This window comes from Neopsephotus bourkii, unplaced genomic scaffold (genome assembly GCF_033783945.1).
Source record: "Neopsephotus bourkii isolate Nb327-2 ecotype Australia unplaced genomic scaffold, CSIRO-AGI_Nbou_v1 NB_1016, whole genome shotgun sequence".
In the NCBI taxonomy this organism is placed as follows: Eukaryota; Metazoa; Chordata; class Aves; order Psittaciformes; family Psittacidae; genus Neopsephotus; species Neopsephotus bourkii.
In genome coordinates, this window is record NW_026901505.1 from 935,797 (window position 1) to 1,005,710 (window position 69,914).

The following is a 69,914-nucleotide window of genomic DNA, read 5'->3' on the forward strand; positions in this document are numbered from 1 at the left end:
CAGGTCCCAGGGTCTTGTGGCCAGTTCACAATGCAAACCACACAGACCAAGGGAGAGTCCTTGGCTGCCAAGCCAGCTCTGAGGGGTGCAGACACAGCCTGACTGTGCTCCCAATTGGGGAGCATGGAGGCTGCCCTGGGACGTGCCAAGATCGATCCGGCTGGCTTTGGCAAGGGCAGGGGAACTGCTCCACTCATGCTGGGAGGCTGCAGTGTCCCATCAACCCTGTCCTTTCCTCTTTATGGACTTCACCAGAACTGCAGAGCTTGCCCAAATCCTGCCCTCTCCCCCTCCTGCTGTTGGCATCACGCTGTTGCTCTGCATCATCTCTGATCAGCAGCAGCATCTGCCTCCGCGCTGTCTGTCAGAAACCATCCCGAGGGCAAAGACAAAAACAGAGTTCAGACTAAGGTACCAAAGAGTTAACGTTTTCCTAGGTTTACAGATATATTTGTAGGGTTTGTACTGCGTCACATCTATAGCCATGAGATACTATTTTTATGCTGTAAACTTTTACAAATACGTTTTTAAAGAAAGAGTTTAAAAATAAAGGTGTTTTTCTTTTTGCAAAGTTCCATCTCTTCCTTTTGTGTGCTGGTTTTGGTTGCTCCCACTCAGATGGGGCTGGGAATACAGCTTAACCATGTGGTGGGTGAAGGCTAAGCATGTTAATACGCTGTGCATGACCCCAGCGCTTAGCAAAAGCCAAGCTGGGAGCCAGGCAGAGAGAAGCACAGCAAGGCTACAGCTGAGCCCTAGGACATGGTAAGAAACAGTGGCTGCAAATAGGGAACCATCTGCCCTGTCATGTTGGTAACTGGCCAGTTTGTGGATCCCATTGCACTGGGAGGAGGTGGGTAGAGGGAAGGACACAGAGAGGAGTTCCTATGTGTATCCCCTGTGCCTGAGGTTTGGCCAAGAGCACCGTACAAAGGCTTGATGTGCTCCTTGGGATCATTGCTGCGTCTGTGCTCAGGTCAGGGTAAGGGTGCAGGAGATGCCAGGCTGAGCAGTGCTGGGCTGAAGGAGCTGGGAGACAGCCTAGTGCTGTTTGTTAGCTTTCTCCCATAGTTCAATAGCTGAGGGTGATGGGAGAGACTGGAGGTAGCAATGGGGCAGGGCAGCAGCAGCCACGCTGCAGTGCACAGTGCTCCCCATGTCCAGCTCTCCTCCAAGCTGGGTCCCCCCCTGCCTCTAGGATTTCACTGATACCCTTTAAGGATGAACCCCCAAAACACCGGCTCCCCTCGCTGCTGCTCCTCCCCATCCCTGTGAGACTCATTCCTGAGTCCAGCCCAAAGTTCTCTGCTCTCCTGGCTCCGATGGAGCTGCTCTTACAGAAAATGCCCCCCGGCTGCTGGAGGAGCTGTTTGCAGCCAGCTCTAAAGCCTGGGGTTGATGTGAAGAGGGGTTTTTGAGCTGAGGTTCAAATAGATCCATGCTGACGCTGTTCTGAGGCTGCAGGATGCAGCCCAATGCAAGTCCCCATTGGCGGCAGCTGTGCCTCTCTGGAAACCCCTTGTGCACCCAAAGCCCAAAGGCACTGGCTGCAGCAGAAGGCAGCTCCATGTCCCTTTCCCATGCTTTTCCTGCCTCTGCTCAGTTTGCCAGAGAGGAGGTTTGGAGGCTCCGGACCAGCTCAGGCTGATTCTCCCCAGATACAATCTGAGTCAATGGGCAAGGCTCAGCCAGGACAGGCAAACAGGGCTGAATCAGCAGGGAAACAATCACCTTGTCCCCAGAGGGGCTGGGGGGGAGCAGGGAGGGGGAATTGGGAGACCTCAGCCCTGCTCCCAGCTGGTTCCCTGCCTGGCAGGTCTGGTTGTGGGGATGCACTGGGTACACTGCATGTGTGCAGGCTGTGACTTGTCACCTGCGGACCCACATCCCCTTGGGATGCAAAGGGCCACCTCGAAGAGCAGAGTCTGAGCGATTGCTTCCCTTCTCTGCATCAAACCTGCCTGGTTCAGGGCTTGCTCTCACTGGTGAGTCAGTTCTCTCTGAGCTGGCATGTGTTCCTGGAAAAAAGAGTTAAAAAGAAGAAGGAGGGAACCAAACATCCTTTAAAAAGCCCCTTTGGCTCAAAAGGAGGAAAGAATCATCGGGCAGACGTCTCCTGTGGCCCCAGTGCTCGCCAGCCCCCCGGCTCTGGGCAGGAGCCCCCCAGCACACCACACTTCGTGTTCTGCTTCCCCACATCCTGCCAGGAAAAAGTGCTGAGAGGAAATCTGCTCTGGCCAAGAGCTCCTTTCCTCCTCTCTGGACTCGCTCCGGCTCTCCAGCCATCCTCATGGCCAAAACCAGGAGCTGTCTCCATGCTCGCATGACTGTTAGTCATCTCCAGCACAATCAGCCCTGCTCTCATCCCTTGGCCCCAGGACCTTGTCTCTAACTGCCTTCTTTGGAGAAGCCCATTCCCCTCAGTTTGTGGAGACGTGAGAGCCCTTCTCCACGTGCACCTTTGCATTGCAAGCGAGGCTCAGCAGCCACCTTCGTGCGGTCATTCTGGATGAGTACATCTCTTGCTGCCCATGGGTCCTGCCACCTCTCCCTTGATGGGGCTGCAGCTGGGTGCTGCTAAGAGCAGCCTTCCATCAGGACCTTCCTCCTTGTGCTTCCTAGCACTGCCAGGTGGTGACCGTAACTTCCCATCCCAGAACTGCCATGAACCATCATGAACTTCTGCTGCAGCAGAGACAGAGCAGAGAGCAAAGGGCATGCTGGGTCTGACTTGGTGTGCTAGCATCTTGCTGACTTGAGCATCCCTAGGACAACTGGTTTGCTTCAAGCCTACTGCTTTGGAAGAGGCTCAGGGGAGGGTTAATGAAGTGCCTCATTACTGCTCCCAGGTGCTTGGTGGGTTCTTAATTAGAAAGAGGCTTTAAAAGGCCTCTCCTCCAGCCCGGCAGTGTGATGGGCTCCTGAAGAGGGTTAGTAATTGTTGGGGCCTTCATGGTAATAGTGATTGCTGCAAGCCCCAGGCTTGGAGGTACTGGGAGAGGAGAGCTGGGTCCTCATGTGCTGCTGGGGATAAGGAAGGGTCTGCAGGCTGGACCCAATGTGTCTCCTTGTTGGGGAGGGTGGTGAAAGCAAAGCCTGCAACTGGCTGGGCTTGATCCTTCCTCTGTGTGGGGCTGGGGGTGATCCTGTGTGGCCACAGGCGCCCTCTTTGCACCAGGCGTTGTGCTCTTGGTCAAAGCAAAGTAAGCTGCCCTCTTCACAGGGAGCTGCTCCAGGCTGAGCCATGTCTGTGGGCCTGTTGTGAGGGTGATGGCCATGCTCCCGTGTGGGTTCTCAGGGCCTGAAGCCAGCAAGATCTACCAAGCCTGAGGTAAAGTGGAGTCCCCCCATCAAGGCAGGTCCCAGGCAGGGTTTTGTGTCCCAAGAGTACAGAACTCCCTGGGGGTTTGGGTGGCAATAGCCAGGGCTCATTGGCGTGGTGCAGCGGTCCCTGGGGCTGAACCCCAGTCTGAAGCATTAAGGTGACCCTAACACCAGTGAGGGAGCAGCAGTGGGGTGCGTGCCTGGCCCCACCTCTGTGAGGGGCTTGTCCCCGCTGACGTCCCAGAGCTCTGCTTGTTTTGGTTTTTTCCCCTCCTGTTTCAAAAACAAACAAAAAAAGGGAATTTCTTCACTTGCGGTCTCTCAGAAAGGAGAAGCTCCCACTGGGGACGGAGCTGCTGCTCGAGAGGATCCCGCACCGCATCCCTGCTCCGTGCTGGGGGCACCGCGCTCCCTGGGGACATGGGTCCTGCTCTCCTGCTGCTGCTCACCACAGCCAGCACCTGGCACGGTAGGTCCATTGGCACCCCAAAGCGCCCCATTGTCTCCGTGGTACCCTGGGGCAGTTTGGGGGTGCAGTGAGGGTTTCCTGGGTGTCTGGTGTGGGTGCTCCATCCCTCACGTGAGGAGGGGTGACAGCCACAGTGGCGCTGGGGACAGGGCAACGCTGAACTTGGACTAATGGGCACAAAGCTGAGCCCCCAGTTGTGTCCACTAAAAGCTTGCTGTGGGCTGGGAAGGTCCCTGCTTCTGGAGGCTGCTGCATGAAGCAGCCACTGGTGCTGTAGACAGGTTCAAGGAGCCTTGGGTTTCATAGGGAGCAGGCAGGAGAATATCTCTCCTCCATGGCATCGCATGGAGGGACACCAGCTTGGCATTTAGTGCAGCCTGGGCTTAGCAGCTTTCTGAAGGTCATCCAGAGCTGGTTTATTATTGTCATTATAGAGGAAGGGCAGTGGTGGAAAGAGGGTGTGTTGTGAAGTCTGTGTTGGCTCTGAGGGCTGGCTTGTGGCTGCCTGCAGCACTGCCAGGGGAAGACCAAGGGGTAGGGAAAGGCGCACGTAGCATAGGAAGAGCCTTGGGAATGGGGAAAAGGGGAAGGGAGACTTTGCAGTGTTTGAGTCTGGGCAGGGGTCAGGAAGAAGGAGAGGTTCAGCAGAAGGTGTGTGCAGAGGGGAGCACACCTGAAATAACCCTTTGTGCAGACGGGTGGGAGCTGAAGGTGCTTGGGCTGCAGTGAAGGAGTCGGAAGTGAGCTGCATCCGCACCTTGGGATGCACGAGTGAGGATTGCTGTTTTCTGGTGGTGCTGGCACACACAACAGAGCTGTGGGGTCGGGATGTGATGGAAACAGGACTTGGGCAGCCAAAAAGGGAAAGGTGAATCCGCCTGGGTTCTGAGGCTGCGGAGATGGCCAAGAGGCAGTAACCCATCAACCTCAAGAGTCACTGAGCCTGCTCTGAGGTTTCCAACCAAACAGACATTACTAATCTTACATCTGAAGTGCTCAGAATACTAATCTTACATCTGAAGCCTCTCAGACCTTGTGTGGCACTTTCCTCTTGAGCTTGCTTGGGGGTACAATGAGACTTGGGTGTAAGATTCCCCCCTGGAAGGGGGCAGCCCAGGGGGAAAGCGTATCCTTGAGCCACTTCACCCTTCATGCTTTCACCCAGGATGTTTGCATCCCACTTGCTGTGGCACTGCAGGGGTTTTTCACTTCAAGTCTTGTCTTTGACGTGCTGAGCTTGTCATGTCTTTTTCCATGCTGGCATCTGGGTGGTGAAGGCTTCAGGGATTGTAATTCCTTCTGTTTATGTGACACCCTGGCATGGCAGGCAGTGCCTGATACGGGTGTCAGACACACGTTTGTCTGACTACTAGCACTGTTGGCCATCTGCAGCACAAAACTACGCTGTGCCAGGGTTGTCCAAAGCCATTGCCTCAAGCTGGAGTCAGAGCCCAGCTTCCTTCTACCTCTTGGGTTGCAAATGCATCTTCTGAGAGTAACCAGGTTGATGTGGTGTATGTCGTGGTGTGACCGCCCATTACACCCATGGGCTCGTGCTGAGGGGAGTGTCAGGAGCTCAAATCCCAGTTTCAGACCAAGCAGAAGAAAGACTTGAAACCTGATCAGGTCACATCTGTGGGTTTGGCCATCTTGAGAGGTCTTCCTGGGGTTTCTTTTGTTATTGTGGGTGGTTTAAACTCCTGAGGTAGGAACCCCTAACACACACGCGAGGAGCACCCTTTTCCCTGTGCCCGGCCTCACAGATACTGTGGGTGACTCTGGGGAAGGTGTCCTCAAACAAAGCATTTCCTTATCATCATTGAGTGGAGGGAGCAAGGAGACATCATGCCTAGTATGAGTGCCAGGGCCAGACCTTAGCCTAGTTATCCCCTGGGTCAAGTCAAGGTCCTGATGGCTGCCGTCTGTGCTAAGGCTCTCGAGCATCTCTGCTACCTCTGTACTGATGTACCTCTGTACATCCTGCCTCTGATGGAAGAAGCCTTCACTTCTTCCTCACCATTCCCAAACCATCGGCAGAGGAAAGTAATGTTTTGGCTGGCATGGGAGAGGCAGGGACGGAGCCTGCAGCTGTAACTGGAGGTCACGGTTGCACAACCCAAGTGTGGTAAAACCATTGGCCAGCAGTTCCTGGCAGTGCTGCGGAAGCTGCTGGAGAGCAGCAGAGCCATCCTTGGGCTTCATGCAAGATTGCACCGTGGTCAGCAGGGACAGAGCCTGCCCAGCAGCACTGCTTCCCCATTCTGGATAAGGAGCTGCTGCTCCGACTTATCCCCAGCACACACAAAGGGGCGGATGCTTGGGTACCCTTCCCTTGTATTCAGTGTCTGCCCTCCCTGCCCTCACTGCACTTGTGTGGTGGTTGTGCTATTGATAGGAGCCTCCAGTGACAGCCTGCTGGCTTCTTCACTGTTACACAGAGCAACTATCCTGACCTTTTTCTGGCCACAGTGTCTCAGTGGAGGATGGTGACAACAAGGGTGCAGAGTGATGTGAATCTTGGTTTTCCTGTCCTCCTGGTGTGGCCAAGCCAAGGACCAGTTAGAACATGGGCTCTCCTCCCTGAGCCAGTTTGACTGCAGCCCTGCATCAGAGGGCTTGTGTATACCATCAAATGATGCTGAAGCCTTGGATGTGGAGGGATAGCTGAAGCAGAAAGTAGGGATAAGCATCCAATGACAGCTAAAGCAACAGGAATGTGTCAAGGCCTGCTAGAAAACACACCAAAAAGGGAGGAATCTTGTACCTCATGTATGTGGAAAATGTGGTTTTGTGAAGGATTCTGGGATATGTTTCTCTCCACTCTGGGAATAAATGAGGCTTTTCCTCTTTCCACAGCAAGATAAAGGCATCACGCACGCAAACCCAAACAAAAAACCCCAACAGATAAAAGTCAAATATTCCATGCTCTGAAGCTCCGTGTCCTCTGCTGCTTCCCACAGGGGCAGTCAAGTTGATCCAGGCCTTGTTTGGGTTTCCCCTGGACAACTCTATCATCGTCATGCACCAGTAACACTCTCCAGGGCCTTGAGTCTCATGTTCTCAACCCATTGTTGCATGGAGGGAAGCATCCATCCAAGACTGCTTAAATGATGCTCTTGGGCTCGTATGGATGGGCTCTGGTTTTACAGCCCTGAGCACAGCTGGAAGCACAGGGCACATCTGTACCCTGAACATAGTCTTGCTCACCACATGAGCTGTGAGCAGGGGTGGATGCTGCTTCTGCTGGTGTGTTACAGGCACAGTGTGTAAGGCAGCACCAGAGAATGGATTTGCTTTAAACTGTCTTTGCTACCCATGACCATAGCAGCCTTCTCCTCCCTCCTCCCTGCAACAAGGGCTGTCATATCTGACCGCTATTCCCTTTCCCTTGAAGGAGCATACGTGTTACATATATGCATATATGTAGCTGGATTAATGGTGTCATTATAGGGTGCTTTTCTCTCTCCCACCTTGTGACGAGATCATTCAGCTAAAGAGCTCCTATGAGTTCAGAGCAGTCTGCTGCAGAGTTTGACCATCACAAGCCCAAACCCAGCCCCTGTTTCTGTTGCCACCTCCCCAGAGGAGCACAGCCTGCAGTGACCTCCTCTGCAAAGAGCATCAGTTGATAAACTGGTCAGCCACCTTTATACTTAGTGTTGGTTAAACCTTGGTGTGTGTCCCTTTAAGCTGTTAGCGACTGGGAGGGAAAGCAGAAGTGGGAGAATAGCCCTGGATAGGGGCTGGAGGGGGGTGCGGAGCCCCCCGAGCACAGATAGCCCTTTGCAATGTGTTTCCTGTCCTCCCGAAGGCCTGCAATGGGGGTGGCAGTACCACTGCTTCCCCAGCCCCGCGGCACTGATTCATTTCTCACTTCCCCCCACCCTAAATATAGGTGGTGACTCAAAGAACTCGCTGACACGGCAAAACAGGGGGAGAATATTTCCCCCTGACACTAAGGGCTGGAGTGGGACCCTGGTTCCCCTTTATCCAGCCAGCAGAGGAGCCATCTTCAACATAGAGATGGCTTTTTGAAACCCAGATGGGCTGCGGTGCCACTGCCAGCACGGCCCGGGTGCTCATCTACAACTGCAGCCATGGGCTTTCATGAGCTGTTCAACTTCCCTGTGCCTCAATTTCCCACCTATACTATACTATATAAAATATATAATGCTGACTCATTTTGTAATGTTTTGATGGTATCTAGGAGTAGAAAGCACTGCGTGGTTCCACGACAAGGTGTAAGTTGGTGTCCATCAAAATCTAGTACCTGGTAACCAAAAAGGCAGTGCAAGGGCATACATTGACCTCCTGCTCTGCATAAGCTTTTCAGGTCTGTTTGAGCTCATCACAGCAACAGAGAGCCCCATCCACTAGACCTTACCTAAACTTCATTAAACGGTGCTATGGGCTAACCCAGTTCATTTAGTAACTCCAGCTTTGTCACAAAAGGAAAACTGTTGCAAGATGAGGCAAAACCCAACAGGAGCAATTTGCAAGCTAGCATCAGACCTTATCAGCTCCAGAGGATCGATTTCCCTGTCCCAGTACTCAAAATGTTCACATGTGGGGTTTTCTGTCTTCCCTGAATTCATTCCTTGGAGTATCAGTTGTGTCTGCCTGGTGGATAGAGAATGGAGTGATGACAGCCTGTCTGAATCCCAAGCTCAGCCTCCTCCTGATACTGAACTACTCCATACTCAGCAGTGTGAACTCCAACAGAGCATCTTCAAGGACCATTCTTGCATCCTCATTCTCTCTCTTTCCTTTGTAGGCTCAGCATCCCTGGTGATCAGTCCTGACGTCCCTGCTCTGGTTGTCAGCACAGGTGATCCAGTCACCTTGCACTGCTCAGGGAAGTCCAAAGTTGAATGGCAAACCAAAAAGGATGTATTCAGCAATGACACCAGCAGCATGCTCAGCATTCCCAAGACCACTTACAGGGATACAGGCACCTATATGTGTGCTTATGTCAACAGCAGTGACAAGAGCATTGCAACTGTGCATCTGTTTGTGCGAGGTAACCATGCTTCCCTCTTCCAACCTATGCTGGCAGAAGAGCCTCCTTCCAGGCAGGGTTCATGGCCATTACACAGCTCCGTTCTATGGCTGTGGTTGCGTGTGTGTTTGGGGACCAGTGCAGGCTCCTCGTGGGGCAGTGGCTCATCCAAACCATGTAAACCCACAGAAAATGGGGCATGGGGCTGAAGCTTTGGGGTACAGAGCTGCATCTCCTGCATGTATGGGAATGGCTGGAACCTCTCCCTCCATTTAGTTTGGCTTTTCTTCCTGAAAAAAACAGGGATGAAAGTGTTTGGTGATGTTATGAGCAGTGAGATCTGGAAATCAGAGACCATATTAACAGTACCCCAGATAAGGGAGAGAACCACATGAATCGCATCCTTACAACATGGCCTGAAACCCAAAATATTCTTTTACCCCAGAAGAAGTTATCCTGTGGCAGCTCCATCACTTGAGGTGACCTCTTCCCATGTACCAGAGATTCTGCCCTGGGCAGGGAAGCTGGCGGTCTAATAACTAACACCATGGTGTTAATTAGAAGTAAGCATACTTCCCAGGCTCTCTTGTCTCTGTGCGTCTGCGGGTTGGTTGCTGCGCTCTCCTCAGATGCCTTGGCTGAAATTGGGCTTGTCATGTGGGTTTTTGGAGGCTGAGTCAGGCAGACGTTGAGCAGGGCTGCCCCAGCCTCCAGCTCCCACTGGGCAGCAGTGCTGGAGGTTTGCCCTTGCTGGGATGTGTTTCTGATGCATTTTCTGATCCCATTCCTTGTCCGACCTTGCCTCCCCACAGATCCCAGTAACGTGTGGAACACCCTTGCTTTCCGGGTCGGTGTGACCAGGGGTGGTAACGCTGAGCTGCCCTGTCTCATCACGGCCCCCGAGTATGGATCCAGTGTGACCCTGGTAATGGATGGTGGCTCTCACCTCCCACCCGGGACCAACTATTCTTTCAGTGCCGAGAAAGGAATGACGCTGTACAATGTGCAAAGCAAGCAGAAGGGCTTTTACAGATGCCAAGCAGTGATAAATGGGAAAATTGAGAAGTCGCCAAGAATAAGACTGCTTGTGGAAGAAGGTAAAGGCTTGGGGTTGGTGGTGTTCTCAGTGAGACAGCAATAGCTAGGATGGCCACAACAGATAGTTAAGGAAAAGCTCCTCACCAGTGGAAGGAAAGGCCTGAACCTGCAGTCTTTAAAGGGTGTTTAATGGAGGCAAAATTCCATCAGCTCCTGGCAAATTACTGGCAGTGTTAAAATCTTTGCCAGCTCTATCTCAGAACAGAGGAAAAAATCCACCTATCTCCCTGATGTTCTTCTGCAGGTCCTCAGGCCCTGATGCTCAGGACATACCCATGGCAGAAGGTTCCTCTTCCCTTTCAACCCACAGTGCTGACTGCTGTGCTCTCCTCTACATGTACTACCCCCCATAGACACATGCACTAAAGAAGTGGTGATTGCTAGGGAAGGAGAAGGCTAGGAATGTAAAGAGACTGGAGAGGATGGAAAGGAAAAGGTAGCCAGGCCCTAGGGAGTCTCCAAAGCACTTGAGGTCTCTGGACCAGCTGATGCTGAATCTTTCCATGCTTGCCTTTGTGTAGCTCTGGAGAAGCCTGTATCAGTGATGATGGACCCTATAGACCACGTGCGAATTGTGGGCGAGCCTTTCAAAGTCACTTGCAGAATAACTGCTCCTTCCCACAAGTACGATGTCAGATGGGTGACGGCAGCAAAGAACGTAAGTTGTGGAGCTTTAAGGGGGAATAGGGCTATCCTGGAGACTGGGAGGTGTAAGAACTACCCAGACCCAAGCCACCTGCCCAGCCAAAGCAGCTATTCAAGCAGGCTGTAGAAATATGAATATGGATATGTCATCATTTCCTTGGGATGACACAGGGTTAGGAAATACCTGTCCATCATCAGGCTATTGCTGCAAGAGAGAAGGAAAGTGTATTGTCTCAGGTGAGTTTATTGAGCAGGAGCCACAGTACCTACTAAGGCAACACTTCTCCACTTTATAAGCCAGGGCTTATGAAGTAGCAAACATGTTTAGGACACCTGATTCCCCAGAGGAAAAATATGGGTAATGCGCTTCAGCATATGTGCGGTGCTGGCTTTTAACTGCTAGGTGGTTGGGGTTTGTTAGAGGTCCTTATTATACCTGATGTCTTTATTAAGGAGTTGAAATAACTGACAAGATACGTTTGGATCACACAATGTAAGAACAACTTGCAGTCAAAAGGCTGACAACAGCTATTATAACCTGAACTGATGTGGAATGTCTGCCCTGAATACTTCAGTTTAATATGCCTCCTCTTGGTCTCCACCCTAATGGCTTGCAGGGACAGAGGCTCCATAACCACGCTCAGGGGGTGGGTATTTGTGCCATAAATATTCCGTTCCACCTTCTCCCTTCCAAGGAAGTGCCTGATGCTCCCTCCCTGCCTGACAGGTCTCGACAGCTCAGAACCGTAGCTTTGAGAATGAGAACTACTTCATCAGTGATGTCCTGTCCGTTTCAGCGGTGTCCATGGAAGACAGTGGGAAGTACACCTGCATAGCTAACAACTCAGTAGGAGTCAGGAATGCCTCCACAATGCTTCGGGTAGTAGGTGAGCGCCTTCATTCTGCCTCCATCCTGTTCCTAGGTTTCTTGTTGGAAACACGGTTCTTGCTTGTGCTTGAGAGCTGCGGAGCTGCTAGGAGAGGAACTGGGGTTCCTTCCGTGTCTTGAGGGGAAGGAAGTCATGTTCTGGATTCTGGGTGAAAGCCCTGAAAGCTCTGCTCAGTGTCTGTGTGTTTATAAAGATCTTTAAAACAAAAGGACCAGGAAAAGCTGGCTACAAGGAAGCGCAAGCTACGTGAGCAGAGTATGGATCTGTCTCTTCCAGAAACAGATCCACATAAGAGGATTCGGGTATATTATATGCTTGTTTGTACCTCAAGAAGGAAAATCCATCCTTGCAGCTCATAGCTGGGGTTTGCTGATGACCCAAAGCTGCTGCATGCCATGGCTTAGAAAGGGCTTGGTCTGTTTCCAAGTGAGAAGCCAGCAGTTCAGCTCAGCAGCCTGTCTTCTACAGGTGGTCAGGAGATACAGTTTTAGGCTCATCACTTACTAGGATACGGCATGTAAAACCTTTTTGCCCATTCGTTAAGGTTTTCCAGCTCTCCTCAGGCAGAGGGTAATCCAAGCTGCCATCACAGAGCAGCCACTTACAAGTACCCCTCTGGCAACGTGATCTGTTCAGTGCCTCATTCCCTCCTGCAGTCGCACTGCTGAAGCTGCCCTTTCCTATAACAATCCATTTATGAAGCTGATACGAGTTTATTCCATGTCTCTGGACACGCCTGCTGATGGCCATGCTCTCTTCCATCCTCCAGAGAGAGGTTACGTGTTCCTCACCCCTCTGCAAGCCACCAGCCAGGAGGTTGCTTTGGGAGAGAGTCTGATGCTGCAGGTCCACATTGAGGCTTACCCAAAACTTCTGCGCTGGGGCTGGGAGCACACAAACCCCCTGAAGAACACTGGGAGCACTCCAGTGCAGGGCCAGATGATGCCCGGAAACAACCGGTACGTGCTTTCTGGCTTATACCCTGGCCATGGCATGTTTCCAGCAAGGCTTTCCTTGTGGTACAGGCAGACAGAACACTCTGGATGTAAAGAGGGGAACTGTTCTGCTTTTCAGTCTCCTCTTTCCAACATTATTATTAGCAAACTAGAGTGAGCAGCTCTGGTCAGGTCAAGGAGGCCACCACCTCTGTCTGACTTGGCAGCCTTCCCTATAGAAAACCTTGCTGAAGTCAAATCCCATTTGTGGTCTGGTTGCTCAAGTGCACGCCCTCTTTGCAGGAAGAAATTGCAGGGGTGGATGAGCAGTACAAAACACTGAATTCCCTTGGGGCTTCTCAAACCTGCCCCATGCTCTGAGGTCTGGAGAGTGTACGCATCCAGCGGCACTGTGCACCCATGTCAAGAGGAGCCATAGGACCTAATGGAGGGCACAGGCCTGCTCTCCCAAAGCCACCAGCCAACTGGGGCCAAAAGGAGACCAAAAGAAAGGGAATGATTCCCCTTTCTTTTTCTTAGAAAACAGAAATAATCCACAAGAGGAACTGCACCACTCAGCAGGAGAATGGCTTTAGGGCAAATTATTTCTTGCATTGAGGTCTGAGAAATGGGTTGGGGCAGAATGGAGTGGGCAGTAGGGACTGTGACTTGATGGGCTAAGAAATGGAATAACTCATTCTGCCAAAGGCAGGAGGACCAGCATCCTCTGGGCCTTCAAAGGTGATGGTTCAGATGTTAAACTCTTCTTTCTGAGCTTTCACCCACCATAGCCTTTCAGAAGTGCTGTGCACTTGGTGGCAAAAGGTCTTTCCTCTAAGGAAGATCACACCTTCCCTGCTTCCCCTGCAGAAGAAGTAGCAAAAGCTGGGATCAATGCTGGGAAGTGTTCACCCACTCCAAGGCATGGGAAGCAGCAGCATCTCATTGAGCAAAGACTGTGAGTGCCTGGGTTTCCTCAAAACAGCTTATTCATGGTGTTTACTCTCTCTGCATGAGCAGGTATAACAACACGCTCTTCCTGAACCGCCTGCAGGAAGGAGAAGGAGGTCTCTATACGTTTTATGCCATCAACAGTGAAACCAACGCATCGATTACCTTCAGTGTCTCTGTGAAATGTAAGTGCTTTCATTGCTCTTTCATTCTGCTTGTCCTGGGGCTGCTGCCCAGATGGTAGCAGGTAGGATGGACTACGAGGGTACTTGCAGCCCAGTGCTCACACAACACACCGTCCAAACCCATGCATAGCACAGGGCTTCCTGGGGTTTTATTGTTGCACACATGGAAAGTAAATCAGAGCACGGAGAATGTGGTCATAGCATTTACTGTTCATGTGTCTTCCCCAACAGCTCCTCCAAGGCTCTGCAAAATCAAGGTGGCAGCCAATGACTCCAGCATCCTTCAGTGCATGGCCATCGGCTACCCTGCCCCACGCATTGAGTGGTACCAGTGCCCCGTTCACTCTGACAAGTAAGAAATGCCCAGGAGACTGAGCACCTCCAAAGTGCGCAGCTCCCCTTGCTATGCTGGCTTTCATGGAGCAGGTAACACAGCAGAGCCTGATCAGTAACAGCAACAGGGATGCTGCCCTCCTAAAAAGGCTCCTGGGGGCTTTGGAGCGGGTACCGTTCCTAAAGTCCTGACCTTGAAGAGTTCAGACACCTGTGATTCATGTTCTCCCAATGCTTTTCTGAGGAACATGTGGATCCCTTGGAAAAGCATCCTGGTGTATGCTGCTGTAGGGCTACATCCTGGCTGGTCCTAGCCGCCTTCCTGGGGCCTCCACAGGTCTAAATCTCCACAGAGCACAGGATTAGAGCTACAGTGTGATGGAGGCAACAGGAGCTGCCCGGTCAGGGGTTGCTGTGTCTCACACCCATTCGAGGAGGGAGCTGCTGGCAGAACACAGCTGTAGCCACATAAAGGCAGTCAAGGCTCTGTCTATACAGGGCTTTGATGTTAAGGGACAGGTCTTTAACAGGGCCGAGAGTAATAAATCTCGCAGAACTGCAACCATTAATTCCCTGTGTCTCCTCCCTAGACTGATACAGGCACCAGTTCATCTATGAGCAACTGTGCTGCAAGGAGCACTCATCCTCTCCTGCTTGGTATCTCTGCAGATATGAGGACTATAGGCTGCTACTAAATGACTCCAATCCCCAAGTGGTGAACGTGTTGCCCTTCCGAGAGATGGAGGTGGAGAGCAGCATCCCCTTCCAGGAGCTGGGTGCCAACTTCACCTTCTGTTGTATGGCCATGAACAGAGAGGGGAACGCTTCTGACGTGTTTCACTCACTCACCATCACCAGTAAGATACAAACTGGTAGCTTGGCAGAGTGGGAAGGATGTGGGAGCTTTTTGAGGACCCATCTTTCTATATGTACATCCCTATTGTCTTTCATGAGAGGTGGAATAGATTCCACAAGCCCCCTGTCCTCCCAGGAGTGGGGAGGCTTTGGCATTTGTCAGTCCTGGGAGCCATGTGGGAATTGCTGGCTGAGCCATGCCATAAACACCATATAATTGCAGGACCCAGCTCCAGAGTGCAGGAGCTGTTGCCCACTGGAATCCAGGGGTTGCATCCTTTGATGGGACTGTTCTTGCTGCACAAATCTCAGTCCCCAGTTAGTCTGACCAGTACCTGGTGCTGTTTGTGTGGAAACTGGGTGCATGAGGGGAGCCACTGCAGCTTTAAGTTTGGCATCAAGAACATTTCTTAGTTCCCAGCAGCATTTTAGGGTGTCTGTGAGGTCAGTGCTGGGTTGTGTTGCGTACGGGGGAAGATGCTCATAGAGGTACAGTTGAAATAACAGTGTTTAACTCTTTCCTGTGGTTTTCTCCTCCAGGAAGTGTCATGGCCCCCCCAAACAAACTCTTCAGCCCTGTTCTCTCCACCTGCATCGGCACATCTGTCCTGCTGCTCCTTTTCCTGCTCTTCCTCCTCTACAAGTACCACCAGGTCAGACTCCCCATTGTGTAGCAAGGGCTGCCCAGCTTCTGCTGGCAGCCACAGGCAGGGAGCACTCAGCCTGGAGGCACCAGGCAATGCCTCCCTCATCTCCCTTGCCTCCCAACTTCCCCCCCGTGTTTCCTGCACCGTACCCACTCTGTTAACACCTCTCCTGCCCTGCTCCCTCAGCCCTGTAGCCCAGGGGTCAGTGTGGCTATTCCTTGGTGTCAAAGGCGTTCATTCTGTGCTGTCAGTGGCAGATGGTTTTGCTTTGGTCACCTGAATCCACAGGGTGGATTACAGAGGGGAAAGCAAAAAAGGGGTTTGCAGCTTGCAGCTACTTCTTATTCTCCTCCCTGCTTTATGCAACGTTGTCTTTATGGGGGAACAGGATGATGTTAGGAGGTGTTTGTCTCCAGGAAGACTTGGTCACTATTTTTATACAAGAACCTGCCTCATTTTCTCTGCAAGACTCATTTGCAGCATTTAGAATCTTCTGGTTGTTTCCATAAACTGTACCCATCAACAGCCACCCCTGCTCCATCAGTGGGTGACAACCTCCTGGTTCTCAGCTCTCCCTTTTGGCACTCTTCCTTTGACAGCCTATCAAGGCTGCGGAATTCACAGCGAAGTTCTGGTGCTGGTTGTCAGAAGATCCAATAGAGCCCTCTCCCAGACACCTACAGCTTTGCAGGCAGAGCTGTACTGGGCCTGTAGTCCAGAGACATGAAGGGTGCATTGATGTGCAGGTAGCTCTGAAGAAACAGCTTTTAGGAAGGTCTTGCAAGCCCAAGAGAAGCAAGATGTGTTTAAAAACGATCTTGCCTATCTCAGCCATGAGCTTCTTTAGCCATGGCTGACTGCTGCAGTGCTATAAGTGAATCGTGGAGCAGAAAGCAGCAATGCTCACCCTCTGGGAGCAGACAACAGCAAATACACTGAGCGCATGTGGCATCTTTTATAAGGGACATCCACCAGAAACTGTGCTGCTTGGAGCATCCTTGTCTGAGCCTTTTTCAGCAGGCTGCATGGGCGAGGATGTTCAGCTCTCAGGCAAAGAAAATAGAAGCAATGTGGGGGAGAAAACAAGCAGATGCTTTGCATCAAAACTGCAGATCTGTTTGATTCAGTTATGGTCCCTCATGCCTGTGCTAACCCAGCTTTGAGCATCTCCTCATACACTGCATCCTCTGCAACTATGTGGAAGTGGTGAGGAGAAGCATTCGAGCACGCACCTCTTGCTAGATGCAACCTGAGGATCTCCATCACAGCCATGGTCATTCCACCCTGTGTCTGCCTTGATGGATCTGACACTGCCTTTACCACACTGGTCCTTGCCTGTCCCCCTGAACAGGAGCAAAGGCCATGCACACAAAGCTATTTCACTGTGTTTGTATCTGTGCTCCAGCCTGGCTCCTGAGCCCTCTCACCACGAAAGACAGCCTGCGGCACAAGCTCTGCTCCCAGGCTCCATCCAGCACAGCTTCCCCCTGCCTTGCTGGGTTACTTCTGCCATGAGATTCACAGGGAAGAGAAGGAATTCTGCCTTCTCTTCTCCATTTCTTTTTTCCCCTGTAAGGGAGGTGGGGCTGGGGCAGCCCCATTGCTCTGCTGCGCTCAGCAGCACAGGGTACCAGCCAAGGGGATACAGTGCAGACATCTCCCTCCAGCGCCAGCTGGGCACTGCCAGATGCTGGCCTGGTGGAACACTGCTGGTCCCAGCTCTGCCATCCCAAGTGAGGGCATGGGGCTAGTTTGAGTAAGAGGCAAGTGCCCCTGCAACCATGGGTCATGACTTTGAGGGGCTTTGGAACAGCAGAGGGACCAGGTCGTCCAGGAAGACCCTGTCTCACTAAGTCCACGACCAAAGCAAGAAGTGTTTGATGGGCTGAAGCCTGTCCTACCTCTGTGCCTGCAGAGTGAGAGCTGGGACTGGGGAACCCCTGGGACTTGAGGAACATTGAATAACTGGAGTGTCTTCCTTACAGAAACCCAAGTACCAGGTGCGGTGGAAGATCATTGAGGCCTGTGAAGGGAATAACTACATCTTTATCGATCCCACTCAGCTCCCATACAATGAGAAATGGGAGTTCCCCAGGAATAACCTCCAGTTTGGTAAGAAACTTTCCTCACTGCTTGCCTGGTGGTGTGCAGCTCATCACAGAGCTGAAATGCTCCAAGGGACAGAGCCAAAGCAACTGGGCATCCGGGTGTTACAGCAACATCCTTGCCCAGGCGTTGCTGCCCTCTTCCACACAGAGTGGCAAATCTTAGGGTACATGCTCCCTCTATTGCTCTGAGGAAGGTTGAGAGGATCATGTCCTTCCCCTGGTACAGAGCTGGTGAGCCCATGGTTGGACATGGCATCTTTCCTACCCTCTTTGCTCACAGCAGAGTTCCCCTCAGATGTTAACCAGCTCCTGACTAAGGGATGTGTCATCTTGTCTGGGCTCAGCAGGAACCCCCTCCCACCAGACATCCTCCTCAAGGCTCATGCAGGACAACTCCTCAATCTTTTTCTATGAAGCATCTCATAAGCACATTTTTTATTCCCTTTGCAGGAAAAACTCTTGGAGCAGGAGCCTTTGGAAAAGTGGTAGAAGCCACTGCTTTTGGGCTGGGCAAAGAAGATTCCGTCCTCAAAGTGGCTGTGAAGATGCTAAAGTGTAAGCCCAGAGCAATCTGCAAAGGCTGAACCCCCCCCAAATCCTTTGGGCAGGATGCAATGTGTGCTCACCATGTGTTGGTGCTCCCACTTTTGTTGGATGTTCCTGTGACCAGTACTGGTGTTGGAATCACATTGCTGCCATCCTTGTAGACATGCATGGCCAAAGGCACAGGGGGGTGCAATTTCCTCTGAGAGTGCCTCCTCCTTTTGTTCCATACCTGTGCCTACACCTTTTTCTGTCCTCTCCCTTCACCTCTTCCTTGCCCCTTCTTCACACAGCCTTTCCTCTCTTGTCTTGCAGCATCAGCAGACACGGACGAGCAGGAGGCTCTCATGTCTGAGCTGAAGATCATGAGTCACTTGGGACACCATGAGAACATTGTCAACCTGCTGGGAGCATGTACCTATGGAGGTAGGATCCTACAGCCCTGCTTCCCCATGGAAACCTCCCATTGCCTGCCCCTCGGAGGCTCTTCCCTCTCCTCATCTCACAACAGAGAGCTGATGATCTTGGCAGTGTTTTTTGAACGTGTAACTGCAAGAGCCCGTTTCCAGACGTGCTCATGTGCAGCATGGGTTCTGCTGCCCTCCCAGGGAAAGCAGTCCCCAGGACAGGCCACAGTAACATCAGTTCTCGATTAACCCTTCCTGCCTCTCTCCCAGGCCCAATCCTCGTCATCACCGAGTACTGTCGCTATGGGGATCTGCTGAATTTCCTCCGGAAGAAGGCTGAATCCATCATTATCCAGGATTCCTCACTGGACATCTCTTTAGAGAGTGCTGCTGATTACAAAAACATTGACCTAGAGAAGAAATACATCCGGAGGTAAGAGCAGAGTTCAGGTGGCCACAGGACTGGGTACTTGCTGGGACAAGTGTGCTGGGGAAAGATTGAGGCCAAAGCTTTGGGGACTTGCAGAACACCAGGATGTGAAAGGCACTGGGGCTGTGTATGTTTAGGTTTGGTTACACACCCAAGTTTTTCAGTGTTTGGCAGCAGTCATTGAATATCCCAGAATAAACATGTATTCCAATCCAGTCTGCCCTCCCACAATCTGGAATCAAAACGTTCTGGCTTCCTGCACTTTTGGGCGCATGGGTTTTATAGGACAAGAGGCTGAGCACTCCCCATCAGCTAAGGGCAGCTCCCTTGACAAAAGGGTAGCAGTATTTGGACCCCCACCCCACAAGGCACCTCGGTCCCCTTTCTGAATTGGCCTCAACACTGACTTTCCCTTCATCCTCAAGCCCCAGGCTAAGCCACTTCCCGCAGGCAGGGACCTGGTTTCTCCTTTCAGTGGCTGAAGGGCAGAAGGGAACTGCTGGAGGGTTGCTAACAGCCTGCCTCCATCTCTCTTGCTTCTGACTCAGTGACAGTGGCTTTTCGAGCCAGGGTTTGGAAATGTATGTTGAAATGAAGCCTGTGTCGTCATCATCATCTTCAGCATCATCAGATTCTGCACAAGCCAGGGGTGAGTTAACAGCCCACTTCTGAGTTTCCATGGTTGCTTTATCCTGGCCTCACCCCGTGTGGTTTATTCCGGGGAGCTGGGGCACAGCACGGCTTTTGGTACTCGTCAGGTTTGCAGCAGCTCTGCAGCTTCACTCTGAATTTCAGGGAAAAGCCCAGAGGAAGAAGATGGAAGCAGGGAGGACCTCCGTCCCCTCAACCTCTCCGACCTCCTGCAGTTCTCCAGCCAAGTGGCCCAGGGCATGGCGTTCCTCGCATCAAAGAATGTGAGTACTAACAAGATAACTGCTCCCAGCATCCCAACTGGGAAATGCTGGTGCAGGCACCATCCATCCTTGTCTGCATGGGAGCTGGGATGTTTTTGGATAGGGTGGCCAAGCTCAAGCAAACTGCTGCTGGAAATGGGCCTCTGCTCTGTTTGCTGGGTTCAGACATGCTGTGCCATGGTGTCTGGTGTCCCCTTCAGAGCCTTTGTCTCCCATGGGTTACAGGCAGTGTTAAGGATGGGAGCCCAAGGCTGTGTGTCCTACTGGTCTCACCGTTTTCTCCCCAGCTTGTGCACAAGGTCAGGAACTTTGATGTGAAGCTTTCTTGCCTTGGCAGCTTCCCCACTGCCCCAGGGACAGGGAACTGAAAGCAGCCATTGAGCTGTCTGCCAGGGCTGGCTCATTTGGAGTACCAGAGAGTCCCTGTGTGACTGTTTCAGAGATGAGAACAGTGTCAACAGCCCCTGCTCCCGAGCCTCCTCGCACGGGGAAAATGATGGCCCCATGAGTGACTATAGTATGAAATGTTATGTTGCACCAGCATTGCAGGGCCTGTACTCCTTGTACGTGACACAGTGCCTATGGCAGGGGCTTTTCAAGCAGTACACGTTCCCTTTGCCTCTGTTAAGTGTTGTTCCAGTGACAGGCCCCAGGCTGTAGGGAATTAGCTGGGACTGCTGGGGGATGTTGGCTGGGTCTCAGTTGTGCTCTCTTCTCTCCAGTGCATTCACCGTGATTTAGCAGCCAGGAATGTGCTCATATCAGATGGAAGGATAGCCAAGATCTGTGACTTTGGCCTGGCCCGGGATATCATGAATGACTCAAATTATGTTGTAAAAGGCAATGTAAGTAATTGAAATGGGGACAAGAGAAGGTACAAGGGTAGCATAAAGGATGTGGGATAGGGTAAGCTGCCAGCTTGTCCCAGGCTGCAGGACCCTCTGCTCTTCCAGGCCCGCCTGCCCGTGAAGTGGATGGCCCCAGAGAGCATCTTTGACTGCATTTACACAGTGCAGAGCGATGTGTGGTCTTACGGCATCCTTCTCTGGGAGATCTTCTCCCTTGGTAAGAAAGAAATGAGCTTACAAACCTCTTGTTCCCTATGGCTTTACCATCGCCCTAATGTCTCAGCAAGAGTTTCCAAAGAAATGGATGATTTACTGTAACTCAGAACTCCCTGAAAACAAGTAGCAGTGGCTCAGGCGATGCTCCGGGCTGCCTCTAGCCACCCTATAAGGCTGGAGTGTTACAGGCTCTGACCTGTGAGTCACCTTTGCTCCTGTCACTGTCACAGGTAAAAGTCCATACCCTGGCATGGTGGTGAACAGCAAGTTCTACAGCATGGTGAAGCAGGGATACCAGATGGCCAGGCCTGACTTTGCTCCCTTGGAAATGTGAGTGGATGTGCTGAAGTGACACTAGGGGTGAAAGGGTCGCTGGAGCTGCTTCCTGGGGTGGGTAGGAAGGTGGCACTGGGACCTTGGTGTAGGAGTGTTATGACTTTGAGCTTCAGGTTGGATCCTACTGGCTGCTCCTTGCTCCTGTAGGAAAGCAGGACCTGGGCCAGTCAGTTAGGATGCTCTATTCACCATCTCCTATTTATGAGCAGAAAGATGGGAGCGCTTATATGTTACATTCCTGGCCTTGGTAGGTTTTCTTCCTTTTAAAGTCAGCTAGTTTTGACTCTAGGACTGAAAGACAAGACTGAGTAGGTTACAGGAAGGTAATGAGTTTAACCTTAAACAATGAAGAACTGAAGGCATAAAGCTCCTTATTGATTGATTGGTTTATCCACTTCCATGTTCACCTTTACCTGGAGCACTGCACATACACTGACCCTGGGTTTTATAGTCAGGGGACTGCTCAGTACTGTGTGCCTGAAATACAGAGTATGGCACAAGGAAGCACAGAGCCTGCAGCAGCACAGTGCAGCCACCCTGCCCCTGTTTGGCTCTGCAGGTACACCATCATGCAGGCGTGTTGGAGCCTGGAGCCCACAGAGAGACCTACCTTCGACCAGATCGGCTGCTTCATCCAGAAAGAACTGGAGGTGCATAAGGAGCAGGTGAGGACTTCTGAAGAGAATGGGGGAGATGAGCTTTCCCCCTACATGAACTTAGCTCCTGGACAACTCCCCTGGTGCTTGTCCTTGCCTTTAACTGATGGGAGCAGCTTAGTGCTGGTGGGCGGTGCAGAAAGGCATCCAGATTTTCCTGTGCTCAAGGGTTAAGCCAGTCCCCACCATGACCAAAGGAGGCTGGACAAAGAAATACAGCTGCTTTGCAGCAACCTCTATGGGCAGCAATAGGGGTAGTGATACTACTGGCAGCACAGCAGCCCTGCCCCATCTCATTCCCCTGGGTTGGACAAAAGGCACACTCCTTTATCACTAGCCATCCTGCAGCTCCACAAAAGCACGGGCTAGCCATGCCTTGTGGGCACAAAGGGCAGCACTGACTGAGCATCCAGCGCTAGCTGGTCATCCTCTCAGGCCCTACACCACTGAAGGGACTGAAACACACTTGGGATGGGGTTTTTGTCTTTTCTTGATTTCAAGGACTACACCAACCTCCCCTCCACCACTGAGGAAGACAGTGGCTGTGATACCTCTGGCTGCTGCGAGGAGTCCTGCGAGCAAGAGGATAGTGGGCAGCCCCTTCTCAAGGGCAACAACTACCAGTTCTGTTAGCTGGTACCACCATTGCCCCGGGTGGATCCCATCCTCCTGGATCTGCAGAGCGCATGGTGCTGCCCTGCCCTAGGACAAAGATGACTTCAGCTTTGGCTCTCCTTCTTAAGTATGAGTGTTACTGACTCCCTCACTGAAATGACAGCGCTAGAGTGACTCAAAACCAAGACTCACCATGGGGTCCCTGAGGCCTTACCTGAAGCGTAGCATAGGTTGTGAGGATGGGAACACTCTCCATCTCTACAAGGTAAAGAGAGGTCCCTGGCACCTGCCTCCCCATCCCCAGTGGGGCTGTGTGTGTTTTGGTTTTGTAGGGTTTTTCAAATACTAGCTGCAGCCAAGTAACACATACCCACAACTGAACCCTTCCATCTTGAACCTGGAACTACTTCACACAGCAGAAGCAGCCCTCTTTCTTGGTGGTCCTGCTTTCTTCCCTTTGCCAGTCTGACCCTGGATGGTGCAGAGTGAGTGTTTAGATATAGGTAAAGCCTCTACTTAGCATTAAATACACATTAACCTCTACATTTCCTCACCCAATCTACCTCTACACAGCTGATGCTTTGGCATGGAGTGTTTGGGTGAAGCGAGCCAAGGAGCCAGCCTCAGGGTTAATGAACCTGGGGATGAAGGGCAGTTATTTCTCAGGTAAAACAGACATAACTGGTGTGCTCCCATGTCAGCACTGAACACAACCCCAATCCAGGAAAGAACGGCAGCTTAAACAGATCTGGAAATGATCAACATAACACACATCCTACAAACCTTCTGCATTATTAAACATGTAGCAATCACTGCCTTTGTCCCAAATACAGATATGCTCTTGTACATATTTTCCTGAGTGTATTTTTAATAGAAGAGCTGAGATAGAGAATAGTTTTTCATAAGCTAGGGCCTGATGCCCTTAAACTTACTTCTCGTCGAGCTCTTGTTCGGGGCTACTAGTGCCAGTAATGGAGTAGCTAATGAATCTTCTTCACCTGGCTCTGTACACCAGGTATAGGCACTGACAGGACTCAGGCAAACTACAGTAAAACACGACTACTCTATCACAGGTGGCCTTGGTCATACCCTGAGCAGTTAGCTTGTGGGCCACCTCTGATTATAGTAACTCTGGGTTTATGCTAACACTGAGTGATTCTTTCCTCCTTACTAAACAGAAAGCTAATTTATTTCTGTCAGCATTATAAAAAATGAAATATTTAGCAAAATGAGTCTCTTCTAGAGCTTTAAAAGAACTGTCCTTAAAGAGGAATGGATCATTGCACAGGTCTGCAACTCTGCTCCAGTTCCTCAGACACACATCTTTCCCATTACAAGTTCTCAAAACCATTCAATCTTGTGTAATGCAAAAACTTATTAAAACCAAGATTTTAAAACACTTGCTCTGAGTGGCCTGTCTGTAACAGAGGGAAAATGTAGTCCCCATGAATGGATATAATGGGGGAGCAATCTGAACTGTGATGATGGGACATCTAACAGTCACTGCATTCGAGATGCGCACATGGCCGCCACCAAGGGCAGGGAAGAGGCAGAATGGCCCTGGTGAGCAGAGACTCGGGTTACTGCAGCAGAACCTCCTATAGCAATTGCTTAGATGCAGCAGGAGCTCCTACGCAGGCTATTAAAGACATCCTGAAGAGAAACTACTGTCTGTAATGTGCTGCAGACCTCCTCTGAAAGTCACCTCAGGGGCTGCCCTGGGAAAGGCAAGGCAGAACAAGAACAGGGGAGTTGACCATCTGCAAAAGAGCTTGTAAGAACTGTCCCTCAGCTCTATTTAGCAGGATAATTTTACCTGACACTCTGGTGAAGTGGCCCAAGCCATGTCTCAAGCTGCTCCTCTAGAACACCAAGCTTTTCCTCACCACTCTGGCAGTGCAGAGCAGAGTCATGATGTATGTGCAGACAGTGTTTGTGCACTTTCCCACTGCAGCTCTCCAAGTCTTGTACACAAAAACCAAGTTACTCAGCCACAGTTTCACCCCCAAAATTGGAGATAATTTATTAAATCTTATCACTGACTGAAAAAGTCACTATGTCTCTTAATAATAAGTTAATGTTCTTAACAGAAAACCCCCAAGCCATATACTGCATTTGCTCAGACTTAATACATTTACTTTAACAGTATGGTATTCAATAGGTTCCCCTTCACAGAAGGGAGTTTTCAACCACACCACAAGCCTCTGACTCTTCCCCACTGCTCACTCAGGCAAAATAAACTCCCTGGATGGCAACTTCAGCAGTCCAGCTTTTCGTTTCTCTTCTGTGTGGGTCACAGCACCCATCCACCCACCTTCACCTTCATCAACAGCAAAAGGGAGAGGGCAGCAAAAAACACATGTAACTTTACAGCTGCAGCCCACAGTGTTCTCCAGCCATGCTGCAGAGGCAGAGGTCTCAGCCTGACTCTTCTCAAGGAGCTGATAAAGCAACCTGGGCAGCAAGAGGCTGCTCTAACCCCCACAGCACTGTATGGACAGGGGCAGGAACAATGTGACACCTAATAGATCACTAAGACTGTGCGGATGCAGCTCTGCTAGTATTTCCCCTGAGGGTGGAAGACAGAACCCTGCTTGCCCCTGCTCACACTGCATTCATCCTTCCTCCTTGGCTCCACAGACATGTTTTGTGATCCTGCTCTAAGGGCATGACAACAGAAAGGCAAGTCCTTGAACAGAATGAAACTGCTGAAGAAAACTGTCCAGGACAGCAGCACAGAAATTGAGTGTCCTCCTTTCCACAGCCACCTCCTCACATCATGCTCATACTGCCCACCAACGAGCTGGGCTCCCCTGGGGCTCACCCAGTTAATTCTGACTTTAACATACAGAACACTTCCCACTGACTGTATGTTTCAGCTTCTACACTATTAGGTGCTTACTGAAAGGACAAACAATTCTAGCAACTTTCTGCAGCTGGAGCACTCACAACCCTGGACCCAGGACTGCTGCCCAGATACAGCCAGTTAAGGCTGCATGGCTCCTCCTCAACTAAAAACTCCTTGCAACCAATGCATATGAGACCTCTGCAAGATTTCCAAGCAGGAGTCTTGTGTCCTAAATTAATCTGTTTAGACCATTTTGGAGGAAATCTTTGCTCTCTGCCACTCATGCTGCTCCCACACCCCAAACCTGCCACCAATATGCACAAAGAAGTCAGGAAGCAAGATTCAGAATTAAAATCCCTGTGTGCTTGATACTCCCGGCTCCCAGGAAGGCCTCTGCCCTCTCCACTTGCCTGCTGCAGGAAGGGTGATGTTTTGCACAGTGGGTCCATCACACACCTCAGGAGGCAGCTGCAGCCTTCGTCAAGGGGGTGATGAACCCATGCTCACAGCAGCTATGATGACACTATGGAAGCACACAGCTCTTTGGTCATTAACAGCAGTCAAAGCCACCAGCATCACATCTCCAACCTGTAAAAGTAAACCCAAGCCAGACAGCTTGCAGAAGCTGGCCAAGCCCACCCATCTCTAAGACCAGAGGCAGGCTGGTTTGTTACTCAGCAACCTCTATCATCCTCCTGCTTCCCCTCCTCATCCTCTTCTGTTTCTGTTTTAATCTGGGCCACCCCGAGCCGGTACAGAGCATCGCGAATCACCACCTCCCCAGGCTGGCAGCTCTGCACGATCTCCTGGATCTGCCGATTGACAATTTCCCTGCTGGTGAGGAAGTCCATGAGGCGGTTGTAGAGGTAATAGTGTGTGGCATTCTCAAAGGTGATGGGCTTTTGGCGGACATTGCTGGTTTTGCTGTCGTTGATAGCAGCGATGATGGCACTGTATGGCTCCAGTTCCCGGCACAGGGACATGCAGTGGTGCTGAGCCGTTGGGTCTCGGGAGCTGTTCTGCTCCAAACCCGTGTGAACAATTCGGCGTGCTGCTGACTTGGTGATTGGGTGCTGCACAGAGTGCTCAGCCACAGTCATGTCCACACTGTAGTGCTGGTCCAGCAGTTCAGGGCAGGACACGTACTGCAAGAGAGACATGCACCGGGTAGAACAAAAAGCAATTTCCCCCCAGCTGAGAAGAGCAAGACAAGACCAGCACTTGGTGGAACTCCAACCAGCACTATGACTGAGGGCAGAGGGAGGGCCAATTGATTCAGGCTTCCACTAAACACTGTAAAGGTGGTCCTGTATGCACCCCCCCTCACTCATATGCCCTTAGAGATAACCCCAACGCATTAGCAACCCTCTTCTTCTCCCATTTTTCAAGCAACAGCAGTAGTTTGAGAGAAGTGAGTTGTTGTGTCAAAGTGACATACTCAGAATTTCAGGATTTGAACTGCTCTTCCTATTAAGAAGCATGAACTTAATGTAACACCCCAACCGACAGATAACACTTTCCACTGTGCTCAGAAGCTGTGAGCTTGGCCAAATTATCTTGAGGCACAACACATGTTACACATACCTTTTTAAAGTTACTTAAATCTCACTTCAAACTTTTCCATATGGGATTAGCACAGCAGAGTGCAAAGCGAACATAACTAACCGTTGGAGGATCCATGGGGTCAGAGAAGCAGCCCTGGTTCTTCCCCCACATCTGGGCAGTCAGGCCAGAACAGCAGACATCTGCACACAGTGCCACTGAAGACGCTGTATCAACAACATACACTGGAGGCCAGTGACGTGAGGAAACCAACAAGTCCACGTGATCCCGGGCATTTTCTCCTCTTACTATGTACTTGGAGCCACACACAACCTGGAAAGAAGGATTAACACCAAACAACACACTAAAACTGAAAACTTATGGGAAAAATATAGTCTTAAATTATGAAGCTTCCTTTCAGGTATTCCAGAAAATACAGTAACTAGCCAGTTACTGTCTCTAAATATATTCTGTTTCCTCCTCATACACATTCAACTTTATCTTGTTCAAGAAGAGGTAATTTTCAGCTACACATCAGGAGCAACATCAAAACCAGGCTTCAGATCACTAGCTGATACTAAAATCCCTCCAGGAATGGTCATATTCTGAGCCCCAAGGCAGTGTGTTTCATTCCAGAGGCTCAGAGGCACCTACTCCATTGCTTTTATTTAATGAGGGAGTTCCACACTGAATATAGCAAGGCAAGAAAAAACATTGCAACTCCAGCCCTCCTTACCTGATGTGGACACACTTTGTAGATTTTCCCTCCTGTGTGATTACCAGAGCCTCGTGCACTACTTGTTCCATTCTGTACAAACTCATAGAGAGCCAGGAGGGAGTAGCAGAGCTGGTCCTAGAAAAGACAGGCCCCAGAAAAAGTCTGGATGTGGTTAAAATTAATGGACTCCTGCAGGGGTAGAAGCCTGCAGGCAAGGTCTCCCAAATCCTGATCTGCACTTCATCCAGTAACTTCCTAGTCCCACACTCAGCACTGTGAGGATGACAAGCACTTGCATGATGCTGAGCCTGTGACAAGGTAATTACAGGCTTCCTTTCTTCTAGCCCACAAAGGTTCAATTTATTTCACCATGTGTAAATTATCCTATAATGTGTAGGCACTCACTTCTACCCCACCCCTGCCCTCAGTGCAGTCAGATGAGAAGTTAATTAACTAGGATGGCAAGTGTGAATGAGGGAAAGAGTGAAGAACAGCTCCACTCCTGTGGAGTATGTGGGCAAACAAGCCATTACCTTTGTATCTGAAGGCTCCCAGGGGATGCTGCACTGTGTCAGAAAGCTCTGCAGCTCTTCTTCACTGTAAGAGCTTAACAGCTCAAGCCTGAGGATTTCTTCCTGAAGGAGCCTCACCAAGGCACTCCCATTACCTGCAAAGGCAGGAAACAAGTCTCAGCATTCATTCTCAGGAAGGAAAGTCACCCAAATAATGTATTCCAAAGACTACAGAAGCAGAGACTGCACAACCAACTGTCAGCAAGAGAAACCCATGAATAGCTCAAAGCATGTCACAGCCCACACTTCTCTCGAACCCTCCGTTAATGAGGTCACCAGACTGAGCTCAGCAGAGCTGCAGACTCCAGGAGCACTTCTCTATCCTGTCGTTTGTAATCTTTAAATTACTGCTGGACTGACATGAGGATAAACAAGTGACTGGAGAGTGCAGAGAAATGTGACTGCAGCCTTCAGACTGAGCAGCTCCATGCTTGCCCTTCACATCTCCCTGGTTCTTCCTCTGGAGCTCCATTTCCAGGAAAGCCCATGTAACTCTTTTGCAGCATTAAAACAGCTGCAGCCCTATCTGCAAAGCCAACTCATACACTTGTCAAGGTTGCAAAGCCAGCTTTCCTTCTTATACCTAATGCCTAAACTGTTAAAGGAACTGGGTGCTAACTAAATTCAGCTCTCATACATCTGAGCTTACTCCTCTCATGTTACTTGCCATCAATGACCTGCATATACTGAATATCGACAACATTGATCAGGACTAGCACACCCACCTCCTAGACTCTTTAAGGTCTATAAAAACCTATTCACCCTTTACTGAAATCATGATATTGAGCTGCACTGCCTGCAGCTGTCACAGTCCAAGTATCAGTCTAACAGGAAACAAACACTGACTGGCATTCAAGTTGTGCATGCATCCCTCTGCAATCAGACTGTATATCATTTGGGGTGCAGCCTCAGACGCATCAGAGCACATCAGTGTATTCGAGCTTTGGCCTGCCCAGGAAAGCTTAAGCTTACTTACCCCAGCATGCTTGCCTTCTCTCAGCAGACATAATTGCAATCGTCAGTTCTCAACTCTAAAGATCACCAGAAGTCACCACCACCACATAAAGCACTCCCTTAATAAGCACAACCTCAGCAGTTACCTGGCACTGGCTGTGCATCCAGGTTCTTGTCCTTTTCAGTATTGATCACCACCGCTCCTCTCATCAGTGGAGGGAAGAAAGGAGCAACAATAGAAGCATCAAACTTTGTGATGGGGATGCTAGAAGGAAAAGCCACCTGCTCAATCACCTCTGTCTCCATTGTGGACCAGAAGTCTTCTACATTCACTTCACTTGATGACAGGAATTCTGGCCAAGTAAACTAGAAAGAGCAAGAAATACACTAGTCAAATACAAATAGCCTTAGCTCAACTGACAGTTTTGAGTGAGACAGCCTCACTCAAGGTACAAGGACTCCCCAGAAGAGGTCTCAAGCCAAATACAACATGATGGCTTCAGACTGCTAGAGTTCCCCACCATCACTTTTCCTTGGGTGAGAGTCAAAACCATTTATTTGACATCAAAGGCAGACATGCTGCATAAGACAAGTGGGGCTTTTCTCCCCATTAGAGAGGACAACACCTCAAGGAAACTGCTGTTGGAGAAAAAACAGAACGCTTTCACGTCACAAGTGAAGGCCAAGTTCAGCAGCCTTCATCCAAGGTTCCTAACTCTGCAAGGCTACTGGACAAAAGCTGTGGTCCAGAGGCAGAGGATCTCGTTTTCCCCAAACCATACACCAATGCCTCCAAGAGGAAGCACAGGCATCACCACTCCAGCCACATCCTCTTACTAGGCATCAGCAAAAAACTGCTCACAAATGTATAATGTAATTATTGTGCATCAGAAAGACCAGAGTCAGCAAAAATCATTACGATCTGCTTTGAACACAAACAGGATCTGAAGGTTGTGAGAAGCCCACCTCTATGTTTTTCAGTGCCAGGACATTTTCCACATTCCTCTGGGCTATTTCCACCTTGGGGGTTATGCCACAGATTCCACAGATCATATCATTGTAATCCCGGACTGTCAGGCATTCAAAGGCCCAGTAGCCATTGCACAGCAGTTCCTGGAGCTGAGCCTGCTCATCAGGGCTCAGAGTTTTTTCTGAAAAGAGAACATGCACTATTAGAGCTTTCACTTCCTACAGTCAGTGGAGAGGTGCTAGAACTCTCCTATGCAGAGTTAAAAACAAAGCTGCTCTCCAGAGAGCTATTACGAAGAACTGGTCATCAAGATGTTGCCTGGTTTAGGAAATGATTTAACAGAAACATACCACACCAAAATTTGCCTTTTTGCAACCTAACAATCATCAGGAGGTCAGTTTGGTTTGTTACAATAAGAAAAAAAAAAGAAACCCAAGAAGGAAAACCCACCAGTTTGCTCCTGAACAGAGTCAAGGATATTGCCAACAGCCACTCTGGGATCCTCTCCAAGTTTAATGTGGTTTCGGATTGCAAACAGAAGATCCAAGCTCACTAACAACTTGTTACCCACATTGAAAAGGCCTGCAGTTAAAACACAAAACACTTATTGTCCATAGCGTTCCACATCTTCCTCACAAAGAAATATATTCCTTCTGATATGTAACATACAAATATGGTTCAGAGGATAACGGGATCATGTGGACAGTGCTTCTGGGACTGTTCCCTGTGCAGGTTAGCTCATCTCAGACTTCATGCATTTACATTTAAAAAGCTACAAGGAACAGCAGCCAATCCATCTCCTCAGCTCCACACTGCATTGCAGGAGGCCCACACTGACTGCCACTCGAGCCTCACCAGCCAACACTGAGAAACAGCTCCCTGCAGAGATGTTTTTGACTCATCTCAGGGGTTGTCTTGCAGAACACATTTACCACTCACACAGCAAAGCAAGGCACAGTCTTCCTCAAAGCATTCATACGTGCTTTCCCTCAGAAATACAGATTTACTTGCACAAGAATAGTGCAAGTCAAAAATAATTCACTGGGAAAGGGAAAACGCTTTTTTGTAAGTTGGTACGCTGACATTTTTCCTACCTGTGTAAATATCACTGAAGCTATGGAGAGCCAAACACTGCAGGTTCAAGCACACTTTGACCTGAGCTGTAACCACCTGTAATCTATTAGCTGTCAGCAGCCAGCACTCCTGAGGACCAGCAAGGGAGCTGTAACAGACAAAAGGCAACTGAAAGTCAAGCCAAAAGGGGTTTTAGTCCAGTCCTGCAGTAACTTTGGATGGTCTAGAGGCGAGGAGTTCATTAGTAAGTCAGTCTAAGGCAGTTCACATCATTTCACACCAGAAAAAGAAATAACTACATTAAAATGATCCCCCTGGCAGAGTCATGTCACTGCTCACCACTCACATTCCTTTAACAGCACTAAAACATCTCTCCAGCTCCATACATCAGGCACATAGTATTGGAGAGTTGGAGAAAATCTACATCCCCACCTGCCCTGGAAGAAGTGTCAGCCCTATTGCTGTGGTACAAGTGGTGGTTAGTAACACATTCTCCCTGCTCTGTCCCCGCACAGAGATTGAGAAAGGCTGCTCCTCTGCAGTACAGCTGCTGAGGAGGAAGTTCAGATAGAAAAATGCCAGTTTTGCCCTAATGCCAGAAATACAGCTGAGAAACTAAGAATCAAAGTGAAAGCTAGCTCCCTCCCACTGGCAGGGGTTTAATTAGAGGCTACACAGACACATATGAGAGTCCCACTGCAAAGCAGCCCAGCATGGAGGCAAGGATTTACAAAGCACAGGTTAAGTCGTCATGAGGCGAGGGACAAGGGGCAGGATAGCACTGTTCTGCAAAAATTACTGAGTATAAAACGTACCTCTACTGGAAAAAAAATCTCAGTTAGTACTAACCTGACCAAAGGGGAAACACACAACTGGTTATTAAGAAAATCTTTTTCATTGAAGAAAGAAACACAACAGTAAAATACCCAACATTTTGCTGCGGGAAACATTTCAGCTCATGCTTTTGACAACAAAAGGATGTTTGGCAAACTCGGTAAGGAGATATCCTACAGGATTTCACAGAAACCTACTTAAGGTAATCCAGCCTACATACCGGTAGCTTCTGAAAGTATTTCAGGTTTCAATTTGGATATCTGTTCAAAAAAGGATTCCCTCAAGCCCATGCTAAGCCATGAAAAGAATGAAAACAACGTAAGCAAAAAGATCACACAGGAAATATTCAGATCAGGAAGAGAGAGAAAAGGGAAATCACATAATGCATATCCCACAAGTTTGCATCTGTCAGGCTCAAAACATCAGAGTGTAAAACAAAAAAGGGATGACTAATGAAAAGACTTTGTTTCAAGATAGAAAAAAAATAGATCTAGACTTAGCAGTCACTTTTGATCAAGCTCTCCCATTGTATAGAAATGGCAACTACAACAAACTACACTGCACAGGAGAAACAGTTTATCCCTAAACCCTTTCCACACACATCTAGCTTAGTGCCACTTATATCCACTTCAGTACCAGGGCTACAGCAAATACTATTTCAGGCACGCTTTAACAGAGTATCAGCACGAGGTTGAAAGAGTCACAAGTCTAAAACAGAATCTTACTTCTGTCCCCCTTTGAACAATGGGCTGTTACAGAGGAGGCACTGCGCAGATGGAGACTCATAGTAGTTTGACCAGGAGGTCTGCTCTATGGTGACTGTCTCCTCACTCACGTTGGACAGGATGAGCCGTGAGCTGTTGAGTTCCTGGATGAGCGTGAAGACCTCTGCCAGCTCCGATTCATTCTCTGGGATCTGCATTACCTTGCGCAGCAACTGCAAGGTGGACTGACGCTGGATCTCTTTCTGGGAGGGGGTTAAGGGTTCACTGGTGTTCAGCACATCAGACTGACCTGGACTCACCTCCTAAAAAGCAAGCGAAACATGTTCAACTAGGCAGGCATGGGATGAAACGTTAAGAAGCTCAAAGTCAAAAAAGGTAGGAGAAACACAGTAATCTCTTCACCCAGCAGACCTGACTTAATTACAGAGCTCTGTCTTTCAGGAGCTCCTATAATACTGCTAAGACCATCAGATTTGTCATTAAACTGGAGCATTTGGACTGAGGATCAAGAGGGTGAGGACAACCGTGTGAAAGGAACGTTAAAACACATCTAGAACCAGAAAATAAGAAAACAAACTAAATGAGGAAGAGAGGAGGCACATGCCTCTCAAAATGCAAGCTGAGCTAAGGGCACTGCTGTTCCTGACACAGCTGCTTACACTTGAGTTTCACACAGGCCATTTCAGTTTATTTTCTTCAAAAACATTACATAGTTATGTTCTTCAAAATAAAAAAGTGGAAGAGTCATATTACCACAGAGACTGAAATGTAGCCTGTCTATGTGCTGAGTGGGCATTTCAGCTAAGAACAGGACACCTCCTTTTTCTCCTCTTTTTTATAAAGCAATTCTGTATGAGAAAAGCCAACCTCTGAAACTTTGAATGCAAAAGCTCCCCAAACAAACCAACCCCAGAATTTATGATTTACATACATGTAGAATAGCAGACAGATGAAAACCACCTTTCTATAACAAGAAACAAATAGTACACCCTGAAATAAATTTAGGCTGGAAGTAAAGCTGCACTACAAGCCCTTAAAAATAGGAAGCTCTAATAGAAGATGTACTAACTTAACTGACATCAGCCACAAACTGGTCACTAACGGAGCATACTTGGGAGTTTCTTGATGAAGTAGAAGTTCAGCAAAGCTGACACAACAAATGTGACTTTAGGGGTAATTTCCCCAGCACATACTGACACGTTATAAGCATTTTTAAGCTATGGAGACATCCAGTGGTAGAACTGAGTGCTCTCAGGCTCATTCTCAGCCTGAAAAACCAATACTGAAGGAGTTGGACAGTAACATCAGGAGTGTTTTCAACAGGACATTATTGTTACAAAAGCTTACAATAATGAAAAAAAAAACCAGTAAGATGTTCCCATGGGCACTAGCAAACTAAGGTACTTTCCTGCCCACCCCACAGCAGCCTTTTGAGAATACAAGTTATTCTGAACCTTACCAGGGATTTTGCTGTTTTCTCAGCTCTGTCTTTGGCAAGATTGTATCCACAGCTTGGACAGATGCGTGGCTTGTGCCTGTTTGTATACACATAACTACAAGAGGGGTTCTTGCATTTCCCTCTGCCACGTGACGTTGCTAATCCCAAATCCTGAATGACACAAAAAAAGCATTTACTGAACTTGACTTTTAGCCATCTTAGACTTTTAACAGTTGGACTTGAAGATCTCAAAGGTCCTTTCCAACTCAAATATTTTTGTGATTCTATGCCAACAAGATGCTATAAAAGTCTGCTTGAATATCATGCTTTTCCCCCACTTTACGATGCCCCTTTTAAAGGTCTAACAGGCCCTGTCACTTTGCACAGAATACTTTTAACTGGCATTCAAACACTTTACAGCCAGTTCCAGAGACCATAAACACTCGCACATTGAATTCATTCAGAAAACACTGATCTTCCCTGCTGAACTCAAGGAGGGGTGGGGATTACACCAGGACATGAAGGAAAATCTAGTACTTAATAAGACTGAACAGTATGCAGTCACCCTGGATTAGGTCAACAGATGATAAAGTACAGACTGTCTCACATTAAATAGCAGAGACATTTCTGCAAGTCAGTAAAGGAAAGTCACAGAACAGCCTATCCCAGAGATGACATTCCCTGCAGCACAAGTCAGACCATCTGAAAAATGCTCACCAAAGTTACAGTGCAGCTGTACTTGTAGGAAGGGAATATGTCTGGTTTGACCTCCACTACTTCAACCTGAGATGCCCTGCTGGTCAAAGCACTGTGGGGCTAGAGATTGAAAGCAGAAAAAAACCAAACACCCATCAGATACCTACTTCTGAATACATACATCCTGTAAGCAATACCTATTAGCATTTTTCACTTCACAGTAAGTCAGTTGATGTCCATTTAATATCAGAGGACTACAACACACTGTTTTGCATACTAAGGCATTACAATTCACACAGAAGTATTCCAGCATCTTGGCATACTCTCTCACATTTCACAGGTGAAAGACTCTACACTCAGTATTGCATGTCAAATTATCAAAGCAGTAGCAGATCCTCAAAACATCTTCTGGAAGTAACTGGGAGTTTCTCAATGCAGTCAACAGAAGGAGTATCCAACAGCATTTCTCAGTTCACTTCTATATGCAGCCATCTCACATTCATGCTGCTTTTGAGCTGTATCATAAAAGCTGTCAGTCATAGATCTTATCATAAGACTGCTACGTTTTTATATTCTATTTCTCATCACTCAAGTTATATCATCTGTAAAAGAAAACCAACAAAACACACAGAAACAAACAGCAAAATAATATGCATTTGAAGAATAAACTATAGGTACCTTTCGCTCCTCGGCACTGGGTAGCTGCAGAATTGACTGGCCCAATTGTTTCAGTGTACTGGGCTTCAAGCCTGATGTTCTCACAGGAGAATGCTTGTCTTGAAAGAGAAAAGGGATGCAGCAGGTTAGATATGAGAAAACAGGACCTGTTTCATTCAATATCTTTGCTAAATGCCATCATAGTCATGTGAGATTTTTTCCTCTGAACTTGGAATGACCCAAGCAGGTGTCTCATGGCCCATTTACTGCACACTCAGAGAGCGCTTTTCTCTAGCATAGGTCACTATCTCCCTTCAGACCTGTCTTATTATGTGAGAGAGAGCACTTCAATGTGGTGAAGACAGACAACTGCTCCCAAAGCATTCCAGAGAATACAGCTCTTACCAGCATTCCCAAAAGCCTGTCTGTTGCTCGACTGTTCAGTGCTGGCTTCTCTCCCCACACTGGCTGGTGCAGGCAGAATGGCTCGCATGGGTCTTGCTGCAGCCAGCAAGGAGGGCTTCGGTCTTGGTTTACTCTTCACTTCTTGTCCTTTGTGTGTAGGATTTGGAGCATCAATTCTGAAAAAGGAGACCAGAACTGGTAAAAAATTCCATCAATTCCCCCTCAACCTCAATTTTCTTCTCTTTCTTGAGCTGTCCTTTATTAGCACAATAATCACAGCTATTGTGAAAGGAGAAGCAGCACCAAGGATATATCTGCCCTGTGACCACAGTTTGTCACTTAAGAAATATTAGCCCTGATAAACAAAATCACAAAGGAACAATCCAGAACTAGCACAAAACAGACCACAAACAGAACAGGTCTTACAGGAAGCACTGCCAACCGCTTTCAATTTCTTGGGTTAGTCCCATCAGCACACAAAATACATCATATGTTCCCATAACATGGAAAACTGACTCACCCCACTGGCTTTTTTGCAGAGACATTTGGACTTGTCACCTCAGAAGATAGTGGCATCCCCATCCCTACACTATCTTTCTCTGCCTGCTCTGTGGAAGACTCTCCTTGCTGTTGACTCTCTTGACTCAGCACCATTCCAGCAGCACTCAGTCCGTCTTCAGCAAGCACGTTGTTTGCAAGAACATGAGCCTCAGAGACGATCACTTCCTCCCACTCCAGCTCCTGCATTTGCTCTCCAACAGGCACAGCATTCAGCAGCTGGCTGACAGCTTCAGAGCTTTCCAGGGCAGACTTGGAGGTACTTTCACTCACAGCTGCTGGCTCTGTGAATACTGACTGTTGACCTCTTTTAGCTGCTGGAGTTTTAAGAGAGGTGCCTGAATTTGGCTCAGATTTGCTTTTTGGTTGCTTTTCCTGGAAATAAAGAGATACTTTTATTTCAGAGCTCTACACTTGAACAGATAAGTTCATTTCACATATGCCAGTTTGCCATGGCTTATTTAATGCTGGATCCATAAAACCAACAGAATCCTAAGTATTTAAGCAGCAAGTTGTACAAGAGCAGAAAGACATCATCTCCTACGAAAGCAAGTCCCTGTTAACATTTTACCTAGCCTCCTGGCCCTCCATGTATTATTTTTAGACACTGTTTATTGTGAAGTACCAGTCTTTCTTAAACTCCCTCAAATACCATCATTAGCACCAACATCACAGACTCACCCACCACCCTCTGTAACAAGGGCCCACCTCCTACGCTCCCCTTTCAAAGCTTCAGTTCTGATGCTGTCTGTCCTTTCACAAGATTGACAAACCAGAGGGAGACAGAGAACTCCTATCTCCCTATCTTTTGATATGTGCATTCAGAAAACCATATATTTGAGCAAGTCATGAAACAAGAATTACTCTAGGAAGGTTTTCTGGCTTTAAGAAAAATGTTGCCTTCAAGGCTAAGGCTACAGAACCCATGTACTGGGGCCAAGAAAGGTTTAATGTAACACTGAATCGGTATGCAAAGACATCAGAAATAGAACCAAGAGCTTCTGGCATGATAAACACATTAATTCTAAGCTCTCTACAGAGTTCATACTCAGAAGGATAACCCAGGTGCTTAAAAACAGACACAGAATCAATCTTAGAATGGTTTGTTTGGAGGGGACCTTAAAGATCATCTAGTTCCAACACCTTCCACTAGACCAGGTTACCCAAAGCCCCAGTCCAATCTGCCCTTGACATCTTATAACCTATGCCCTTTCCTAAGGAACAGAATGGTATGTACATATTTAGTTTCAGTTCTACTGATGTTATTGCCAGTTAAAAAATCTGCTGGTGCATGTTTTTCCCAGGCACGATACCATAGGAAAAAGTTGAACTGTTTATGCAAATGTGTACCCAGAAGAGTAAAATGAAACTGAAAGCAGGAAAACTCCTCGAAAAGTTTTCAGCTCTAATCAATGCATGATTTAATAGGAGTAGGCATGCCATATTTAGTCAGAAACACATTTTTGCCGTTAGTCATCTACTTCAGCAGGTTTACAGAACAAAAGCTAAGACACCATCATCACTATTCATGCCCTACCACGCAGGAACTCCAGCCATCAGATCAGACACTACAGAGTTTGTAAGCTGCCTACAGAAGTTCTTGCCCCTAAATGTTTAATGGATCTGGAAATGAAACAAGGAAGCTTCAGAACAAATCCATAAAAAGTCACCAAATGTCAATGCAAAATGTCACACTGACTATCCTTGAACTTGTGCTTGAGTAGCCTTGTTTCAGACAGAGACTTAAGGAAGAACATACATCTATTCAGAGCTGGCCAGGTACCATGACATTGCCAAAGTTTCTGGAGCAAGTGGTTTTTGCTATATACAACTAGTAAAGATGCCAACAACTTGGGCAGAGTAGGTACCACGTGGAGGAAGACTTTTCCACTCAAACTTCACAACTCCACCAACACCCGGTGATTTACTTCCAGCCAAAGGTCAGAACATCATGAATGATTAGATGCGTGGCCATGAGTCAACAATACCCAAAGGCACTTCAGCTTCCACTAGATCAACTTTATTAGCTGGCTCCCAAAGGATCATATACCTACTACAGTTGAGAACTGTTCCTCCCTTCTGTTGAAAACAATATTGAAAGACCACAGAAAACCTCAGTTTGTAGGAGAATTTCAAATGTAGAGAAATTACCAAAAAAAAAAAAAAAAATGGCTTAACCAAGTTCCTGAGCTTAGCTAGGGCTGCAGCAGGAAGAACACGCAATGTCTTCCAGTGACAAGACCTACGGAACACAAGGACACGGATTGCTTCTGGCATTATCTGACTTTCTGCGCTAGATCTATACATCTAGAAATACCAGACATTCACAAAGACAGCACTTTCTGTCTAAAAGCCAGGGAAGGATAGGCAAAGTTACCTTTGGGATCCATTTTCCTCCCAGGAAATTCCCACATAATGGGCATTTTGGTGGCTTATGCCTGGTGACATAAGTGAAGGAACATCCAGGATTGGTGCAATTTCCATGTCCCCTTCGAGTGTAGGTGGTTGTCTGAAACGAGAGTTGTCAAGAATTTCTCTACAGAGCTGAAAAAACCACAGAGCTGAGGTCATCGCTCCCTTTTTCCTCATAAGCACTTTACAAAGTGTTATTCAGCAAATCACCAGCACTCCACTATTATTCCTTTCACTGATCAACCACCACACAGCTGGATCAGAGTGAGTCAGCACCATAACTACTCTGAGTGTAAACACTCAGTCTGTACAAGTTTTCACTGCTACCAGAATTAAGTTCAAATTGCAGAGCAGAGATGAGCAATGCGTATAACCTACTATAAGGATTCTTAACCTTGCATTTACAGTGATGTAACAGTTCTGAGTAGATCATAGTAAGAGAGTAAGAAAATGATTCGAACAGCAGTCCACATGATGCGATTAATAGACTCATGTCAATGGAGCAACAAGACATGAAGCCAAGCACTCATGATGTAGAGGCAGTTTTCATTGGTGATTTACTGTTGAATGCAGTGGTCAAGCACCTCCCTGGTGCTTTAGTGTAACTTGCTGTGAACTACTGTAACACCAGCAGCAGCACCAGGCACTGTTTATAAAGACAACTAAAGCAGAACCTGTCACCCTTGCCAGGACAACTGCATCAACACATTTCAGCTTCTGTCAGCACAACACTTGATGTTCTGAACTCAACACTCCCAAGGCAGTTGCTGTGCCGTAGGTCCCTAACTAGGTATGGGGTTTCTTGAGAAATGCAAGTGCTCCTGTCAAAGAAATGAGACAATTTAAGCTTCTCAGGAACTAACACCTGAGGTATTTGTGGTCTCCCCAAGACACCTGGAAGAATATGATGGTATGTGCCACTATAAATATCTGCAGTTTTTCACCAGCTGGAAGTATAGAGGGCCTGGAAAACAGGATCTGAGGCTAGCTTATACAACCCAAGGAGCTCAGTGCTGACTGTACAATGAACTCCCTACAATGACTACAGAAACACAGGTGGCTGCAGTGTTAGACTGAAGAGAAATAATGGCATTCTTCCTAATACAACAGGCCACAAAACCTTTTACGTAAGTTCTCAAAACCTTATGTGACTGCTCCTCTCCTCTCACATGGCCAAAGCAACAGCCACCCACGAGACTGGAGAGCTCAGGTTTTCCTGTCAAGAGTAGATTCTTGCCCTTAAAGGGATGGACATCGGCATTTTAGGAAGACAAATACACATCCAAAGTGGAGGACACAGACCCTGGAAAGGGCAACACAAAGTACTATTGTCCAGACATGTTGTGATAGCATTAGCTACTGTTTCCAAGAGCTCCTTGAGAAAGAAGGCAGCAGAAAGAGGCCCTATAAGACACTTCAGAATTCAGAGACCCCCATTAGCACACACAATGCGTAAAACCAGGGACAAGATATAAAGTGACACAATGTCTCCAAATTGGACCATGATCAAACCCTTCCTACTCTAGTTACAACAAACCTATAGTGACATATCCATACCTTAAAATACCACACAAGACTCTGAATCTTACCAATTTAATGGATGCTGGGTTCTCCACAACAGAATGAGCTGGCAAAGGTAACATAATGAACTGTGTAGCTGGTGTGGAGGAGCTGCTCTCTTCAGTATCCTGAAATGAAGTCAAAGGGAAAATAAATCCAGAAAACAAGAGACATGGTGATCTGTGTCCCACCCTCTCATGAACAGTACCATTGAACATGTGTCTTAAGGACTGATGAGAACAGAAAGCAGAAAATAGGAGGATCATTTCAAAAGCAATGGCCTTAGCAGGTTCACTCTGGAAATTACTAAACTCTTCACAGATTGAAACTGGAATCAGCAAATCCAATTCTTACCAAAATAAAGGTTTCTATAACCTATCCCTAAAACCTCAACTTAAAATTACTCCCTTCTACCTCTCTGCAACCAAAAAACAGCTATCAGGAGCAGAGGTAACATTTTCTCCTCCCTAAAAATCTGTTAAAAAAAATAAATCTGTTCAACTGTAGAACCCACCCCAAGTATTTTTATAAGAAAAAATTAAAAAACCTCAAGCAGTCATCTGAAGACAGACATTATATCAGCACATGTCAGACACAATCTGCAAGCAGAGACTCTAATCACAGAGTCACAAAAGGTCTTGTCTCCTTCGCCACTGAGCGTAAGCCTCTTGCAGCTACCAAAAATCTTAAGTAAAATCTGTTAAGCAGCATTTGGAGCATTTCAGGTGAGAGTCTGGCAGGATTCTGATTCTTGCTATTAAAACTTACCCTCCCAGTCACCACGGTCACCACAGACACACCATCTGACACCTGAGGACGGGCCACAGCAATGTTCCCATTGGACATGTCTGTGGAGTTGTTAACTAGAGTCTCCTCAATAACTACCCGAGCTGTCTGATATGGTTGCCCTTCTATTTCCAGAGAAGCCTCATCCAAGAGGATATCTCCAACCACTTTCTCCGTCACAGGCCCAACATAATGAGAGAGAACTTCTGATGCAACTGCTTCCTCCAGAGCATCTGGCTGGGTGAAGGAAGCAGTGTCTTCTGCCAGTCCTTCGATGGCGATACACTGCTGAGAAATGCCTGCATGGCTTGAGTCCACAGAAAGGATGTTCTGCACAGCATCACGGGGGACACTGGTGATGTTTGTGGAAGCTCTTAAGCCTTCGGACGCTGCCTGACCCTGTGTGACACACAGTTCCAGAGACTGCCTGCTCTTCTCTTCGTGAAGAGTGGTTTTGGGAATAATGATATAGTCTGAGCGAGGAAGAATCTTACGGAAACCTGGAATGTCTGGAACTACTGCAGCTAGAGTGGACACCTTGGAATTCTGTTGGCAAAAACAGAGTATAGAATAAATAAATAAGAGAAAGGAAAGAGAGTCAGGTCTCAATCTGCTATTTTAGAGCCTGAAGTTTAAATCGTTTCCTGAAGTAGATTGCTGAGAATTTCCCCCATGACAGAGCTGGCAGAATCCCTCTCAGCCCTGGTCTTACCATCCACTTTACCATCAGTCACCCTGATGACACAACACAAAAATAACTATCCCCATCAGCAGATATAAGACATATCTGTCATGAATTTAAAGACATTATCCCTTACTGAACAGAAAGCAAAAGCAAGACACAGGGGCCTCACACACTGCTTCTTTACAGGCTGTCCTAAGCAGAAATACAAACTGGAATCTGCAGTTAAATGATCCTTCAACACACAGCACTGTGTGAGCAGTTAAGTGCCTCTCTTTATGCAGCAAAGAGCTGCCAGGAAGCAGACTTACCGGGTCCAATCCCTCTTTCTCTAACTTGGCTTTCTCCAAGTAATAGCTTTTTTCAGCCACACTGAGCAACCTCCAGCTCTCACTGATCTTTTTGTTGATTTCAGATTGAGGGAGGTGGGGGAGCTCTTGCTGTACTTTCAAGTAAATATCATAATAGTAGAGGAGGTAAGCAGATCTGAAATTAAATCAGACACAATGGTAAGGGCATTCAACATAAATTCTTCTGGTAAAAGAAATCTACAACTTTTATATTTGTCTCAAGGTCAAATGGCAAGTATGTTACATTCAGTTATACTTGTAAATGTGGTTTTTAACCAAATGAAAACTAATATTCTGGGGAAAATCTCTTAAGTAGGGACAAGGAGGCTAAGGCAAATATTCCGGGGTAGACAAACTCTTGATCAATTAATGGTAGCACCTCTAAAGACAATAATATCAGAGTAGGCTCAGATTGTCAAACTAATGTTTTCTACATGATGTGTTACACTATGAAGTGTCCCAAGCATACTGCAAAGTTCATTCTCACCAGAAACTGCTCCCACAGAACACAGGATCTGAATGAAGACACAAGGAACTCACCTAGGCTTTTTGGCTTTTTCTCCATGATCACCAGTGCTTTTGTATTTCTTCTTCTTCTTAGATGGCACTGGTGATGATGCATAAGTGTAAGTGCCCTCTATTTCCTCCATTACGACAGTTACTTCAGTGCCATCATACGGAGCCTCCATTGCTAAAAACATGTATTTTACGTTATGCACTTGCCAAGTTACACCAAATTTCTCAGAACAACGACCACTCTTGATCATCTTTGTAAACTGCCAGCACCAATGGCCTGTGAGTTTGGCTGTTATCAACTAAGGTTAGTACGCGTTAGCTATTATCAGTTTTTAGAAGAAAACACTTTTATTACTACAACCTCAATCCCGTCTGTTCAGTGCAGGCACACTGCATCTGTACTCCAAAGCTGCAGTTCCCCAGGAACCTCACAGTCGAGTATGACAATCCAGAAGGAGCCTCACGCCCAGGAAGCAGGTACAAGGTACCACGGCCATGCTCCCAAAAAGTAAGGCCAGAGCCTGAATAAACACAGAAGCCTCTCAAGCCACCAGATCTCTAAGGCTCCTGGCTTCACACCGATGATGGCCACAGCCTCAGAGGCTCTGGGAGGCAGAGAAGACACGATAAGCCCCAGGAGGTAAAGGGCAAAGCTACCCGGGCTCAGGCGCAGCCCACGCCTGACCCGACCTCGGCCTCACGCAGTCACTAATCCTGGGCAAGCCCATTAAAGCCAGGTCCTGTCTCCCGCACAGCGCCCGCAGAGCACTGGCGAACTTTCCCCCCAAGCGCCCCCCGAGAAAAAGCCCCATCGCCTCGGCCACTCACCGGGCAGCACCGGGGACGCGCGGTGTGGGACAGGCAGCGAGCTGTGGTCACATCCCAGCCGGGGCGCAGCGGCGCAGGGGAGGCAGCGCCGGAGCTACGGGCCAGCCGCATGGAGAGGAGCGCTCAGATGGGCTGTGCGGGGCGGGCCACACCGGCATACTGCGCCGGCGGCAGGCCTGGCCCGGCCCGGAGCACTGGGGCAGCACCGGCACCACCACCGGAAGTGCAGGCGGCAACATCCGGGTCGCTGCGTGACGGTTGGAGAGGGCGGGGCCAAGCCGGGGGGAGGGCGGGGCTGGAGCAGCGTCCCCTTGTGTTGTGGCGGGAAGGAGCGTGAGGCGCGGAAGGGGTGGGGAGTGGGTGGTGCGCGCGCGCGCTCTGGCCGTTTCCCGCCAGTTGTGACGGCGGCGCGGGAGTGTTGGAACGCAGTTAGCCAAGGGCTGTGTCTGGTGGACGGGGAAGTGGAGCCGCGTGCTGGCGTTCTCCAGTGGTGCTGGCCAGGCTTCTGGTATGGCTTACCACAGCCTGTCTACCTGATGGTCTCAGAGCAGCGGGTACAGGCCTGTCCCTTCCCCTCGTGAGGGAGGAGGTGAAGCTCTGCTCCTTTGGCAGTGCAGTCAGCCCTGCTTCCCGTTCCTGGTGATGAGGCAGATGAAGTGGCAGCATGAGGTTCCGATCTGAGAAAGCTCAGTGCCACTTCGTTAAGGTGGTGGGTGTTCCACGGACTGCTGGGTATACATACAGCGCCATGCCACCACAGCGGAACGGGAGCCAACAGATGCTTCTGCCAGGAAATGGCAGCCACTTCAAGTATTTTTTGGGGTCACTGTGTCCCAGCATTTCTTAATCAGCATTTCTCATTAGTTTGGGGGAATAGAAGTTCCCAAACACAACAAAGTCATTCTTTCCTCTGTTTCCATGAACACTAAAATACAGTGTTTTGCTCTCCAGGGAACAAATAGCTTCTTAGGGCTCTCCACTCATAACCCTCTTCCTTTGCACCTTTTGGAGAGCGGGATGTTGCACAGTGCTTGCTTTAGCATGTTTTTCAAACTGCACATTGTGGTGTTTATTCATGCCTATTTCTGTGTTTTACATCATGCCTTCTAACTTTAGAGAAATAACAAACCACATCTATCTCGTGCCTTCTTGGATCTCAGAGAAGCACAAGAAGGGCTCCTCTTGTCTAGTAAACCATTAATAAATGCCACAGAGCAGCGATACGACAGCCAGTATGAAATCTGCAACCAGTTATTCTGAAGTTCTACAGGCATTTATGTGTCCTGCTAGTGTTTATGTGCAATAATTGGTGGCAAACTGTTCTGCATCAAACACTGCGTGGCTTCACACAGCCCTGTGCTTTTCCAAACCTCCGTACTTTTATTCAAACTGATACATTAGAATACTGTTGGAATTATTACCTAGCCAAACATATATATTAAAAAAAAAAAAAAAAAACAAAAGAAAAAGGTTTTGCAGGACTCATGAACAATGGAAAAGATCATTTAAGAGAAAAAATCTTGAAGGACAGTGGCTGTGCTTCCATTGTTGTTCATGGAGGAGTTTCTAATGGCATGCAGGCTGTCAATGGTGTTAGGAAGTCAAACACCTGAATTTGGCATCTTGACTCTTCCATGGATCTTTATGTCAGAAGTATGACATCAACAGCATGTACATTAATATGCTGTAGTTAGTATTTATTAACAATTTATTATTAATTAGTGATATCTATTGTAAGCCCAATGGACTTTACAAAGGAGTACCAGCTGTGTCAGGAAGGGGAAGGCACGCTTCCCCCTGGACACTTTATGCATCATTACCTCAAGAAATGAAAGGTGATGATGGAGATAGATTGCACAGGGATCTCCCTCTTCGTTTCCCTGATAAAGTACAAAGGCCACTTTGAGGGAGTTCAGAAGGCAGCGAGGCATGCTGAACTAAGAGCAGGTATCAGCCTTTACTTTTGAAGAGTCACTTCAGAGTCTGCTTAAACAGATGAGAAATCGTAGCAGATTATTATTAGCTTCATCCATCTCGAGCCCCCTCATCTGCAAAGCTTTCCAAGGCTGAATCCCTTCTCCTATTCACTCAACACACAGTTGTCAGGCTGTAATGTGTGGCTGAGGCGTCTTTTCTCAGTGCAATTTGACATCATCTCTGTGTCAGCCCCTCAAACACCACCAGCTTCCAAGAAGCTTTCATGACACCAGCCCTTGAAACAAAAGCTGTGTGAGATTGAGACAGCGTGGAAGCGAGGAGGGAAACACTGCCAGGAACTTTGGGGGGTGATCTTCATGGTGGAGGGGTTAAAACCCCATGGGACCTGTGCTGAGTCTCATCTGCAGTGAAGGAGGTGTGCAGGGAAATTTAAGAGCACTCTGGTAGACCAGCTGCAATCACCAGGAGCAGTTTTCATTTGTCCTAAGTCATTTTAAACTACTAGGACACTACACTGGTGACCATAGGGTCGCACTTTCCTTTGAGAGTACAACCACACTGAACTAGCTCCTCCGTAGCCCTGCACACATCTGCTACAGCTCCCGTCTCACCCTGCCGTCCACAGTCTTTGTGCTGATAGGAACTGCAGCAGTGTGATGGAGCAGCCGTCAGAGGGCTGGAGACAGGGAAGGAGCGTCTGTCTGTCTGTGGAAGGGTAAAGGAGCCCCTCAAATGTTGCAGTAAAGATGTTACTATTTATACAATGGCACCAGCGGAAAAGCAAAAAGGGATTTGTATTTCTGATGAATTCCGGCATGTTTGGGAGCTGTTTGCAAGAACAAACACGAGGGATCTCAGAAATGTTAACATTTACAGTGTTCCTAATTATATACACAGGTGTCTGGGGAGTTGGGGGTTACAAAGCAACAATACTTTGTCTCTTCAAGGTGTCTGTATTGAACAGGCACAGCACAAAATAACCAAGCAAGAAAAGGAACCAGAAGTTCTATATTTCATTTTGGTAGCAAAAGGTAACCTCCTGTTTTATCCAAAAAAGCAGTCATCAAACTGATGGAGTTACTGTACCAACCTCTCATGAAATCCTCCAGGATCATAACGATTTCAATTGCTCTGCAAGGCTGCTATAGCCACAGTTAGCACACAGGGGAAAAAATGCCCCCCTGTGAGGGTGCTGAGGCGCTGGCACAGGGTGCCCAGAGAAGCTGTGGCTGCCCCATCCCTGGCAGTGCTCAAGGCCAGGTTGGACACAGGGGCTTGGAGCAAGCTGCTCCAGTGGAAGGGGTCCCTGCCCGTGGCAGGGGTTGGAGCTGGAGGAGCTTTAAGGTCCCTTCAACCCAAACCAGGCTGGGGTTGTGATGTGTTAGGTGATGAAAATGATGACAGGCAGGAGAAGAGGCACCGTTAAACTGCAGAGGGATCCTGAGGGAGAGGAGAAACCCAGTGATGCATTGGTGCAAAGTAATGAGCAGCACAGAAGAGGCGAAGCAAGCGTTCCCATTGCTTCTTTATTGCCAATAAAGGAAAGGAGATAGCTTTTGAAATTGAAAATTCTCATTTCACTGAGCTTCGGAAAGTGCAATTGAAGCGAAGCTGTGCAAGGCTCACCGGGAGGAGCACACCCAGCCCTGCGGGCACTCGATCACAGGCAGCGCCGCGGCTGGTGGGATGGGCAGAGGGAGATAGGGGCAGCCATGAGCGGAGATCATGAGGGGACAGGAGGGGCAGCCGTGAGCGAAGATGATGATGGGAGATGAGGGGTGGCCATGAGAGAAGATCATGAGGGAACAGGAGGGTCTGCTATGGGGGGAGATCATGAAGGGAGAGGAGGGGCTGCCATGAGGGAAGATCATGAGGGGAGAGGAGGGGTGGCCATGAGGGAAGATCATGAGGGGTGGCCATGAGGGAAGATCATGAGGGGAGAGGAGGGGTTGCCATGAGGGAAGATCATGAGGGGAGAGGAGGGGTGGCCATGAGGGGTGGCCATGAGGGAAGATCATGAGGGGAGAGGGGGGATTGCCATGAGGGAAGATCATGAGGGGAGGGGGCCATGAGGGAAGATCATGAGGGAGAGGAGGGGTGCCATGAGGGAAGATCATGAGGGGAGGGGGGGCATGAGGAAGATCATGAGGGGAGAGGAGGGGTGGCCATGAGGGAAGATCATGAGGGGAGAGGAGGGGTGGCCATGAGGAACATCATGATGGGAGAGGAGGGGTGGCCATGAGGGAAGATCATGACGGGAGAGGAGTGGCGGCCATCAGGGAAGATCATGAGGGGAGAGGAGTAGCAGCCATGAGAGTAGAACATGAGCGGAGAGGAGGGGTGGCCATGAGGAACATCATGACGGGAGAGGAGTGGCGGCCATGAGGGAAGATCATGAGGGGGGAGGAGTAGCAGCCATGAGAGTAGAACATGAGAAGACAGGAAGGGCATCCATGAGGTGCGGCCATAATGGAAGATGAGGGGCAGCCATGAGGAAAGATCATGAGGGGACAGGAGGGGCGGCCATGAGGTGCAGCCATGAGGGGAGAGGAGTGGTGGCCATGAGGAATGACCATGAGGGGAGAGGAGGGGTGGCCATAAGGGGCAACCATGAGGGAAGATCATGAGGGGAGAGTAGGGGCAACCATGGGGGAAGATCATGAGGGCATAGGAGTGGTGGCCATGAGGGAAGATCACGAAGGCAGAGGAAGTGCGTCCATGAGGCGTGTTAATGAGAGAAGATGAGGGGTGGCCATGAGGGAAGATCATGAAGGGAGAGGAGGGGCAGCCATGAGGGAAGATCATGAGGGGAGAGAAGGGGCAGCCATGAGGGGAGATCATGAGGGGAGAGGAGTAGCGGCCATGAGGTGAGATCATAAGAAGACAGGAAGGGCAGCCATGAAGGGAGCTCATGAGGGGAGATGAGGTGTAGCCGTGATTGAAGATTATGAGGGGAGAGGAAGGGCAGCCATGAGGGGAGATCATGAGGGGGGAGGAGGGGTGTCCATTAAGGCAGATCATGAGCGGAGAGGAGGGGCAGCCATGAGGGGCGGCCATGAGTGGAGATCATGAGGAGAAATGAGTGGTGGCCATGAGAGAAGATCATGAGTGGAGAGGAGGGTCGGCCATGAGGGAAGATCATGAGGGGAGAGGAGGGGCAGCCATGAGGGAAGATGATGAAGTGAGAGGAGGGGGGAGGCGGCCATGAGAGGAGGGAAGATCATGAGGGAAGACAAAGGGCGGCCATGAACTGGATCCATACAAGCATCTATTCCTATTGTTGAACCGCTCCTTTCAGCACAGTGCCCATAGCCACAGCTCTCACCAGAAGAGCAGGACTTGATGGTGGCCATGGACTTAATTCCTTCTCAGAAATGCAAGAAAGGTTGACAGAAGTTACAGCCACACTTTCCACTGCAGTGTGGACATACAGTAAAAGGCAGCACAGTAACAGCAGTGAAATCAGTAGCAAACCATTTCCACTCCTGGCACAGCACAACAGGTTGCCTGCAATAAGGGGTAAAGCTTGACTGGGTGGGAGACAGCAGAGCCTTTTTGGATCTGAGCTGAGACTGCAAAAAGAGCTCCCTCAGGACCTGGGAGCCATGATCAACTCCACTCATTTCTGGTCCAGAGCACTGAGGTTGCTTTTTAAATCTTCCCTTGTGCAACATAAGTAAATACATTATTTTTTAAGAGATACCCAGCAGAACATGATACTCTTTGCACTCATTTCTTCCCCTGGAGATAGAATGGGGAAATGAACAACAGGAGGGACGTGAAACCAGTAGCAGTATATTGGAAAAAGCTCAGATACTGGTACAGTTTGTCTGGGATATACTGAGTAGATGCAAATCCATCCGGTCTTGCTCATTCTCCTGCTCTGCTGTGCATATGATAGCATGGAAAGTCTGGTTTGCTCTCTGATGTCACTTTTTAGGGTATGTAGGGATGCTGATGGTGTGTGCCATTGCTGGACCTTCAGTGGCATGGCTAGGAAAGAAAGGACAGGTTAGATAGGGCTTGGAGCAACCTCTAGTGGAAGGTGTCCTTGCCCATGGCGGGGGGTTGGAATTGGATGAGCTTTAAGGTCCCTTTAACCCAAACCATTCTGTGATTCTATGAAATCCTCCAGCTACCCGTTCATCGGTAGTTGATGGATTACACCACACTGGCACTCTGTGACAAGTACTGAAGTGCCACTTGGCAAGGAGGCAGTTTTCCTGAATGCAAAAAGGAGCTCCTACTGTCAAATACAAAAGGTGCAATCCTGCTCTCTGTGATGTTAATCTGGTTTCAAACAGAGCAACTGAGTGGAGAATCGAGTCCCCTAAATTCATGTTTTTACAGTGACATTCAGAATAACTGCATCTCCTGGTGTTTGGTACAGGATAATACCATTACTGAGTGCAATACAGCTAATCTCACCTCCACTCTTTCCACTGAAGGGGAGAACATCAAAGCTTTACATCTGGATCTCCTACCTGGTATCTGTCTGCTGTTTCTCTCCTCTCCCTTCCCTGATTTTAGTCTGGTTTGAGCTGCAATACTTGCCTTATCACATTCAGCAGTCATCTGTTGATTACAAGAATTAAAACAAGTAGGAGCTGTAGCTCGGCTGGCACAACAGAGCACTTCTAAATGTCTGCAAGTCTCTGGCAAGCAGAACTCAGTGCCAGGATCTCTTTTCATATTATATCTCAGAGTGCGTTGGCATCTTCATCACTCAAGAGGGTCCCTGAACAGACCCTTAGCAGCACAGTTCACATGGAGAGACACAGTCAAGCTGTCTCCACAATTCCAAGCTCCAGTGTCTTACAGAGGTTTTCTGGACAGTAAAGTAGGATGACATCCAGGAATGAAGTCAGATCCCCGTGCTTCCTTCTAACAAGTGTTGGCTTGTTTATACAATCCCCTCTGATAATATACCACTGGCAAGTCCCAGCCAAAATAACTTTTGTCACACTGTAGGGCCTGTATCTATTTGCTAATGCCAAAGGCATGTATCTCATATTTATTAGTACAACCACATTGGAACAGAAGGAATGAGCTTTCTATAGCATTGTGCTAACCATGAAACTCAGGAAGTCCTGGCTATTATCAAAAAGCCCACAAACATCCAAGAGACGGTTTATTAAGACAGCAGGTTGACCTAACCTACTGCCTATAGTACAGTACAGATGAGAATTTTCAGATCAAAACAGACTGATAGAAGAGTGCAGATCCTTGCAGCTCTGGATTAAAAACACCAAATCTGCACTCAATTACCACCACTGCAAGAACAAGGATATATTAAATTCTGTTTAGGATCCTCTTTTTTAAATTGCTTTCATAAGTTGCCCGTCATCTGAATGCATAACTGAAGAATTTTTGCCAAAGAACCGGCATTCTGGTTTTTGAGTGGGCCCAGTCAAAGGTGGGCATGTGAGGAAGGAGATTTTTCATTTATTTCTCCTAAGATAGTGCAGGATACCAGAAATACCACAAATACATAGGGGCACGACTAGACCTAATGAGAAATCTTTAACAAAGGGGAAATATATGCTGAGAAACAGAAAGCAGCTTCCCAGAGTAGGATCCATTCATCTATGGAATGGCCCTGCAAGGAATCAGGGGGAACCCAGGACTTAAAACAGAACTTGAAAAGACAAAACAGTAACAAGTGCACTGGAGGGAACAAGGAGATCGTGCCCCAGATCTTCCATTTGATAGGACTCCTGTGCAGCTGGTGCCTGCCTGTTAGTGCTTGTTAGTGAAAAGTCTCAACCAGACCTCAGACTTGAGGTTTGTCTTTAATAGTGGAGAAGTAGGTTAAAAATTCCAGGGGGGGGCCACACACAAGAGCCTCTAAGGAATAAAACCAGAAGGGGCTGCTAACACGCACATAACAACTGACATCTTTTGGGGTGTCCTCTGGTGAAGGGTAACTTTTAAGATACGGTTCCCTAGAAAGCAATTGCCTTCATGTCCCATGTCTCCAAAATTAATGAAGTGGCAAGGGGGTAGAAAGCCCCATTGAATTTTTAAACCACTTGATGGATTTCAACAGAAGTTGACAGAGAGGTCAAGGTCTCCATGATGTTGTATTTGAAAAGTTTTGTGCAAGAGCACAGCAGGTAGAGACTGCCACTTGTGTGAGCTGACATGTTATTAGACACAAGAGAGACAGGCAGCAGGCATAAGGCTGTTAGGAAACCTGGCTTTCCTCGTTCTGTGGCTCACTGATCTACTTGCAAATATATTTGCTATGAGTTGCAACTCATACTTCCACAAGGAGCAGTTCAGTCACCTCCCAGGATAGATTGCATCCTCTGGGGAAAATGTGCCACTTTGAGACCCTTGAAAAAAAAGAGTCACAGGGAGTCTGAGGGAAGTGTTTTATTAATAAATGGCTCCACTAATAATTGATGCAATGCGGGCCACTGATTAGTGAAGACATTACCTGACCATCAAAGCCATGACAGGTTGCTTTCTAGCTTCCTAATCTAGCTGTGGTAGACGTTCCACCTCAGGAGGTCACCTAAATGTAATTTTTGCCTTGCTGATTGCTCAGGTAGACACACAACACTGTAAATTTGCTTTGCAGTCGGGGTGCCTCACCCTCCTCTTCAGGCTGTTCGCTGATGCTGCAGCCCAGAGCATCTTCTGAAATGGTTTCAGCAGACGAAGTTCCTCTTCCAGAGTGCACATCTTAGCAATCATCAAGGAGGGAAGCACAAGACAGCACAAGACAACAGTAAGATACGGCTACAAAAAAAAAGAAAAAAAGGCTTTTTAAATTAGCTTCCTTAGAACAGAAGGTATTTCTTGTTTGGTATTTCTTCGTTGGTATTTCTTCAGAATCATTCTCGCTCAACAATTCCAAAATGCTTATGAGCAGTGGAGCAAAGCCTGAGGTCATCCTTTGGTCCATGTTCTGAAAGCAGTAGGTGCTGCTGAAAAATTCCAGGCACTGTTACCATTAAAACCCTCCCACACCTGGATTCACAAATCATTACTCTTTTTCTGAGAGTCTGGAATAAATATTTACCCCTGAGAATTCACAATTTGCTTTTCTCTGCGTATTTTATAGCACTTTCCAAGTAAGGTCTGCCTCCTTAATACATAACTGATGGAAACGTAACTATTGCAAGATGTGTTCAGTTATGTTTTTTACTGCAGTAGCACTATTCAGCTGGCACATATAACATGTTTTACAAGGCTCTGAGTGCAGCACTTGTCCTGCTTCACAGAAAAGGAAAGCAAAGCTCAGCAGTTTAAGATCAGCTCATCTAAGCTGGGAGAGAGACCTAGCTGAAAAGAGCTTTACTTTCTATCCTCAATACAAGAAAATACAATGCAAGGGAAGTTCTTAGAGGCATAGCAAAAGAAGTAGCAATTAAAGACCCCCTGAACAGGGGATACCAGGGACAGTGAGAAGTCAGCACTGGCCTTGTGCCGCTGGTCTGCTGGCAGAGCTGTTTGCTCAGGGACCTTGGTGAGTCTGAGGACTGCAACCTGTTCCACCAGTGCCACAGGATCCAAGAGTGGGCATCCAGCCACAGCCTGAAGGTACCCTGGGCCTGGGAGGTAAGGAAGTGACTGGTGCACTCAGCAGGGATGGGGAGTGCAGAAAGCTGATGGGCAGCACAAGAAATAGTAGTGAGGTTGGCTCAGAGAGACACATCTGCAAGGCACCAGGTTCCTTTGGAAAGGCACCTTTGGACATGGTGACTGTGGCCTCCTTTCACTTGTGTCCCTTTGTCCTATAGAACATGGTCGGATGTGTGATCATGCTACAGACATACCCTGAGCTGCACACACAAGCCAACACCCACAAGGGGCAGAACTCCACATGACAGATCTGACTTGTAGGAAAACTTGCCTCAGTTACTTTCACATGCAAGGGCTTGAATAATGCTGGCAAGCGCTGCTGCTTTTACCCGTGTAGAGACAGCTGTTGATGAGTCAGAACATGGAAATAGCTCTGCTGACAGGGAAACAAAGACCCTGGTCTCCTGCCATAGTGTAGAGGCAGTCACTGTGTTTGGAACAGAGCAGTTCCCAATTCTGCATTCCAGTCTACAGAGCAATTGCTCAGAGAACCTCACATTTCTACCTCCTTCAGTTCTTTTGTTTATCTGCAAACTTACTGGCTGTTGAACACGGAAAGTTCAGAGGAGAGCAGCAAGAACAAACAGGGGTGCAGCAAATAAGCGCTGTGAGGAAGGACAGAACAAAATGACTTGGTTTAGTCTGGAGGGGGTGGAAGATATGCATGATAATATCCTTTAAACATGTAAAGGTGCAGTAGAGAAGGTAATAAGCTATTATCTGTGTCTGCCAGGAGACAAGAAGTAATGAATTTCAGTAAAGGAGATGTATTGGTTGGACATTAGGAAGGGCTCAGAACAGACCGTGCCTAGGGAGTGGATGCAATCTCCATCACAGGAGCCTTGGAGGAGGAGAGACACCCTGTGATCAGGAATGGTTTAGCTGAAGGAGTTCTAACTCCCTTCCATTTATTTCCTATGATCTTTTCTTATACTATTCTTATAGTATGTACATGATTAAAATACCCCAGAACATCTCCCTGCTGTCTGGGAAATCTATGAGAAGTACTTTAATAGCTGTATTTCAGAGAGAGAAGTTCTTGTCAGTCTGTTCTAGCTGCCCGGATTGCAGTGAGGTTAGCTGGTGTCTTCTTAAGAACATAATTAGAAAGACCAGGACTCCAAACAAACTACTGGCTATTAACCACCCAACTCTGAATGATTTTGCATGAAGCCAATTGGAATTTCACACAATGGAGGACTGCAGTGCCAGGCAGATCTTCCAGAGACCAGTGTACCCTGTGCTTTTGTAAGATGTCTTTGCCACCATAGCAATATCGTGTTATTGCACTCCTTGAAGCAGCGGACAGTTTCAATCAATTCTTGCCATGTTAGTTTTGCTATCTTAGCTTTACTTAATTGGGTACTGCAGGATTGTCTCAGAGAGTTGAGATCTGCACTTGGAAACTGCTAGATCTTTTATTTAACCCAGAAAAGAGAAAGGGGATTTCACATCGCAAAGTTGTCGGCAACAAAACTGGACCAAAAATGCTGAATACTGCATAAATGCATTAGCTGGGGTCCACTTACACAGCCATCTGCTGAGTTCAGCCCTGGAGATTAGCTCCCAGCAACTGAAGCCCTAAATTGTTGTTTTAATAATCATGTCTTGATTCCTGTCGGAAGTCCACTGCAGAAAACAAGTCAAATTTTTACTCTGGCCTCACCACCAGTGATAGCAGTTTGCTATCACTGCGCGTACATCCATCGCGCCGGAGGTTTGACTCCTCCCCAGTTTCCACATGCAGATCTCTTGCTGATTCGTCTTTTGAAGGCTTTTGTTTCTGGTGCTCAGATCTTGGCTGACAGGAGTGCAGCCATGCTGTGTGCTGATTGCAGCTGGCAGGTGGATTAGAGCATGTTCAGATAGCTGTGAAATGCCGCTGTGAGACGGAAATGGCAGAACACCAGATTATTTCACCATGAAGAGCCCAGTAACTGATGCAGACAGTCACGTTGAGGAGACAAGCTGAGGAGGATGCACACATAAAGCACTTTTTGCTCCCATGAGCCCCAAGAGATCTTCCCAGCTCAAATTTTAGGGATCTGCTGCCAGTTCGCTTCCTCCTCACCTAAGCTGGTAGATTTCTCTGAGGTGCAGGATGTTCTCTGATTCTTCCAAGATATGTGGGAGCGACAGTTGCCAAGTAACACAAACTCATCACTCTTTTCCTGAAATGTACAACTTCTCATTTTTCTGTTTTTTAGAATGGACAGATGAAACTGTGATTTAGGACACTAGTCCAGAATCAGGATCATTTGGACTCCAGTATTGTCCCTGGATAAGTCTATGAGATACAGAGTTCAAGGTGAGGTAGGGATCGGATTGTCCTTGTGGCTCTTGTTTTCAAAAACAAAACTGGGGATGCATGTCATGATACACTGAACTGGGTTGGTGACCAGTGCTATGGGATTTCATTAGGAATAGAGCAGTGCTGCAGCCAGGGAGAGGCAGCCTGGTATTTCATCAAGAGGTCTCCTTCCCCTACACATATGTAAAAGCTCTCATATGGTTGATCTCAAGCAATGCTGGAACAAAGCTGATAGATCACACTCCTCCACAGGAATTGTGGGCAAAATTCAGCCCATTGTGATGTTTGTGGAACTAGAGGAAATTCACAGAAGAGTATATAGGGTGGTTGGGGATGAAGAAGTTGCCTTAGGAGAAGACATGACTTGAGCTAAGAGAGGGAAAATCTGGAGAAGTAGGACAACAGCATCAAGCTTTACAAAATGAAGAAGGCAGAGGGCAAGCACAGATTCAGCTGCTCTTCAGCAAGTACCACAGTACTGAAACCAGAGGGCATTTGCTTAAACTAGTAGGGGATTGCTTTTAACAGACTAAAGAAAATACTTTTTTATACCATGGGGTGTGCACTTCTGCAACTGACTGCCACAGGAGGCTGTGAATCAGACAGAATTGTCAGAGTCAGGGGGGGATTAGACAAAACACAAACAAAAAGCCTAGCAATGGATACTAAATGGTCTAGACAGGGATGTCCTCTCTAGTATCTCTAGTACAACAGTTGTGGCTGCTGCAAGGTGTGTGAGGGGAATGGACCTCTGAAGTGTCCAAGTTAGCATGCTTTCTGTAAACAGAATCTTTTATTACCTTGACCTAAGACAGAATGCTGGACAGGATGGATCCAGGTTTGCTGTTACTTCCTACTTGTCTCTAGCTTGATAGAGGCTCTGTTCTTCCTGCACCATGACAGAGTCCATTCCCCTTTTGATGTTACTCATCCTAGTCCCAAAAGAGCCAACAATCTGCCCCACGCTCTATAAAGAACTGTATTAAATTTCAGATTTCATCCAGGGGCTGATCCTGTCCTGAATGTCTTGAACTCTTGTTGTGTGACCCGTTTTCCTTCTTCCTTCCATGCAGCATCAAGGAGAAGCGCCTTGTAGCTGAGCTCATCCTGGAGACAAACAGTGTCTGAAAGTTTGTGACACATTAGCAGAGTGTCACAGTGACAACTCCATGCTTGTGCACTTCAATCAGCTAGTTATAAACAAAATGGTTTCTCCTCTAATGTTCACAGTCTTTGCTACCTCACTGGAGAGGACTGAACTAATGAAGATCTCCTCCTGTGAACTCCATGAGGCATCCGCACTATTCCTTTTGTACTCATTACACCAAGCAGAACACAGACCAGAAAAAGCATTCTTTGCTGGCTATAAATCATGAGTGGCACTAAGGTATTGCTATTAGCAGGAGAAAAATGCTTTCCTCCCACAACCTCATTCAGCCCCATATACACACAATGCTTTGGCAAAGGGTGCTGAGGTGTCTGGATAGAAAATTAAATGGAGGTTGTGTTGTCTGAAGATAAATTGGTACCTCCGTTGGTGTGTGTGACTTTGTCTTTTTCTGATTTGTCTTTTAACTTACAAAACACTGAGACTAGAGATAAGGATGAGTTTTAAAACCCTTGCCTTCTTCCTCTCCCAGGCCCTCCTGAACAAATCCTTTCTCTGAAATGAGCTCAAAGAGAAGATAGATGTTCTGGCAGTAATATGCAATATTATTTTTGGCACTTGAAGAATCTCAAGCTAGATAAAGGAAGACTGAAAGGAACACAAAGCTCTGATTTTTTTTCAAATGCAAGGGGCCAAATTCTGCTCCTTCATGAATACAGAACCCTTTTTTGTTCTGGATTATTGCAGTAATTCCTGTTGTTCACCAGGTTAGCTGATCCTGAGGCCTGATTTAAAACCTAGCACATTCAGAGACTCTGTTGAAATAATGCAGTAATAACAGCCAAAAGACAAAGGCGTGTAAAGAAAGCACCAACCCCACAGCTCCTGCCCAAACAAAAGCTAATTTGTTTTCAGACCATGTTAGCTGGAACGCTGATAAGATTAACACCTGATATCTGGGGAAATGCTGAGCTGTCTGTGACCTCCTTCAGCAGAATGGCACTCCAACCCTTCTCATATTAGCATACGTTAGAACTGCTGCTTTCCTGGCCTGGTGTGTATGTCCCTACAGAGCATCTGTGAAAAGTTCAGAGCAGTGTTTCCGCTGGTTCATTTGTGGTATATTGAATAAAACATGTGCCATTTGACATTGTTTGCTTGGACTGCTGTGGGTAATGGGAGAGGGCACGTGTTACTACAGGGCAGAGAGCCACCAAAGGATGGATGTGGTCTTTGTTGGAGCAGAATGAAGCATAGGCATCACAGCAGTGTGTCACATCTTTGATTCTAAGAGAGCCCTGACCGAAGGACCCAGATCACCCTGCATTGATCTAAATGCCAGCTCTATATTTTGCCTTAAGACAACGAAAAGTAAAAAGTCCAAACCTTTGTTCTCTTTACGCACATGAGCTTGTTACAGAAATATATACTTTGGAAATCAAATGGGAACGGATTTTCAGAGCAAACTGTGCTTTAGAGGCAAAATTTCTAGTGCTTGCAGAGCCCCCAGTGTCCAAAGCACAGCTCCTGCTCTGCAAATTTCAATGTGCTTTGTCAAGCCTGAAAGTTTGGTAAGAGACTCTGGGACTCAAGGGCTCTTAGAGCAGCCTGTAGTAGGAAACAGCAGTTACTGATGCTGCTGGTTTTGAATGATGCTGTTGCCACATCTCAGCTGTTGTTGTATTTGGCATGTGAGTCATGGTTGCATGGGATAGTTAGACACCTGTGGTGTCTATTCAGAGTTAATCATCTGCTAGGACTCACTTGGCAATCAAGAACTGTTCAGTGGTACATTTTATAATACAAGATTTGTATGGTGTGACCAGGAGTCTCCTAGCATGAGAAATAGGGTACTTCTTGGGGAACTTAGAATCTCCCTCCTAAAAGCTGGGAAATATCCTCGGGTGAGTTCAATGAAGCAGCATTTTGAGAAGCATGTCAGCAAGAATCAGAAAGATCCCCAGAAGGAACTCATTTGGTCATCAGGAACACTGTCTTCCAGACAGGCTTTGCTGAAACACTTGTTCATTTTCATTTTTGTCACTGTGTGCCTAACCCTGTAATGAAATGCTGTATCCCTACCAGCTGTGCTGTTGACATGAATCATTCCATCCCACATCAGGAACACCAGGGCCAGCTCTGCAGAGGGGAGCCCCGCTTGGCCATCATTCACTGAGGCACCTTCGTCAAGGAGCAAGCAGCAGGAAGATGCCTTTGATTCCAAGAATACCTGTAACTCCTACAGGATCTGCCCTTGACACCAGTACAGCAGGGTGAGCTGGGTTTTTCCTACCCTGTCCCAAGCTCTAAGTAGTTAAAAAACTTCTGCTTCTGGTCGTTGGTTTCATGGAACAGATCATGGCAGTAAAGCCATCTTTGTTAGTATTTGGGGAACCTTCACCTGTAACAAATTTCTGTCTCATGGAAGCAAACTCATTCCTGCCTTCAATGCAGTCATGACAGTCTATAACATACTATTTGTTTTCCCAAATCAACTTTTGGTAAGAAGCTTTACTTCCTTGATCTCCACCTTCTCTTGTTCTTTTTGGCAGTGGACACTAGGGCCACTGTCCCTCAATAGAGGCATCGTGGTTTTCCACGGGGATGTATATGCACAACCAAGAGCCAGTTTATTGCCAGCAGTGGGTGTGGAAGGTTGTGTCTTTCTTCCAGTAGCAAGGAAAAGGCAGCAAACAGAAAACTATCAGTAAAGCTGCACAAGTGCCTTAATTAAATCCAACAGAATGATGCTATTACACTTGAAGTAAATAATTTCTCCTTCTCAGTTTGCTCCAGCATAAAAATACCTCTTCCCTATAAATGCTGCTGCCAGTATTTATTTGTAAAGAGCTGGGATCTATTTATTTATTTATCCATATTTAGTTTAAAAGTCTGGGCTCAAAATTAAACATTCATTCATAATGTCATTATCTGCCTCGCTCTGCAGTCAGATACAGTGTGTGGTGTCACAGGACAAAACCTTTGGCAAGGCCCCTAGAAGAGCAATTTAGTTCCTCATCCATCTCAGCTGGCAGCATGATTGGCTTCCAAGCTTGCATTGCTGAATGTGTTACTTTACACTGACATATATTATTGAGTGTTCAATCACTTTCTGAAGTGTTTATTGGTAATAGTTGAATTCTTTCCACTCATTTAAGCTGTTTTTGAAACATAAATATTTCTTTGTATCTTGGAATTTTGTGGAAATAGGGGGAGAGTTCCTCAGGAGGATGGACTGTAGAAATGACCAGCTCATTAGGCAGGGACAGAATTTACCAGTACTGTGGAGGAGAATATCCTCTTCTTTTCATCAGGATGAAGCAGCAAACTCCCACCACCACGTCACAGCACATCACATGGCAAAGGCTTACTTATGCCCTGGCTCTCTTATCATGTCATGGCCTGTAAGGAAGGAGATGACCCTCTCACTGGAACATGAATGACTTCCTGACAGGATCTTCACAGATCCAGAAGCTCCCTGAAGAAAAAAAAGACAGGCTGTGACCTGCAGGACCAGGGGAGGTTATTAGACATCAGCATGCCCATGACTACAAGTACAGAGAGTGGGCTGCAGGCCCTGCCTGGCAGTGATGTCTCTTGGGAAGGAACCAGTGACCACTTTCTTGTACCTAGTTAGGAAAACAGAGCAGGGGATCAGAGAAATAAACAGAGACTAAAACCTAGTGTGGCAGTTGTAAGCTGAGCTGGAGAACAAGGGCCATAGGCAGGACAAGCTGGGGAGGCAGCAGGAGAGCTGGACTATCAAATAAGTCCTTTGACAGTTCATCTCTTGAGGACTCCGGATGTGACAAGCCCAGCAGCCTGGTCCAGGCTGGTGTCCTCAGGACTGCAATCCTCTTACCTCTTGTCCTTGCTCCATGGAAGACCTACAAATCAAAGGTTTTCTTTTTATCTTTAATGAGGAGGTCTCTCAAGTCTCTTTCCTGCACCTGGGAGTTACTTTCCAATCTGATGAACACTGACTTTTACAGACAACCCCAGTGACGAGCTGCTGAGATCACAGTAGCAATCAAGGCTCCTTTGATGGCGGAGCTAAAAATACGCTCCTCAGCTGACAGCTTTAGAGAGGGGAACATATAGTTTGGTTTGATAGAATACATCTTCCTTTGTCTGCATGTCTTCTTCTGCCAGGGGATGCCACATCCGTGACAATCATGCAAGCAGCTCACATCTGCCTTCTAAACTGAAGCACCCAACCTATGCTACCTCCAACCACAGAAAGAGTAAAGATTTAAAACCCACCAAGTGCTTTGGAGAATGGTGTCATTGGTAGATCTGCCTCTGGTCATGCTGGCAGCCATCAAGTTATTGCATGTCAGGAGCAAGATTTTAGGGTCTGGAGATCACCTTTGCTAACCTCCTAGGTTCAGTTTCAGTTCCCTTGACCAGCTGCCCCAGGTCTTTCCTATCCACTTGTCTGCCTGCTCTCCTCCTTGCAAAATCCAGAGCACTGGCTCACAAGCTCCCTGGTTCATGAGGTGCCCCCATAGCCTTGCTCTTACACTTGTAAAGGAAGCTGCGGTAGGTAGTGTCACTGCCACCTCCTGGGCTTTCTGAGGACCTGAGTTCATCCCATGGGTTGCAAATATAGATTAATGCAAATGCTGTGCAAGAAATCATGGATTGCCCAGCTTCAACCTGCTCCCTTCCCAGGACACCAGAGTGATGGCACTAGCCAGCCCATGCTTGCAGAAGAGTGTAAGTCTCCCTCCCCTTGGAGACATTAGCTAAAGTTGGAACATTAAGGCTTTTGGGTAGGAAACATACAGATGAAGAAACATACACAATAAGGTTCTGCATTTGTAATGTGTAGTATGTCAGAGCGTAAAAGGTTGAACAACCCATTTTGGCAAATGGAAATAGCAAAAGGGCGTGTTTGGCTAAATGAAAGCCTCTTCTGTGTGATTTTTCATGCTCCTGCATGCATAACTTGAATGCAGAGAAAGGCGAAATTCATTTGTTTGGTCAGACAGAAATATATCAGGTTTATTGTTTTGCGAGATACAGGGGGTGCTTCTACGTGCCTGCAGTAGCTATAATGTTCTGGCAACACAATGCTCTGCCAAAAAAAGGCATTCACACAGGAATGTCTCTGGGCTCAGTCAGCCTCAGTCCTGGAGGTGGGTGTCCCATCCCTAAACCTCTGTGGGCAGTGGTACATTGCCAGGAGTCTGTTTGATGCTCCCATTTAGGGTGCTGGCCCTGAAGATGTACGACCTCCCTCTAACAGAGCCTTCAGTGTGGATGCTTTCTGGTTTGTTCTGGCAACGGAAGAACATGAGGAAGCCGTTCCGGTAGTTCTTGTTCATCCATCCGTAGAGCAGGGGGTTGACAAATGTAGAGCACATGGCACCGACATGGAAAACAGTGTACAGCAGTTTGTAGTCATGGAAGATAAGGACCAGATCAAGATCAATGGCAAGCTGGAATATGTGGAAGGGGAGCCAACAGACTGCGAATACTACAACTACCATCACTAGCATTTTGGTAGTCTTCCTCCTCCGGCACTGGTTTTCATTCCTAGAAGTAGGGCTGACATGGTTTTTCAGCTTGAACCAGATCCTGGTGTAGGCAAAACAAATAATTGCAAGGGGAAGGACATACTGCAGGAGGAGCATGGACAGGCTGTAGATGGTGGCATCTCTGTTATTGCCAGAAGGCCATTTTTCCGAGCAGACAGCCATTTTGAGGTTGATGGATGGGATTTCCTCATATCGGTACTCTCTGAAGATGGCCAGAGGACCTGCCAGCACAGCTGCTGCTAGCCACATGACAGCAATGATGGTGAAGCTGAGCCTCTTGGAAATCCTGCTGTCCAGGTGGAAAACAATACACCGATACCTATCCAGGGCAATCACAGTTAGGGTGAGAGTGGACACATGGACACTCAGAGCCTGAGCATAAGGAACCAGATGACAAAGAACAGCCCCAAACTTCCACTCATCCAGCAGCGTGTAGACCAGGGTGAAGGGCAGACAGAGTGTGTCCACCATGAGATCTGCCAGGGCCAGGTTAGCTATGAAGAAGTTGGTGACAGTCCTCATGGTCTTGTACTTCACTATGATGTAAATGACCAAGGAGTTGCCTATGAACCCCAGCAGAATGATGAGGGAGTAGGCAGCAATCAGAACAACCTGCACCCCCAGGATCTTGGTGCTGTCCATCATAACACTGCGCGACCCAGAGAGATCCTGGCTAGGAGTGACAAAGTCCTTGGCATGCCAGCCCTGTGGCAGCTTCTCCTCCAACGCTGTCTTCTCCATGGTGAGAGTGCTGTTGGCTCCCTCCAATGGTCCCATGCGTGGCCTGAGACTTTCTGTCAGGAGGTGAAGGAGGTCTGGAACACAGACACAGCAGAAGTGAGAGCTCAGGAGACAGCAGAGCATCTTCAAGAATTGAGACTCAAAGGGCATGTCCCACATGGCATTCTGGGCTAAACAGCAGCAGTGGTGACATCCTCCTTCCTTCTCCCTTACTCCCCACCCATTCTCATACTGAACGGTCTTGCAGCTCTCTTTCTTACACTTCCTGTTAGAACCTGTGATCAGTTGAATGCCAGTTCCCCAAGGAAAGGTCAGGGAAAAATGCAACATTTCACCCAAGCTTCTGAGATTCTGTTTATTTGAATCAAATGGAGAAAAAAACCCTCAACTAGCCAGGGCCAGAATGGTAGGTCCTGAAGAGATCTCCTGCTCATGGAGACCCTTTGCATGCTGCCTCTTCTGCTTCCTCAGGCTAGGCTTTCCAAAACAGGGAAGTCACTTCAAGCAAGCCAAAACTCTGGGACCTCTTGGGGCTGACAGAAGCAATCGCTGATGGTGTCAGTCATCTTTGATGAGATTTACTGGCCTACAAAAAAAGCCCCGTGTCCTAACTCCTTAAAAACTAGGAAAGGAGAAAAACAAGACATTGTCAAATTCATGTGTTTTTCTCCAGCTCCCCATAACTGTTTATTTCCAGATTGTGCACCAGGTTTTTCCAGTTTCTTACTTCTCACCTCTCCAGGTGAAAGTATCTGTCACCCTGTCTCTGCATGAGTCTCCAGCACTGCTCCTGCTAGTGATGCACCCAACTAAACCCAGTGGACCCTGCTCCCAGCCCATGGTAAAGTGGTTAGCAAAACTAATACCATTTTGTGAGGCAAGCAGCCACTCTCTGTGAGCAAGCAGGTCATGTATTATTCCCTCTTCCTCACTATCCGGCCCTGAAGGTCCTGTGAACCAGCTACAGAAACCAAACAGTTTTCTTCCTCCCCTGCCAGCCTCAAGGCTCCTGGGTGCCAGGATGATTACTCGCTTCCTGTCTGGCCTTGAAGGTCCCATGCACCCAGTCAGGCAGCTGTTGATGACGCCATCACGGAACAGGGAAGCATAACAGCACACAGCACTGGCCATAAAATCGAGCATTTACAGTCCTAAGTGGGAAACTACTGGACAGTGAGACCCATAGCTAGGGATGCTCCCACCAGCCTTGTTCCCTTCGAGGACTGAGTGTGTCCTTTATACTTTTATAGGACTTTTAAGACTAGATGATGATTGTTATATGGGTACAGCAAACCATGTATTAGAATTTGATCTGCAGAGGGTTCAGGTGATTATAAGTTAATTTGTATTATAAACTGTGTATTACTTAGGTGATCAGATATAATTTGCGTCATAAATTCTGTATTGCACTACTTGTAGATTGTACTACATGGATTTGGCTTACAGAAATCCTGTGCTACACTAACCTTAATATCCTGTTAACATAACAAAGCTTTAATTGTAACCACAATTTATTGTTGTTGTTTAGTTGTTGCCAAGGGTCCCTAAAAGAACCTGTCTGTCCTCTCCATGTCAGTGACACCCAGTCTGTGCTGGCTGTGCAAGGAGGGAGTTCCTGCAGGGGCTTTTGCAGGGGGCAAACTGCTGGAGCTGTGAACCAGCCTCCTGCAGAGCTGTTGCTGAGAGTTCAGGTACAAACAGGCCTGACAGCTAAAGCTGCAGCATCAGTGAGCTCCTGCCACGTGGTGCTCAAATCTCTGCGTGAGCTTGGCTTTGGGAGCAGGGAGCCTGGCTGATAAGCCAGAACTGAGTCGGGCTGAAACCCATGGCTGGCATTTGGTGCCATTGTAACAGCAGAGTGCTGTCACGACGGGGCTATCATTGAGTCCAAACACAGCAGGAGAAAAGCCAACTCTGTTACTGGCTCCTTCTCAGCCTCCGTGGCTTAGAATTGCTGCTGGGGTATGTGGAGAGGGGTGGACATGGCCCCTTACATGCCCCATCTCCCCAGCACTGTGTGGGGGCCCCATTCCCACTACACACTTGATCAAAAGTGAGCAAAAGTCATGACTGTGCCCAAACAGGGTGGTCTGCAGAGCGTTGTGTTTTCTCTGACCTGCAGAGAGAGGGGATAATGCCCTGCCACTGAGGGCTTAAATGAAGCTGGGAATTAGAGGCACACTGCTGTGAACCTTCTCAACTGAGGGATTAATTGGCCTGGGTTTGTACCAGATGAGATTGGAGCATTTGATAACTGGGTGCTGGTGGGCTTCCTGCAAGTCCCATACCCTGCCAGGCAAGTGTTTAAGGACAGCCTGTCCTAGGAAAGGGGGAATGCTTTTCTGTACATTTTATGAAATGCTGAAACTGCATTTCAGCCAGTTCCATAAACAAACGGGATAAAATAATGCTGTCAAGATGGTCAAGGTGGCAGTGATTAAGTTGCAATGAATAATTCTGCATGTTCTTTCATCGCTCCTCAGAGTAAGGGTTGTGATTCCCCGTTGGGAGCTGCTCCTAGGGGCTGCAAAAGAGCTGCCTATGTTAGATAGCCCCTGCTTGCACACTTGCTTTCTCCTGTCTTCTCCATGTTCCTTGGCTTGCCTAACTTACCTAACTGCTGGCCAGTTTAGGCCAAAGATTGCTGTACGTGGAGTTGCTGGGCTCAAATACTGTGATAATGGATGCCATACAGCTACCTAAGAGGATAAGAGGGTAGCTCTAGGCAGCACGAGGAAAAAATGGGTGGATTTGCTGGGGTAGGGGTTTGCTAAAGGGTGGTCTCAGATCTCCACAACACCACTGCCCCCAGCCCTGGAAAAGTCCTATTTTCTATGGCAGGAGAGACGACCTCAAAGCCACCCCATGCAGCTGATGCAGTGGGACTCAGAGCAAGGCAACAGGCATTGCTTGATCACTGTCACTTGTAACCCCTTTTCTGTGACTTGCCCATTCACCTTCAGTACCCAGTCCTGGCACAGCACCAATGGACACTCTTCCCTTTTTCCCTACCTCACCCACCAATTGGTTGCCAGTTCACATGTTCACATCTCAGGCTTTTCCCTTTCACTGGAGACTGGCAGCTACCCACTATCTGAGAGGAGCCAGGAACATCATGATTATTGAAGCTGTTTTGCTTCCTAACAAAATGGCCTTAATGGAGTTATTATTTGATTTGCTTTGCTTTGTGTTTTTTTCCAAAGGAGAACTATTAAAAATCAATTAAGGCATTTTAATTAAGAGACAAAATGGTCATAACAAGTGTTCCCACTCCAGGGGCTGCCTGGAGGTCACAGGGATGCTGCTAGGAGTGAACTGAGGTCTGTTCCAGCAAGTAATGGAAGAACTGGCATATGTCTAGGCTGCTGCAGGCACACACTCCCATGCCCAACAGGCCTGCCAGGCTAGATGGAAAAATCCTTGGAGCAGGGACACAACTGCTCTGGGAGAACAGAGCAGCATGGCAGACCAGGAGTAGACAGAAAGAAACCTAAGCCCTTTCCTCTGTGCTGGGCTGCCATGAAGGGATGCAGAAACAGGGCATTGCCTAGATCCTGCCCTCACCCTCTCTTCCAGCTGCGATTCAGCCTGAGGCAGGGCTGGAACACAGGGAAGGCTCCCAAAGAGGCAGAAAACTGTTCCCTGTGCCAGCAGGCTTCAGCCTTTGGGAAGGGAGGAAGCACAGAGGAGCTGTAAAACCTCAGCTCTTTGCTGAGCACACTGCTGTCCGTGATTGAGAGGGACAGTGACCACCATGGCAACTCCAAAATCCATTCCTACAGCAGGCCAAGTTTAGGTGTCCTGTGACTCACATGCACCTCTGCTTCCTCGGGACAGCCCATGTCCCTGCTGCAACCCGAGGCACACAGCCTGGTCCAGCTCTGACAGGGCATATCCAGACGTAGAAGAGCCATCTGCAAAGCCTGGCAGGGTTCAGAAAGCAGGGCTGGAGAGGTGGGCAGAGGGCTGGAGAAAACACAGCTTGTTAATTAAAATTCCTCTTTTTGTCCCAGGAAGCAAGCCTGGGGTTGCTGCAGGCAGCAGGCACGTGGCGTGGGGACAAGGGGTGCAGGAAAGAGGGAGGTAAGGGCAAAGATTGCTCAGAATGTAGCCAGCAATTGTAATTCTATCACAGTAATCATGGATTGGAAGGGAGGGAGTGGAGGGACTTTGACCAGCCTCTGCTCTCTGGCTAATGACAGCCGCAATGTCCCCCTACAGCAGCGCTGGGGTGTGAGCACTGAGGCTGATGGATACTCCCATGACTTAGCTCACTGACTTACTCTCTGCTGTGTCCTTCCTCCAAAGCATCTCAACTGCATGAAACCCTTCATTTCCAGCAGCTGTCTGGAACACTGGCTCCCAGTGCTCATCCCCAGTCCCATAGCTGGCAGCAGGCAGGTGTCTGTGGCAAGGAGGTCTGAGATCATCCCTCATCACCAGAACCCAGCTGTCACCCTGGGGAATCCACCTTTTACCTTTACTTTTCATGTTCCCCTACAGCACTCGAGAGGCACTAATGGGATGAAGCCCTGCACCACACAGCACAGCATTTAAAAGAGGAGAACACAATAAACTGAGATATGGAGGTTAAATCAGCTTGCCAGAGACCACACAGCACATCCACAGCAGGGCTGGGAACAGAGCCCAAGTTTGCTAACTCCAGTCTCCTGCATTCCCCACCAGAGAGGACTCTGCATCTCTCAGGATAAAACCTGAACGTGGATTTCAGGAGCTGCATGAAAATGCAAAATGTAAGTGATGGAGGGGAAGGGTTTTGCCTTCTCTGTGCAATGGGCTGGCAAACAGCAGCTCTGGGGTGATTTCCTGAAGCCAAATGGCAGAGAGAAATTGTCCCAGGTTCTTCCATCTGCAGTGAAGGGGTGATTGTCCTACTATGACACCATTGAAGAAGGGAAGACCCTTTGACCTGCCCACTGTCTTCTGCATCTTTCTAAATTACCTACCCAGATCAGGCCCATTGGTGCAGAAATCTCATGGCATCAGACACACATTGCCAGCCCTGCATGTACAAAGCTGCAGGGCCCCGGAGCTGCTTTTAGGGGACCCCAGTGTAGAACTGGCACTGGGAGACAAAGTGCAAGGAGGAGGGGATACTTGTGGTTCCTCACTCCAAGTATTTGCAGGTCCCTGCCTAGGTCGGAGCCAGAGAAGACTGAAGGGGACAAGGCAAGAAGGATGCTTTAGCCAGTCAGCTCAGGACAGGATCAAAAAGGTGGTGATGAGAAGAGATCCATTTGGCAAGGATACATGCTTTCTCCTGGAAATCTCCCCTACAGAAAGCAGGGGGCAACAGAGCAGGACCCCTTGCCCTGCAGAACACACCATGGGAGCAGAACAAGGCTGGCTAGGAGGCAGAGGTCAGCAGGTGATGCTGCAATAGAGACACACCAGTTTCTGGGGTTGCAGAAGGAAAGAGCTTGGTGAAGGGATCCTCATCACCCTGGGGAGTCTGTTACCTCCTTAAATCTGGGGAGGCTGGGGTAGATGAGACAAGGGAGAGGGAAGTAAGAACCAACAGAACAACCAGGGAGAAAACCCAGTATCCTGTTTTGGGACAGACCGGAAACTCCATGGGTGAAATGCAGGCTACAACAGGACTACAGAAAGCTTCCTCTGTTCAACAGTTAACATGCAGTGAGCACAGAAAGACAGCAAGCACTGATTTACATCTCTCATTGAGGGCACTGATCTCTGACTGAGCCGACTGCCAGCAACATGTGCAGTCCCAGCATGGAGGAGCTGACAGGAGGTTTGAACCAAGCCACGAGGAGGCAGATTGTGGGAGAGGTATGGATTTCTCAGAGAGCCACGCACCTCAGCCCCACACCTGCACCTCTGTCACTGTACATGCCTGGTTTGTACAGCCCCCTGGAACAACCTGCTCTCCTCACTGCTCTCCCTCAGCATCCTGCTTCCCAGACCCCCTGTCGAAACTCCTGCCAGTGTTTCTTGTTCACTTTCTCTCTATTCCATCTCGCAGCTGCCAGTCCCCAAAATTCAGTTTCCCGAAGATGCTTGTACCTTTTTTGCCTGGACCATGTGTCATGGCCAAGACCTGCCCTGCTCCCTACCCCCACCACTCCGGCCAGCCCTGCCATACAGATGAGCCCTCCCCAACCCACCTGCAAAGGCCAGAGCATCCTCCTCCTCCAGGAACCGAGCTGCTCACCTCAAGTTATTGCCTCATTGCTGGCCGGGATGAAGCACTTGGTCCTCTCCACTCTCTGGGAGGCAACCTGTGGCAAAGGGGTGAAAAGCACTTTTCTGTGACTGTCCTCGGAAAAGTGAGGAAGTCAGGTGAGGATCCAAGCTGCTGGAGGGTGCTTCATCGCTGGGGGTAGCTTCAGTACAACCCTGAGCATCTGGAGAGCACCCTCTTGCAGGGTGACTGACAGCCCCCGTATCGCAAAGCTGGATGCTGGGTTAGCTCTTGAATGACAGAAAGGCAGGGAGCGTGTGTTTAACAAACAGAAATGGAAAAGGGGAGGGAGCCTGCTGCTGCTGTTTATACAGTGTTCAGCCACTGAGGGGCTTCTTGCATCGGGGAGAGAGAAGCTTTTCCAACACATCCACAGTTCCCTCTCCGGTGAAAAGTGGTGGGAGGTGGAGGTCTGCAAGCTCCTTGCCTCTGCCACTGACCAGGGCAAGTGTCCATCTGCCCTTACTCCAGAGCTGTCCCATCTGCTCAGGCTTTAAACTTGTTGGTACTGGCACAGTCTGGCCCAGGGATGAATCTTCCCTGCAGCAAGAGGTCTGCGGGTCCTGCAACTCAGCAGAGCCCTCACAGACCTCCCCTCATCCTTCTCTGCCTCTGTGTTAGTACAGTGCCCTGCATGGAGCAGTCTGCTGCTGTGGGACAGGCCTTCGGGTGCTCATGATGCAAATAGAAGTAATGGTGAGAAGTTTTAGCCACTTGGCAATGGCTCAGCCTGTTCCAGAGCCAGATTCAGTGTGGAGCTGAGAACCCGAGTGAGTTTCTATTTTAGGGTGCTCAGCACTACCCATGCTTCTGGAGCAAGAGATAGGAAGAGGCACCAAAGCAGCATCCTCATGTCCAAATCTGCAAAATCCAAGCTTGCCAGAGCCCAGGGAAGCACCCTGAGGGTGGCATGGGTAAGCAGGAGAAG

The 69,914-nt window shown here is 48.2% G+C and overlaps 3 protein-coding genes across 5 annotated transcripts; 1 reads left to right on the forward strand and 2 right to left on the reverse strand.

The window, feature by feature from the left end:
• The first annotated feature begins 3,649 nt into the window (after positions 1-3,649).
• CSF1R (colony stimulating factor 1 receptor) lies at positions 3,650-22,784 on the forward strand. The gene is made up of 21 exons (XM_061360147.1): positions 3,650-3,793; positions 8,568-8,813; positions 9,605-9,889; positions 10,412-10,548; positions 11,263-11,422; positions 12,195-12,384; positions 13,381-13,496; positions 13,728-13,848; positions 14,499-14,686; positions 15,225-15,337; positions 17,317-17,443; positions 17,890-17,994; positions 18,298-18,408; positions 18,660-18,822; positions 19,368-19,468; positions 19,615-19,733; positions 20,456-20,578; positions 20,687-20,798; positions 21,028-21,127; positions 21,693-21,798; positions 22,291-22,784. Exons 1-21 carry the CDS (start codon positions 3,745-3,747, stop codon positions 22,420-22,422), a joined length of 2,904 nt encoding a protein of 967 aa, XP_061216131.1. The 5' UTR covers positions 3,650-3,744; the 3' UTR covers positions 22,423-22,784.
• Positions 22,785-24,396: 1,612 nt separating this feature from the next.
• HMGXB3 (HMG-box containing 3) lies at positions 24,397-43,670 on the reverse strand. Of its 2 annotated transcripts, XM_061360092.1 has the most exons (20): positions 43,530-43,670; positions 42,726-42,876; positions 42,147-42,321; positions 41,136-41,699; positions 40,397-40,495; positions 38,773-38,904; positions 36,358-36,770; positions 35,838-36,013; positions 35,454-35,551; positions 34,797-34,895; positions 34,101-34,250; positions 32,642-32,943; positions 31,103-31,230; positions 30,459-30,590; positions 30,005-30,189; positions 29,185-29,404; positions 28,046-28,179; positions 27,531-27,647; positions 26,918-27,127; positions 24,397-26,397 (listed from the first exon to the last, which is right to left on the reverse strand). In XM_061360092.1, the coding sequence occupies exons 2-20, from the start codon at positions 42,872-42,874 to the stop codon at positions 25,927-25,929; spliced, it is 3,954 nt and encodes a 1,317-aa protein (XP_061216076.1). In that variant the 5' UTR covers positions 42,875-42,876; positions 43,530-43,670; the 3' UTR covers positions 24,397-25,926. The 2 variants fall into 2 exon arrangements, with proteins under 2 accessions (XP_061216076.1, XP_061216074.1); XM_061360090.1 differs by lacking the exon at positions 43,530-43,670 and having other exon boundaries at positions 42,726-42,993.
• A 17,782-nt stretch (positions 43,671-61,452) lies between these two features.
• On the reverse strand, positions 61,453-69,543 carry LOC133215829 (neuropeptide Y receptor type 2-like). Of its 2 annotated transcripts, none has more exons than XM_061360094.1 (2): positions 68,957-69,543; positions 61,453-62,837 (listed from the first exon to the last, which is right to left on the reverse strand). In XM_061360094.1, exon 2 carries the CDS (start codon positions 62,797-62,799, stop codon positions 61,636-61,638), a length of 1,164 nt encoding a protein of 387 aa, XP_061216078.1. In that variant the 5' UTR covers positions 62,800-62,837; positions 68,957-69,543; the 3' UTR covers positions 61,453-61,635. The 2 variants fall into 2 exon arrangements, with proteins under 2 accessions (XP_061216078.1, XP_061216077.1); XM_061360093.1 differs by having other exon boundaries at positions 68,910-69,542.
• Between the last annotated feature and the right edge of the window lie 371 nt (positions 69,544-69,914).

Excerpts from the sequence above, each read along its gene's own strand:
- HMGXB3 (XM_061360090.1), bottom strand. The coding sequence starts at position 42,952 with ATGATCAAGAGTGGTCGTTGTTCTGAGAAATTTGGTGTAACTTGGCAA. Across the intron at positions 36,771-38,772 it reads GAGGAAAATGGATCCCAAAG|GAAAAGCAACCAAAAAGCAA; the intron begins GTAACTTTGCCT and ends CTTTATTTCCAG. Across the intron at positions 34,251-34,796 it reads ACAGCTGCACTGTAACTTTG|GATTTGGGATTAGCAACGTC; the intron begins GTGAGCATTTTT and ends TGTGTCATTCAG.
- CSF1R (XM_061360147.1), top strand. The coding sequence starts at position 3,745 with ATGGGTCCTGCTCTCCTGCTGCTGCTCACCACAGCCAGCACCTGGCAC. Across the intron at positions 8,814-9,604 it reads TGTGCATCTGTTTGTGCGAG|ATCCCAGTAACGTGTGGAAC; the intron begins GTAACCATGCTT and ends GCCTCCCCACAG. Across the intron at positions 13,497-13,727 it reads CTTCAGTGTCTCTGTGAAAT|CTCCTCCAAGGCTCTGCAAA; the intron begins GTAAGTGCTTTC and ends CTTCCCCAACAG.
- LOC133215829 (XM_061360094.1), bottom strand. The coding sequence starts at position 62,799 with ATGGGACCATTGGAGGGAGCCAACAGCACTCTCACCATGGAGAAGACA.